Source organism: Phragmites australis, chromosome 4 (assembly GCF_958298935.1).
Source record: "Phragmites australis chromosome 4, lpPhrAust1.1, whole genome shotgun sequence".
Classification (NCBI taxonomy): domain Eukaryota; kingdom Viridiplantae; phylum Streptophyta; class Magnoliopsida; order Poales; family Poaceae; genus Phragmites; species Phragmites australis.
In genome coordinates this window covers 11,726,751-11,787,698 of record NC_084924.1, presented here as the reverse complement: position 1 = coordinate 11,787,698, position 60,948 = coordinate 11,726,751, and the positions used below count along the sequence as shown (strand labels likewise).

Sequence of the window (60,948 nt, the reverse complement as noted above, 5' to 3'; positions counted from 1 at the left end):
ATTTGTATCCAACATGACGGCGGCAGTGATTTCGCCGTTCCAAAATTCCCACGATACCAATTTTACAGTTCCAAATACGTTAGAAGGATCGAAGAGTCGTCCAAAAGATCACACACCAGCCAGTGCGTCAAACGGTAGCTAGCTATTTTGCCATATTTACATTATACTGAGACTACTAAAACCCGAAGTTCCAAGACCACAAAAGCGTTGATGCCAGTTCATGCAAGGATCCATCCAACCTTCAGCAGTAGAACATGAACTGCTGCACGTTGTTCTTCACTTTTGGCAGCGGCTTCACCGGGCCGGCACGATCCCGAGAGCTGCCCGCAGAAGATGATACCTGGTCAGATACAGCGTCATCCAAGTAGTGGCGCGCCCGGAAAGCCGCCAAATGCGCGTAGTATGCTGGGGGAACTGGTTGCATCACATGGAACAAATAATCACCCACAACATCAGTAGGCGGAGAGCTGAGACACAAGACTTCAAACTGTATAAAGTTATAAACCTATGCATACCTATAGAGACCGATCGCGTGCAGCGTGCGTACCTAAAAGCCAAACAGGACGGTTGAGATTAATCGTAAGAAAGCAGAGGAGTGCCAAGGATCATAAGATAAGTACTAAAAACTGCTTACGTGTAGCACAGATTGTAAGTCAATGTCTGCAATGCATCGGCACTGAAATGATTTTCATCGAAAAGAACATGGTAATGTGTTGGGCGGCTTGTTCCCTGTCAGAGGGCAAGATGATTAAACCACGAACACTGAGAGAATTCACTACATAAGTGTCACAAGATGAGCATTCCATTCACCTGAATGCCAGAGTGACTACAGAGATAGAAGTCAAATTCGCTGGGATGGCATATCTTCGTATCAACAACAGTTCCTGCAAAACAATGGGGCTTCTTCAGTATCAAGACTAATTGCTTCATATCAGATTTATTTTACCTGGTACAATATTTCCACTTCGATCTGTCAGATCCCGTGCACGAGGATCTTCAGGAAAAAGCCGTGTGTGATGCCTCTTTTGGACCACAATGAATGTAACTGGAGGAAGGTAGCCTTCTTCTAAGCTAGCACAAGCCTGTGTGTACAAATACAAAGATAAGTAAAATAACAAACAAAGACAGAAGATAGCATGGCCGCCACACATGCCAGGAATAAAATAAATCAAGAGGAAAACAGAATGACAACGAGGACCTTGCGAATTGCATCCATTTCATAAAGCAAGACCTGGCTAAACTGACCTTCACTGACACCATCTCTGCAAGTCAAGGAAATGAATTTTAAGTTGCCAAGGGAATAATTCTAGCAGACACAGTTTTCCTTACGAACCGATAAAAAATTATCCTTCCAGGTTTGTGCCTTCCATTTGCTTTATAGAATGACATGAGTAGTTCTCTGCAATAACAATTTTAATGTTTAAAAATAAAGCAGAGATTATTGCATCAGAAGAAGAATAAAAAAAACGACGGAGATATCCAACATACCTGATCATTCCACCATAAATAAGTCCCTTCTGCGGATCCTTCACTTCTGTGAAAAGATCAGTTATGATTTCTTCCCTATGACTTTGTGAAGACACCAAGCACCTGTACTTTGACACTTCCGGCCAATCCATTGATGCAACAACCTATCACAACTCTAACATGATTAAGTAGAGACCAGATGCACGACAGGGCAAAAAATCACTCAACAGGATATGTCAATACCAATAAGAGTGAGTAAATGGAAGGACCTCTCAAAAGGGAAAATTAACGCTGAAATAGTAAATTATTTCTTCAGTTCTGTGAGGAAAATAATAACTCTACAAGCAAGATATGATGAGCAAGATATGATAGTAAAATAACTTTACATTGACGAAAAGCATTTTCCCTGCTTTATTAAAAGCAAAGATTTCAGATACCAGTTTGACTGAATGTTCATACAACTCTCAGTAGAAATTGGAAGCAAAAGGAAACAATGGCAATGACTACATAATTAATATACACAAGAGAAGCTATGGAAACAATGCAAATCAGTAACAATATTTTCTATGGAAACAATACAAATCAGTAAGCTTTTCTTTTGACATTTCCTTCAATTTTTATTCCAGAGGCCCTCCAATGTAAGTTTATAGGAGGCAGCATTTATTACATTCGATCATCCGAATACTCCAGATTCTCATATCGATCCACAAGTATTACCACAATATTCGCAAATCAAAGTAGAAAAATATATGGCTCACAAAAATTATTTAAAACAACTTTTTCTTTAACAGATGCGTGTAATAACTCAATGAAAAAATATCATCACAAATCAAGTAGAGATCTAACAAAGAAAAAAAATAGATAAAATACAAACCGCTGCAATAGACGGAGATGCATCCTCCCCTGCAGCAGGGTGGGTAACATCAGCTCCAAAGATCATTGTAGGCAAATCTGTTAACAGATGTATTCTCCGATGCAATGCGTCTTCGAGAACTGTATTACGGCCACCAACCTACGTGCAAATTGTGAACAGCATAAGCGATCTCGAAATAGATCCATGTTGTCCTCTTTTCTTCCTTAAGCTTGGAAGGCCTGACCCATAAGCTTCGACTTCACTGAGACCTCAATTACTAGGCTCAACAGAGCCAGAAATGACAGTACACCATATTGAACAACTGTCTAGGTTCACCTTACCTTAACATTGATTTTAAGGGACAGGTTTTGCAGATACTGTTGGCCACCTTTCTGAACATTCTTAGGTAGACAACACTGAGTTATTACACCAAGCTCGGTTTCACAAAGCCGCTTTACTCTTCCTGCACATGTAAGAAATGCCAGAACTAGACTTTAGGATAACAAGACATACTTACCTAAAAAATAGACAATAGAAAATAAACAAATACTATCAACTTTAAAATCCATTTGACGTGCTTACCATAAAAAACACTTGCATTTGCATCAGGTAATACTATGATTAGTAACTCAAGCTGCTGCCCAATCACACTTTGTTGAGCAAGCACTTGTGCAGATTGTCTATGTATATTTCTGAGTGCAGCTTCTAAGTTATCTGGACGTGCTTGCCCGATGTCGACACATGGTCTCCCATTTATTTGCTATCACACAAAACGAAAAGAAATGAAAAACCAACATAAATTACAGTGAAAGGAGGACATAATGAAAGATTACATCTTTACCATGCCGATATTATTGCACACACCGACAAAGTTGTTGCAAAACATCCTGACATCATTTGGATGCAAGCGAGAAGCAAAAGTCACACATGACCAGTACTTAATGGATCCTCCATTGATCAATCTCTGAAAAATACACACGCAACAAAAATGATTTATCAACAAAGATAAGGAAAACTAACGATGACTGCATATACTAACCAACGAGTGAATATGCCTCAGCACGAACATTGTCAGTCACACAAAATTGCAAGTACATATTAAATTAAAATTCTTACCAAAACAAAAGAAAATTTTCATGTGATTAAAGAAATGTAAAGTAGAGTTCAGAAAGAAATATAACATGTAATACCTTGTTGTTCATGTTCCACTGACCCATGACAGGATAGCACACCTTTTCTCGTCCAGAGTCATGGTATTTAAGCTAAAAAGGATAAAAAACAATCATCAGCATATGGTAACTAAAACAACAGAGATGTATAAATTTTTACCCAAAAAAGAACATATTTACCGTTGGAGCTGGCAGCACACGAGCATCAACCAAAGCAAGTTGATTTATCACCTTAATGCCAAATTCTTTGGCACAATAATCATTACCATAGTTGTTCCTACCAACTACCTGATAAGATAAAAACATAAATAGTGAATACCAAACAAAACTGAAGGCCAGAAAGCAAAAAGGAAAAAAGGAATCAAACATAACGTGTTTATAAAATTCACCTCTAAAATGCTACTCTCCCTTTGTGTTGGTCGCTCACATGCCAACTTCAGGATGCTCCTCACTTGACACTCATTTAGCTTTCTAGAATAGCGTTGTCCTTCAAGTATGTTGCAAACCTGCATAAAATGTGAGCATTCTAATAACCCATGATATAACGTACATATTTTGATGAAAGCTGACAAAAAATAACACAAAACAGGTGTCTTGTATTGAAGGATTAATGTAATAAAAAAAGATAAGACATAAGCACAACCTCCATAGGTAAATATATCGGCCTGCTATCACTGCCAGCTTGAAGGCATGGCCAGTGAATGTATTTCAAACAGTAATTATATTGGCATTTAAAGTACTGGACAACTGAAACCAATGTCCCATCTTGATCAAACCTGTACAAACATAAATTGATATAGTGTGATTAAATAAATGATTGCAACATGAGGTGAGTTAAGGAAGATCAATAAAATGGAATATATACGTCAAATCATTCAATGGAACTGAGGTTATCCCCGTAATCTTATAACGTATGGATATATCCCGGCGATGTGTGGCCATAACCCGGACTCCTTTGAGGGCTTTCTTTAGCTACAAAGAGGAATGACAAAATATAATACAATAAAACCATTGAACGTAAAAATTAAATGAGGACAGAATAAAGGTCTCATGGTCCATACTTTTACGCGATCCTGGTCAGACAAACGCCTTGAAGTATCATGGATGTTCAAATAGTTCAATGCAAAGTCTATAATGGGTTGAGCCTTGTAGAATGCAGTTGCAGAAATATCTGAATGGGAAGGAGATAATTTTGATTACAAGTACTGGTTCAATAATAAAACTCATATCTATAATACAATGAAAGAAGATGATCTGTGATTAAAAGACCATTTTATGTAAGAGGTTTGCTACATATCCTCAAAATAAAAGATTAAATTTCACAAGTACACTAGATTGAGAAAAAATATCACAAAACTACACGTTTCTTGTGGTTTCATATCCTTGAGGAGGTTTCCAGTAGCCTAGCTAGGATGGAAAATAAAAATATGCCAGTATTATCAGGGAAAAAACGTCTATTCCTCAATTCAGTGGACATTTATTTTTATGAAGAGCCATAGCCATTAGATGTTAAAGAAACAAACTTACCAAACTTGCACAATAAAGAAAGTAAAGAAAACCCAAACTAAAAACTAACTTATTTGTTTTGCAGGTAACCCTAATCTAATTTGGCTCCATTGTAAGCCTATCTTTTCACTCTGAATTTATTCAAGGAAAAACATGCCAAATATTGAATATATTCAAGGAAAATAATACATAATTGCAACGCTGCTGTTACTATATTACTTCAATAGTTATGAATACAAGACAGGGCAGACTGCATAATACTTGAAGTTAGGCATTTAGATAGTTGCAAGACGTAGCTTCTACAAATCTCAACATGCTGATAATAAACCTGATAGGTAGATATACTTAACGCCCATGATTTATTTTCAGAGTTGTGTAGCTTTATTAAGGTATTGAACCACTGCATTTGCACAATTGTTTAATAAAAACAGAACGTATAGAATCTTAATTAAAGTAGTAAAGCTAAATGGTTAACTTAAAATAGCTAGACCTTTGGACTCTGATACAATACTGTGCTTGATGCAAAAAAGTCTCGATGCATAGTATAGAGCATACCGGCATTATACAAAATAGTAGCCTGTAATTGGGTAACCCAGCTAATTGAGGGTAAAGTTACAAAGGGCGCCATGAATGTGGAATACATTGTTCCCAATCGAGAAGCAGGCATTTTGATGTTTCTTTTCAGTTTGTTACTCTAAATAGATAGTACAAACTACTGCCATGTATAAATAATTAAATAGGAGAATAGCTAGATTGCGTAGAGCGTGATTTAAGGTGCCAAAATTTAGGTACAACTATACCAATATTAAGGGACAGTCCCATCTGCGTAGGCCGTAGGCTCTGATAGTAACCCCTCCAGCATTCCACACCATTCCCGATCTCCCCACCATGTCCAAATGCTTGTGAGAAAAATGATCTTGAGATCGATACGTACCTACCACAAATAATTAGGATGCAAAAACTTTTATCATAAGTTAATGCAAAATATGATGTTTAGAGTGATATAGCATGTCAGAGATAAGCTGTACCATAGAGAGGAAATGTTACCTAGCACTTGGGCATTCCCTGAGAGCAATATCAAGAGCTTGGATAGTGTCTTGTGGCAGCTCCCTCTGCCTACCAGCCAAGAACTCCTTAAGGCTGTACAGATCTATTTTTGCAGCATCTTTGATCGTCACCTTATACTCACTGCAGGAGAATGGTAAATTAGTACTACAACATAAGCACATAATGGACAGCTAGCAGGAAAAAAGCCATCATACCACTGTTTTACTCTCTCCGGGTTTGTTAGTTGGAGAACAAATTCTTTCTCCTTGAACGGGAGTGGACCAGCTGTGAAGAGACCCTTTCTTCCATCATAAACAGGCAGTCTTCCGTTCAAGTATTGCTTGTGCAATTTAACGAGCTCGTTAACTATCCATCTGTTTCTTTCCCGTGACCTCGATTCCGGAGTAATCGACACCTGCACAAGTAAAAAGATACCGATTGCACTTAGAAGCAGGATGAATACACATTCACATGTTTAATTTATTGAAAAACATGATGTTGATTTTGTTCCATAATTTATAGACAAGACTGAAGAATAACAACCCTACAATATTCCTCTAAAGAAAATAACTCTACACTATTGATAACGATGAGAACTATTAACTAGCATTCAGCGAAGTGACATAATGCATTGAATCGGAAAAACAAAAGATACATTGAAGTGATAGTGTAAAGTATCCTAAATAGGTAGCAACCAAAGTTGCGGGAAGCTGTGGTCCAAAGTGCGTGGCGATCGAATTCAAAGCCCAAAAACTTGAGAATCTTAAAGCAAACCCTAAGAACATGATCAACGTGATGAAATGCACAGATGTTAGAACCTACTAGCAAGTATAGCGCGCGCCCCACCACAGACACGAGATCTAGAGAGAGAGAGAGAGAGAGAGAGAGCTCAGGCATACATCGTAGTGATAGATGTCCTTGTCGGCGGCCTGGACGAGGAAATGGTTGGCGCGCACGCGGCACCTCCGTCCAACCGTCCCGTACCCCGGCCGCGCAGGGAACACCAACGCCTTGCTCGACGCCGGAGGAAGGCTCCCAGCAGGCGCCGGCAGCGCCAACTTTTCAGGTTCCTTCACCGTCCCTTTCCCCTCCACTCGAGCCGCGGCAACAATCGCCTGAGCCGGTGCCGGCGTTGGGAACGACGGCCCCTCACGCGGCGAATCCTGCACCTCTGCGACCGCCATACTCCTCTCCACCTCCGCCAGCGTCGGCGCCGCCACCTGCCAGTGCTCTCGTGACACGCCATGGTAGCCACCTCCACCTCGCACGCCGGCCGGCTGGGGCGCGTGGAAACGGCCCCCGCTCTCGGCTGCGGCACGGCCACCTCGCGCCGCGCCACCGCGATCGCCACGGCCGCCTCCGTGCTCCGCGGCGCCCCGGCCGCGCCCTCGACCTCCGGCACCTCCACCGTGGTCGCCTCGGCCGCCCCGCCGACCGCCTCCGCCGCCTCGTGTGGACATCGTGCAAACACTAGCACAACGGCACAAGCACTAGCAGAATATGAAGTGCTGTGGACCGGGGGAGACGAGGTGGGCGCTCGCAGCGCGCGTATATATAGCGGGGCTGGGGGCTTGGTGTGGCGACGCACGTCGACACGACGCCACGACGCCAAGGGAACCCCACACGTCGGCGACCGCGACCGCGACCGCAGGCTGCACGAATGGAGTCTACCATTTTGCACTCTGGCGTTCGCGACCCCAACGAAGTCCGCGGAACCGGGCCCAACATGTCGGGTTTCGAGAGGGCGTCTCCGGCGAATGTACAGTAACAATGTACCTGGCGGGCCCCGCGTGTGCTCGGTAATCGGCATCGATCTCGCGCCCGAGGCGTGCGCGGGGTACGGTGGGCGTCAGCCGTGCGGGCAGCCCGCCGCGCGGCGCTTCGGAGTCCGTGCCCGCGCACGGTCGCGGAGCGTAACCCGGGACAAAATCTTTGGGGCAGGGACATCCCCGGCCGGTCTGTGTCTCCGTCGCGTCTAATCGTCCTTCACGAGACCTTTCGCATCATGGTGGTCTCGCGAACAGTTTTAGCAGTTCTAGGTGGTGTTTGTTTGGGCGTCTAATCGTCCTTCATGAACCCTTTCGCGTACAAGAATGGTCTAGGATGAGACCGTGCCGGATGAGGACGACTCGTCCGTAGAGATGGCAATAGGCCTCAATTTGCTGGGTAATTATTCTATTAGGGAGTTAGATATGGACTATTTCTCATACCTATGGGTTTATTAATGGGGAAAATCGTCACCTATTGAATGGAGCGGGTATGAATCTGTTCTCCTACTACCCGTACTCGTATCCGTTCCCCTACTACTCGTACTCGTGTATCTAATCGAGTTAGTTGAGTCTAGGTGGGCTTCCGCCGTCCCTCCCAGTGGCATTCGCCGTCATTGCCTCCTCCTCCATCACCCCTCCCTGTCGCCACCGTCGCCTCACCCTCTGTCGCCCCTCCCGATCGTTGAAGGTGAGTTTCCGGGTGTGGGTAACCCGTTGGGTACCCGTTACCCGCATGGATGCGGGTATGGGTAAATATCGTACCCGTGTGCGGGTATGGGTGTTGTAGCGGACGTAATTTTTTCACACGGGTACGAGTACGGGGTGGTACAACCCAACGGGTCTAGACCCATTGCCATCCCTACTCGTCCGTGCGTTTGGATGCCTGGTTCTCAATCCAGGATGAAGCCTGTACAAATTCTGCTTCAGGCTAGAATCTAAAAATCTAAAAATAGATGATAAATATTACTATATTTATTAAAATAAAAATATATTGATGTATTTATAAATTTAGTATAGATATTTGGTATACCAAAAATCGATTTTGGGTACTTGAGATATCGAAAAACGATAGATCCAACCTATATATATAAACAAGAAAACAAATTCGTATAAAATGACAATATTAGCAAGGAAAATATTAGCAAAAAAATTTGATATTCTTTCATAAAAGATAATAGTTTGATATGTGAACATGAAAACAATTTCATATAAAATGAGACGAGCATAACAATATAACTTAATCACATAATTAAGATAAAGATTCAATACAACACATATGAGCAGGATAAAAATGGTTTCCCAAGCAAAAATGAACCAAGTCAAAAGTGTAGTACAAGCAAAGACAAATTAACCCGGTCAGAATGTAAAGCAGCTTTATGCGAGAATCAAAACATTCATCAGGAATATTGTTTATACTTCTTTTTAGTTTTTTAAACCTGACAAAGTGACAATGCCCAAACCCAGTTAGACTGAAATAATAACAAGGCTAAAGTCTAAACCTGATAATGCCCAAACCCAGGAAAGAAGTGGTATGCCTTCACCAAACATCTGTGAAAATACTTCCATTTCCTGGGCACCATAGTTCATGTTATCCGTTGTTATGAAGTGTATCTTTGGCGAAAGATTAAAGATAGAGTTTGTAAGTTTAAATTAGTTTGGCTAGATTTCTTAGTTGGAGATAAGATTGATTAGTTTGTCGAATTAGAGATATTTAAGGAGCCGCTGGGAGTCGGTATGATGATGCAATGAATAAACAAGTTTAATGCCCGTAAATTAGCTCCTCAGAGCCTCATTGAGACGACAAGTACGCTCCGCCAGATATCCCTACCGATCTAATCAACTAGTCCATATCATCTTTGGTATCCAAGCCCTATAGCTCATGTGTGCCTTTCGTTTCGCCTGCTGCTGTCTTCCACACGCATTAGCACTCCATTGGTCAGCCATACAAAGCAACAAGCATTAACTGATGTGTGGAGCCGAACGCCCCGTCGCCCCTTGCTAGATCTGCCTCCAGCATCACCCCAGCCCCGCTCGGCGCCATCTGCCTCAGATCAACGCGTCATTCGAAGCTCCTATCCGCTCAACTGCCCTGACCTCCCCCGCATTAGTGCACCCGCGCTGCCCAAGCCCTGTCTTGCGCTAGTGCGTCCAGTACCGCATCGGGCCGCTCTGCCCCTGTCGGATCTGCCACTGTCGGCCATCCACTCCACTCGAATCAGTTAGGATCCGCCGGCTGGCCGCCTGCCCCCATCCACCACTTGTTTGCCTGCCGCTCGGTCGATGCATCCACGCAACTGCTACGTCTTCCAGCGTGAGGCTCCACCGTATCGCCGGTCGGCCGCACGCCCTCACCGTCGGCCTCTTCCTCCGACCGCCCTAGGTTGTCACGTGCTTGGTCGCTGGCCTCCGCCCTCCGTCACACGCCGACTCTCAGACAGGCGTGGCAAACCCCACATGTCGCCACTACTCTAGAAGTCGCGTCGCCGCCGCTGAACGATCGGCTCTACAGCCTCCTACTCCCCTCTGGGCCGCTGGTGCTCACCTCCATCAGCCTTCTTCCTTGGTCACCGTTCTAACCTTTATCTTATGCTACTCACTGCCTGGAGCCACCCTGTCACACCCATATAGCTGTATTAGTCATGCATGATCCTATAACCATGGCCGACCTCGCATCCATGCTTGATCTGATCTTGCTCGTTGTCGACCGCACACCTCCAAATATAGTTTTGCTCCCTCAACATGGTTCTCAACCAGCTGTTATGCAAGCAGCTCACGCACAAGCCCAGCGGCTCTGGAATTAGCTATGTCGGGGGTTATGTGTCACCACTGTCGTAGATTAATGGGTTGCTACGGTAGTCTGTTGTGGCAGAGGCATATGTGGCCGTGGGAAGTGAGATGAAGACGGTTGACATCCATGACAAGGAGGAGCTCCAAGTCTAGCTCTTGTACACGGATATCAACATCTACGACAACAACAGGGAGATTCCATCCATCATTGACAATCAGGTTATGCTTTCCCACATTGGCGCTGACATCCACAATGATAGCTCACCACCGAGGACCTATGTACGTTTGTCGCGATGTCTTCGGTGTTTGCCTCGCTGCCGGCAGACAACATGCCTTCAATGGTCACTCAATTTCCTGATGATATCTGCCACCAACACCACCATCATCCTAGCTATGACATGCCAGCCTCTCGTCCATTTGGATTCAACATAGTCTTCAGCCTTGGCCTCTGCCTAGTAGCTCGAGGATGAGCTGCACGTCGGTAGGATGCAGTGTTATGGAGAGTATCTTCGGTGGAAGATTAAAGATAGAGTGTTAGTTTAAGTTAGTTTTTCTATATTCATTAGTTGGAGCTAAGATTTGTTAGTTGGTTAAATTAGAGATATGGTTGTTAGATTAATCTTTAAGCACTAGCTCTATTAAAGGAGCCGCTGGGAGTCAGTATGATGAAGCAATGAATAAACAAGTTGAGTCCCCATAAATTAGCTGCTCAGAACCTCCTTAAGAGGGCAAGTACACTCCGCCAGTTATCTCTACCGATCTAATCAACTAGTCCATATCATCCGTAGCAAGTTAATTTTCTTTGTATTATTGATTTATGAACCATAATTCATGTTAGTTTCTTAGCAACCTTTTTGTTGCCCTCAACATGCCTACTGCTACTCTCATCTTTTCTGTTCAAACTTGTTTTGCTAGGTTATAATGGCTGGAGGCAAACAACACGCATTGGCAATTGGATATACAAAAATGTCAACGAACAACATGTAAGCTCTTTTTTGAAGGATTGCTCAATACTGGTGCTACTCATTCTGTAAATTATAAATGTGAAGTGTGAACCTTGCATTCATGCTCGTTTCTTTAATCTGTTTTTGAGTGTTGGTTCATGTTCAATCCTAGTGGTTTCAAGTGGTGGATGTGTACCTGTGATAGATTCCTCATGCTGAGCTACTTTTATTTTCTATTGATGTTTGCCAATGCATTCTGAGCATGAAAGAATGTTATGTGCACAAACCCTCCTAATCAGTAGGCCATCAACTACAACATATCAAATTACGGGGAATAATAAATTAGAAGAAAGGAACTAAAATTAGTACTACGCAACAATCAAATAGTTTGTGTCGGCCGGTGAAGAAGGCATATCGTGGGGAGATGGGGCAGATCGAGTTGCGGACAATGGAGTTTTAATATGGAGATCTGACCGGCAGCAACCTCGTGGCGGTAGCGTTGGCGTCGAGATCTGTCGTGGAGAGATAGGGCAAGTCGAGCTGCAGACGATGGGGAGGATGTAGATCTGACCGGTGGTGACCTCGCGTTTGTGGTGTTGGCATCGAGATCTGCAGTGGGTGGGACGACGGAGTGGAAACCCTAATCACCGCAGCCGCTAGGGCGAGTCTGTGGGTGCTCGAGTGCCTGCAACATAAGGCAGATGGACAAACGGGGAAGGCGGTATAGTAGTGGCATTTGTGGGTAAATAACCTCTAAGAATGAGGACACTCTTAATTTTTTTGCTCCACTTGTGGGAGAAGCTAGTGGGGCCGCTTTTTGCTTATTATGAGAACTATGTGCATTTGGGAGAAGCGCTGGTCACAAAATCGACGGAGAAGTGGACCGTTTGGGAGCTTGGATAGATTTTTTTGGCGAGAAACATACCTTAGTTTGGTGACGAATTTGCGCAATCAAACTTACCAAAATTTAGCTTGACAATGTTAAAATTTAGGCTTAGTTTGGCACCAAATTTGATATTTATTCTCTAATTCACCCATCCCTATGCGCTTTCCAAAAAGGAAGAATGCATGAATCGCGTCTTACCAAAGTTTAGCATTGCTAACATTTGGTCACTAAACTGGCCACCCATGCTTTGGCCAAACATTGGCAAAAAAAAATGAATAATAATTTGTGAACTTTGAACTCAAATCAAAGAACTTTAATTTTCACTCAATTTGGAGAACTTTCTAATCAAGTGGTTGAAGTTTGCACTAAAAAATCGGAGAACTTTCGGTTCATTTGGAGAACTTTGGACTCAACTTGGAGAACTTTAGACTAGAGTCAAAGATTTTGGAAATCAAAACCCCCTTTGCAATTATGGTCTCTCACGATGCACATGAAACAAGGGGGGCAACCAAATTGAGCCCAAAATGCTAAGGTATCGTGCTGCCTAATCGGCATCACAATCATCACAAGCACCTAGTCAGGTGCTAGTTTGCGAGATCGGGATACGGGACAAGGGGATCAGGAACTTGGAGCATTGGAGAACGGAAGGATAGGAAAAGAGGGAGGGTTACTAGAGGAAAAAGTGAGTAACTCCCATAAAGCCTTGTGAAGCCAATGGTACATGAGCTCTAAAACTTACTCGGGCGTGAAATTATCTTTTTTGCTAAGTAGGGAGAATCGGAGAATCTGGCCATAGTTTGGCAGCAAACCAAAATGCATGCCAAATTTGGTCAACACTACCAAATTGTAAGCATTGGAAACGAAACCAAACAACCCCTTGTTCACCAATTTGGTATCCCATGAGCTTGCGAACTATGGCGAAGAAATCAACTAGAGTTCCAGTAGAGGATGGAATCTTACCAAAATTTGATAACAAACCAAATGCTTACCAAAATTGATCAATGTTACCAAATTTGAATAAGGCAAGCAATGGTATGGTATAAAACCAAACAACCCTTTCCATCATCACAAAACATGTAGAGGATGTAGAATCTCACCTACAATCATGTGGTCTAGCACAACATTGAAAGTGCACCTAGGCCCCTATATGGGTTTTAGATAATTGATGATAAACGATTAAGAGGCTAATGTGTTTATTGAAATTATGAACATGTTTTAGTCTCATTGTAAAAGTTAAACGACGTTGGCCCCTAAAAAGAAAAGAGAAGCTGCATGTAGTTATTCATTAGGTTTAAATTGTTTTTATTCTCGAACTTGAGTTTAGGAATGCCATACTATCAAGAGGGATGCGTTTAGGTTGACTTAAAGATGTCTCAGTGTCATATCCCAAATCCATAATCACGTAATTGAGCCTAATCATGCTTCTTAGGCATGATGTTTGATTTTGAGTAAATTCATTTCGGAATATTAGAGCATTTCATTTGGAGTCAAATAGATGAGAGAAGGAAATTTGGGAGAAAAAATAATCGAAATTCTTAGAAATACCTCCTTTCTATTCCACATAGGCCCCACGTGTGCCCCCACAACCCACCACTCCAAATGAGCAGCCCCCACCTTCTCTCTCTCCTCCTCTCACTCCCGTGCTCCCCCCACCAGAGCAAGCAAGGGAGCAGCTTCTCCCTCCCTCTCTCTCTCAAAGCTCTCTCCTTCTCCCCCAAAATCCAACCTCAAGAGAAGGAATCAAGGTGCGCATGTGGTGTCTACATGTTCTCTAGCTCGTAAGCTATCCATCCATCCAATTCATTTTTGTTTTCCCAAAGGATTCGAGCTAATTTTGACTCGTTTTGGCGTTTAGGGTTGAAACACAAGGAAAACCGGATTCTTCCTCTTCCGAGCATTTCACTCTGTTTTCTTCATCACTCGACAGTCACTAACCTCCACAAGCATCATGGATAAGTCCCTTAGGCTTTCCTCGACATGAATTCGTGATTTGGATGGTCGATTTCGTGATAGAGTGAAGTTCATGAGTTCTTGAGGTTTTGGACCAAATTGAGGATCATGGATGAATTTGTGTGAAGAATCGAGTTGCTAGGTTGATGAGTGAGTTCTAGACTCCATAAACTACCCTAAACATGTTTCCCTTTAGGTTTGAGAGACCCGCAAATCAAATCGGCAATTTTTCCCTGCGAAGAACTGCTCCGTGCAGAAGTCCGCGGAGACTCCGCAATTACTGTCCATCAGGCGGTTTGAGGTTTGTAAAATTCGTAATAAATTCTTCGTGGCTCCAAAAATTATGAAACCAATTTTGGACCTGTAAAGAATTACCAGTCATGAAATAGTTAATTAACTTTCTAAGATAAATTAATTAGGTTAAGGCTTCATTAGTTCACTGGTAATTCTTTACAGGTCCAAAATTGTTGAATTCAATTTTGCCAGTCTTCTTATGGCTTGTTCCAACTTGAAAAAATATTTTTATGCATTATCAAGTATATTTTATGGCATTTCATCATATGCTTATTGCGATGCATTCTTTTCTTTAGTGATCGATGTTTCGGAGAGTGACAGGTTTCGGCGGAAAGGTCTTGTAGTTGATCTTGATTTGAAGAAAAGCAGCAAGACAAGTATCTAAGCATATTGCACCCTTTCAGTTGAATTAAATGAAATAAAAAAATTGATAAATTATGCTTATGTATGTTTGTATGTTTAGCGAGTCATTGTCGGGTGTATGTGGGTAAAACCTATGTTGAATTGCATATCCTCTACCTTGAGTTGTTGAATATCCATATCCTTGTAGCCATGGTGATGTTGTCGATATCTCGTGTCAAAGGTTAAATTGAAATTCTTAGCAGTGCAATAGGTCCTCGTTAGAAGTCGAGCGATGGTGCCGCCGTTGTTCACGAGCTTAGGCATGATGTTTGATTTTGAGTAAATTCGTTTCGGAATATTAGATCACTTTGTTTGGAGTCAAATAGATGAGAGAAGAAAATTTGGGAGAGAAAAGAATTAAATTCGAAGTTAAAACGGACATCATTTCTCTTTCACGTGGGCCCCACATATGGACCCAGCACCCACCACTCCAAATGAGCAGCCCCCACCTGCTCTCTCTCTCCTCCTCCCACTCCTGTGCTCCCCCACCTGAGCAAGCAAGGGAGCAGCTCCTCCCTCCCTCCCTCTCTCTCTCAAAGTGCTCTCCTTCTCCCCCAAAATCCGACCTCAAGAGAAGTAACCGAGGTGCGCATGTGGTGCCTACGCGTTCTCTAGCTCGTAAGCTATCCATCCCTCCAATTCATTTTTATTTTCCCAAAGGATTCAAGCCGATCTTGACTCATTTTGGTGTTTAGGGTTGAAATACGAGGAACACCGGATTTCTTCCTCTCCCGAGCGTTTCACTCTGGTTACTTCATCACCCGATAGTCACTAACCTGCACAAGCACTATGCGTAAGTCCCTTAGGCTTCACTCGGAATGAATTCGTGATTTGGATGGTTGATTTCGTGATGAAGTGAAGTTCATAAGTTCTTGAGGTTTTGGAGCAAATTGAGGATCATGGATGAATTTGTGTGAAGAATCGAGTTGCTAAGTTGATGAGTGAGTTCTAGACTCCATAAACTGCCCCAAATATGTTTTCCTTTAGGTTGGAGAGACTCGCAAATCAAATCGGTAATTTTTCCCTGCGAAGAACTGCTCCTTGCAGAAGTCCGGAGACTCCACAAAATTTCGCGGAGACTCCGCAATGTGGAGTGTCCGCAGAATTTTGCGGAGACTCCGCAAAAATGCGAAGTGTCCGCAGAAATTCGCATAGACTCCGTAGTTACTATTCATCAGCGGGGAGGATTGTAAAATTCATAATAAATTCTCCGTAACTCTAAAAATTATGAAACCAATTTTTTTGGTTTCATAATAATCTCCTCTACCTATTAAAAATATCCCCCACCATAAAATAATAATTAACTTTCTGAGATAAATTAATTAGGTTAAGGTTTCATTAGTCTTGGAAAGGTCTTGTGGTTGCTCTTGGTTTGAAGAAAAGCAGCAAGTCAAGCATCTAAGTATATTGCATCCTTTCAGTTGAATTGAATAAAGTCAAAAATTGATAAATTATGCTTATGTATATTTGCATGTTTAGCGAGTCATTATCTGGTGTATATGGGTAGAACCTATGTTAAATTGCATATCCTCTATCTTGAGTTGTTGAATATCCATATCCTTGTAGCCTTGGTGATGTTGTCAATATCTAATATCAAAGGTTAAATTGAAATGCTTAGCAATGCAATAGGGCCTCGGTAGAAGTCAAGCGACGGTGCCGCCGTTGTTCGAGAGCTTAGGGCGTACTTACTGTTTACAATAATGTCAATGATGATGAGGTTGGTTGGTTGGTTGGTTGGTTGAATGATGAGATCAAGACGAGATGTGGGCAGTGCTAGGGGTAGGTCGGGAGAGGAGCCTGAATGTCATAGACCGTTTGCATCGTTTAAGCACCGTCTGTCAGTGTCGTTGGCTTTAACACTTTTTCGTACTCACCACATATCCCATATGGGAACGGTAAGCCAAGTATTGTAACTTGTCATGTTAATTTGACCCTGTGGTTAAGGTGTGAGCGGGGATGCTGTTAGGAGTGCCTGAGGTTGTGCCGGAAAGTCGCCGTACGCACGAGACTTTGGTGGCCTCCACATTAACTCAACCGGGGCGCAAAGGTTCGGGGTGGGTACGTGAACGGTTGACCCGTCACTCGCAACTTACGGGTCATGTGAGCGGTGGTCTCGTGTCGTGTGGGTCCAGGAGTACTTCCATACAGGGTGTAAAATCAATTCGAATTTTCGTGCTCTCGGTTATTGACCAAGCTTCTGCCCATCCGTATCGGTCGTAGAGTCACGAATATGGGTTGATGGTTGGTGTGGGTGGTATGTTGGGAAGTTTTGTTGGTGGCTAATGATGTTCTATTATGGTTTCGTTTACTTTTATGTGCAAGTTGTTGTTTCAGGTTAGAGGGATATTTTTGGTTAAGTATAAGTACTCACACATATGTGTCTAGGTTGCTTACCGCATATGAGTTTCACTTAACCTTGTGGCCTATTCTTGCTAATACCCAAATGTATAATCCTTAGAGTCGGGCTGTTTATATGTGCCCTATATGGATTAAGTCTTGCGAGTATCTTCGTACTCATGTCTGCGCTTTCAGATGCTACCGCGCGAGGAATTGGTTTTTGGCTACTTCATGCCTGCCGAGGGTGCTGGCAGGCATGAGTTGTGCATCCTACTCTGTTGGTGTGTCTTGAGGTGGAGCTTCAGGGCGTACGACTCCACCCTTCTTTTGTTGTATAGATTTTCTTCCGCTGTGTAGTTTATCTTTTGATGTAAACTGTTGTAAATGATATTACTTAACAACTTGTAATATAATATTAATTACTTACTCTTTCTTAAGCTATGTTGTGATGCTATATATTGGAAGGGCATGTGTTCCGATCTTGGACACAAAACTCGTGCCGAAACTATCAGGATGATATTCTGATTAATCATTGAGATTGTGATTATGAATAGTGATCCTCCTGATGATTAATTAGAATATTATTTGGACGGTTCCTCACAGTGTGGTATCAGAGCTTGATTTAATGAAGTATCTTAAATATGCTTAAGACGTTGTTTAGTAAATGTGTAACATCACTAAGCAACCCACTGAAGTTTCTTTTGTGCCTCCTCTTGACTAATATGTATGAACTTGCTATTATGCTCCTAAACGTAACGTGTGGTCATTTAGATATGCCTCGATAGTTGTGTTGTTGCATTTTTATGGATAATATTGCATCGATGATAAAGGTAAGGAACGTATTCCGATGACGGTAAATAGTGGGGGCTCAACCAGTGCGAGGCAGGAGCCTGGTGTGTCCTGTACGGTGATGGTATGAGAAGTGAATATATTGACAACAACGTATGAAATGTCTCTTGTGCAGCAAGATGCACAAGCACCGTTCGCGCGAAAAAGGATTAGTAGCGTAAATAGTGATGAATGTGATTGTTTGGAGAGAGATGCATTCGTAAAAGACATGTGTAGTTCAGGATCAAGCATACTTACATTTTTTATTGCTCATTTTGCACCATACCATAGGGCATGCTTTTTTCGTTGTCGAAATCTAGTCTGAATTTTTGTATAAGTTGCGGAACGTCTGGAAAAATATGCAAACACTCCGCATTTTTGCAGACATTCCAGACATTTTTGCGAACACTCTGTAAAATCTTGCAGACTCTCCGCACCTAACGAAATCTAAAAATAATGCATCACTTGTGTTTGGTATCCAGCTAACGCTAGTATGCGATGTCGGGATTTGACCTTTCATTTCTTCTGTCTTGTCGTCGCAACAGGATGAGAACCTGCCATAGGGCCTATAAAGACAATCCGGAGGGTTCGAATGCCTGTGATGGAGAGTCACCCCTGCCATCACCCATGGCAGATATGTTGGACCTTCTCAAGGTCATCGTTCAGAACACGGCCCATCCTGTTGGCGGTAGAGCTGACCCACATGGAGGTTTCTTCGAGTTTCTCCGTACTCAACCTCCAATCTTCACCCGCGCTGAAGATCCCAGTGACGTTGATGATTGGCTTCATACAATTAGGCAGAAACTTGCTCTCATGCAGTGTGATGACCAAGAGAAAGTCAGATATGTCACTCATCAACTTCAAGGTGTTGCCGGGGCACGGTGGCAAATCTACCTCGCCATACAAGCCCCTGGCCATCTCATCATTTGGGCGGAGTTCCAATCATCTTTCAGTGCTTTTCACATGCTAAGTATGTGAGAGATGTCAAGAAGCACGAGTTCCTCAACTTGAAGCAAGGGGACAAGTTAGTAATGGATTACGTGCAGAAGTTAAACTCTTTGGCACAGTATGCACCTGAGTTCATTTCCACTGACAAGCGAAAGCAAGAATACTTCATGGACGGGCTTTCTACGAAGATGCAAAAGAGACTCTCAATGCATAACTTTGAGGATTTCAACATGATGGTGAGCAAGTCAATCACGGCGGAGTACAAGATGAAGAAGCATGAAGATGAGAAGAAGCGTAAGTGGGAGGAGCAATTTTCTGATGGGGGCAATGAGCAACACTTATGCGCAGAACCATCACTTTCATCTCATGCAATGGCTATGGTGCCTCCATCACTTGTGTGCTTTCCCCTTTCATCTACTTCTCAAGGGCATCCGTGCTATAAGTGTGGTCAAGTTGGGCACCTTGCCATACATTGTCGTCAATCGAGGCAAGATGGTGTGGTTAATACCCCAGTTGTGCCACCCTCTCGACAAGCCTCTAAGGCTGCGCAATTTCATAAGCGCGGTCGAGTCAACTACACCACAGCTGAGGAAGCTCACGAGGGTGACAATGTATTAATGGGCATATTGCTTGTGAATTCTTGCCCTGCAATGGTGCTTTTTGATTCCGAAGCTTCTCACTATTTCATGGCTACGAGTTATGCTCGATGCCATGAGCTGAAAATTAGCACTACCCCTACACCTTATATTATAGATGCACTCGGAGCCAATGTTCTTATTAATCAATGGGTGTCCAATGTGTCGATTATTATCAATGAGATTCCTTTCTGTGTAAATTTGTTGATGATGGACTCCAAAGGGATAGACGTCATTCTGGGAATGAATTGGCTAACTAAGAATAAGGCTGTCATGGATTGTGCTTAGCGGACCATCACCCTGAACAATCTATCCGATACATAAATACATTTGAAGCTTAAGGATGCGGATCCTTGTCTTTATACCCTGAAGGTCGTCACCACTAGGGATCTTCTGAGTGTCTCAGTCGTGTGTGATTTCTCGGATGTCTTTCCAAATGAGTTACCCGGAATGCTGCCCGACCGGGAAGTGGAGTTTGACATTGAGTTTGTGCTTGAAACAGCTCCCATATTCAAATGGTCCTATCATATGCCGCCAAATGAGTTGGCAGAGTTGAAGAAGCAAATTCAAGAATTCCTAGTGAAGGGTTTTATTCGTCCGAGCTCCTCACCTTGAGGATGCCCGGCGCTCTTTGTAAAGAAGAAGGATCAGTCCTTATGGATGTGTGTTGATTACCGTCCGTTGAATACGGTCACCGTCAAGAACAAGTATCCGCTTTCTCAGATTGATATATTGTTTGATCAGTTGACCGGTGCTCGGGTGTTCTCCAAAAATGATTTGAGGTTGGGCTATCATCAGATAAGAATCCAGCCGGGGGACATTCCAAAGACATCTTTCTCTTCTCGCTATGGACTGTATGAGTTCACGGTCATGTCCTTCAGCCTGACCAATATGCTGGCGTACTTCATGTATCTGATGAACACGGTCTTCATGGAGGAGCTGGACCAGTTTGTTGTGGTTTTCATCAATGATATTCTTATTTACTCCAAGACCGAAGAAGATCGTTTCCAATTGAGGCACACAGTTCACCTCTTACTTCTAGAGAAGACTTCACAAGGGTATGAGAACCGAATTGTTCCATAGCACAGCATTCCACCCTCAAACTGACAGTCAAACCGAGAGGATGAATCGGATTCTGGAAGACATGCTTCGAGCGTGTGCTCTCACTTATGGAAAGAAGTGGGATATGTACTTGCCATTTGCGGAGTTCTTCTATAACAACAGTTATCAAGCCAGCCTCCAAATGGCTTCATTTGAAGCTCTTTATGGAAGGAGGTGTAGAACGCCGCTGAATTGGTCCGACTCCGACGAGAGGGTTTTCTTAGGCCCAGATTTGGTCCAAGAAGCAGAAGATCATATCAAGACTATTCACCAGTGTCTACTCATAGCTCAGTCCCGACAGATGAGCTATACAATTCTTACCACTAAATTATGTTAGGCTTGTAGCTTGTTCCCACCAAAGCTCTCTAGAAGGAGACATTTATGGGATTTGAGTTGAGCACCTCTGATAATATGGCTTGTTTCCGATCAACAATATTATGTAGAATGGGGTATTGCTAGATTAGTGTATTTGACCTTAGCCATTTTTCTCTCAGAATCTATTTTTTAAAAATCTTAGTATAATAAGAGGTGCACTCCGTTAACACTCACATCACCACTATGCACTTTATGTACCACTCTTTACTGTAAAATTTCAATATTATAAACACAGTCAATCTTATTCATCATGAACACAAATAATTCTATTTAATGTAATGCAACATGATAATGAGCCTGGGAAAAAAAAATTAGGAACACATTTTGTGGATTTGCACTCCGTTAACAGGATAATTCTTGCACAAAGGTTGCTCTTTGAGCAGTTGCAGAAGCAGAGCTAGCTCAGTTGGCTTGAACATGGAATTCATCCAACATGTGCATATTGATTATTTTTTAATTATGAAAAGTACGACTCTCCCTGCCGTTCCTTTTTCCTAGAACAAATCGAAAAACTAAAATAAATGATGTCAGAATCTCCAAGTTGGTCATTCTGCAGACAGGTGACGACCATTGATCGGTCCAAGTTATGAAAACCGGGCGTTATCTGCGAAGGCACAGCACTCTTACATGAACTTTCAATATTCAAGGGAATAAATATTGAACAAACGCAAATGTTAGACCAGTGGTCAATATATTCCTAGCATTTTCTATATCCTACTACAGTAATACCACACTTTTACTTACCTACCAACTGGGCCATTCCATCTGCAATGTCCTCACAATTAACAAATGCACTATATTTACTTTTGCTTACTCCCATCATTTGACTTAAACACTTGAATCTTGATTAGTTGAGTTGCTCCAGTTCTTCCTTCCAGTTTGAAATGCTTGAAATGCTTCAACTCTGGGCCGATGGAGCTAGTAGCTTAATTGGACCAGAGCACAGCATCATCTGCAGAATCGACCATGTATTCCGTCTAGTTTAGGTAGATCTAGTAGGGATAGTAGTTGTAGTGAATGCTTTTGGTGCTGGCCCATGCCGTTCCGTCGCTCGGCTGCCTTGTCTGTGGGACGAGTGGCGATTTTGCAGCGGAGATGATGGTCTTCGAGGGTGATGGCTGTGTGGCCTGTGAGCTGCTGCTGGTCTTCGTTACTGTCGGTGGTTCAGTAGTTGGGTGGATTTTACATCTTGTGTTTGGCTGTGATGTTTTAGTCTGTATGGGTTGTATGTGCTCTCATAAGTATGCTGGAAAGTTGGTGTTTTTTTTAGTGGATTTTGCGGAGGCTTAGTGTTAGCTTCGTCGGTGTTGATGGCATCACCGGTGGTGCTCGGGAGATATCGAGTTTATTCCACTGGTGGTGATCGGGTGGGAGCACTTATGATTTGGTTCGGGGTCACCTGTGATGTTTGTGGTGTCTGTCATTTTATCTCTCGACGATACTCTGGTGTTTGAGCGTTCGGCGTTTTAACGGTATATCTTTTGTTGTACTACTGATGATAATAAAAAACTTCAAAGCTTTTTCGTCAAGAAAGGTGTCAGCTTTAAGTTATATGCTCAGCATGACCTTCTCCTAATACATAGATGATTAAATCATCTCTAATCATATTCCTTTCATTTCGTTCCCTTTCTGATTCTCTTCTTCGTTTTTATTCCCTTTATTTTCTCATCTTCAATAGCTTTCCTTTGAGAGGAATCATAAAGTCAAAGTAGAGATAATTTCGTCCTGAATGTAATGACCCTGAGAATCTTTTTATTATAAGAATTGTGAAGGAAAACTATTGAAACGCTGAAGGGAACGAAAATTCCTTCACGACAGAATTTTCGTTCGCGACAAAAACCGCTTAGTATAGTCTTATTTGAGTGGTGGCTCCGATTATCGGTGACGAAGTGGACTGTACATCCCTGCAAGGATATAGAAGTTTTGTTTATCTTTTTTAGGTGTTGTTGTATCATTTTTATCGCAATCCTTATCACATATATATATGAAAACTTCCGGCTTCTAACAAAGTGAGAACAGTATGTACTGAATCTTCGTTTGCGCTAGCAAGGCTACAATTTAGGGAAAAAATTGAAAATATCCCAAGAGGTCAAGATGGGTGACAGAAGCATGGACGGATGATCATGGTATTTGCAGAGGTTTGAGTTTGACTTGATGCGACGTAACCCGGACCAAATCTTTGGGCTGCTGCTGCGACTGAACACCCCGGTCTCCGTCTCCGTCTCCGTCTCCGTCGCGTCTAATCGTCGTTACGCGTGGCTGAAGCAGTTGTGGCAAGGTGGAGTTTACGAGGCCCATTCGAAATGATGATGTCCTGCGGAGCGCTGAGGCGAATAGGCGATACAAAACGCAGGCTACGGCGGTGACCTGTCAAATCGTGCAATGAAAATTGTGTGTCGTCCGGCGTTTGATTGGTAAAATACGGCACCCTGTTCTACAGTCGCCGGGTTTAAAAAAGGGAGATTGCCACTACCTGTACTGCTTCTTCGTACAATCGCACATACATTATGCAACGATGAGTTTGCATATTATGCCTGCACAATTGCATTTTTTAAGGAACGGAGTGACTTTATTTAATCAGAGCGTAGTATAACTAGAAGTCTAAAAATTAGATAGCCAAACGTATATATGTCCTAATCAGTAACACTGAAATTTTTTCGAATACTGCTGCCAAGATAGATTAGAGGAATCGATACTGATATATTCACCATCGACAAGATAGAATCACTTAAGATCAATAAACTTTTTTTGCCACAAACAATAAGCAAAGTACTGTTAGAACGCTAAACAAATCAGTGATCCTGTCAGACAACGTAGAATACATCTTTCTTTTTTTTTAAGAAAATAGAGACAACGTCACCATAAAAAATTAACACGACAAACCAATAGATTGGAGTACAAAAGAACATCCTAAATTCCTTCTCGGTGGAGAAATCAATGAGAAACAAAAACACCAGTAATTCTATCCTAAATAAAAAAACTATAAACTAATCTAACAATTAGACTGAAAAATAAGCAAACTACTAACTACAACTACAGAAGTACTAACCACCGGGAAGATCAAACCACCCTCGTCTACCAAAGCCGGCAAGCCGTCGGGACGAGGAGGCCGGCTGAACATCGATCGCCTCGGTGTCACCTCCGAATCCTTCCGCTCTGTCCAGGTAGATACAGGAAAACTGCACAATTGCATCTTCTAGGAATCACCAAGCCCAGTGGGCTACAAATTCTGCTTGGGCCGTAGGCATCGAAGGTAGTGAAAGAAAGAAAAGATTGCAAATACCTACTCTAACTTTGAGAGTTTGTCAAAAACCTCCTTAATGATCAATTAGTTTTCAACCTGCAAACTGAAATTACATGAAGCCTTTTGACCTCAATGAGCCTTCAACACCAGCTCAAAGTAGAGACAAAATTCAAATTAAAACAAAATGAAAAGGGGCCAACCAGCCCAAAAATCAAAGGTCCAAGACGCACAAAAACCAGTTCGGCCAAGTGAAATGGCCCATGACAGCCCATGAAACAAGAGGCACAAGGTTCACAAAGCTAGCCCATGAAGTGAAGTGGCCCATTATGCTCCTAACAATTGTTTAGCAATCCCTAACTGTTAATCGTAATTTATGCCTTAGCACCATAAAGCCAGCCCGTAATGATCCGACCCTTTTAGGCCCATTATACACGTCTTGCCATCACAAAATTTTTTGTGCCTAAGCACCTAGAAGGCCAGAATCAGCCCGAATGATTCTGGGCTTTTCGGGCTTTATCTGAAAGAAATATAGGCAATCTTAGGCTATCTCCAGCAGCTATTTCAAAATTTTATCCTCTAAAATACTATTACAATATCCTCTATCACTATTACAGCATCCATCATTTAATCTATCTCCAGCAGCTACTTTATTTCTTATCCACTATCTTCTCTCCCATATATTAAATTGTTTTTTGTCCAACCGCCATAACCGTTATAGCAACATCATTTTTTCACATGTTCCCGTTGCAACGGCTATTGAATGACACGATTAAAATAAGTGGGAAGAATTTTATTTATTCGGAAATCTGTCTCATGGACGTTTATTTTGTTGCGAATCTGTTCTTTCATTTCGAGTCTCATGTCGGTGGTTTTGTGCATTGCCTCTTAAGTGCAATTTGATTGTCCTTTTGACCTACATAAAGTTCTATGATATGCAACACCTTCATCAACTACCAGTGAAAATTGCGGACTTCACCAAGGTGTGACATTTTGTTTTTAGCAAGGTAGTTCAGTCGCAAGACCATACTATCTCAATTTCGCGCTGTACAACCACTCCATTTTTCAACTATCAAGAAATGAAATCAATATACAGCTGTACTCCTCGCCAGAATTTGCGAGATTTAGTGAGAAGGAATCAACTCGTCAGCCGCAAGAAGGTTACACATTCTCTTTGCAAAAAATTAAAGCTGGAGAAATTACAGAGCAGCTCTAGTCTGGGACACGGCAAAATCACAGCTGCTGCTTCGCTTGTCTGACGGCCCCTGATGTGTTGAGTGATAGAATCATCCCTCCGTCTCTGCAAGATGTAAACGGGAAATCACATGATTAGATCAAATGTTTTATGGCTATAGAACGAAGATAATCGTTTACACAAATAAGCCGGCTGCATCGGTGAAACAAGTCTGAATGTACTCACTGAGGCCTTGCTTTGACTTCCGCTTCTTTCGTCTCTTTGAGCGGAATTTCTCTCCTTCCCCTTCTACTTGCTCTGCATCCTTGCTGAGAGCAGACCCTGTGATCTGCGTAAAGGATTCTTTGGCGCCAGTAGTTACTTCGCCAAAAAAGTCCTTCACCTTGTCAACCACAGTTTTGAGCTCGTCCTTCTTTGGAAGCTGAGATAAATAGTCTTACTGTTAATGATTTACCAGAATGCTCAAAACATGTCTACCGAAAATTTGAACATTTGCTATCAAAGATGCATTTTTTAGATGATCAAAGATGCTATTTTCATTCTCATGTTGAGGTTACTTCTGCATAGGAGAACTTTCCAAGACACTATATCTTGAGCTACTATTGATCATTTGAAATTTATCGTAGCAGACCACAGATTGTTAAGTCAAATATCTCAGGAGTGAGCTTAGGATAAAGCAAGATCATGGTTGAAAAGAACTAATAATGGGGTCTCAATTAGAATATAATCTATGATAAACCATGATAGAACCCAGAAAATCCAAGAAACGTACTTTGATCACATTACGGCGGCAAGGTTCCTGGCGAGTGTGTCCTTGTAGATGTACTTGCCGAGGAAGTTGTCCTTGGCCACGAGCATGATCTTCGTCGTCGTGCCGCCGGTCATGACGTTGAGCGGGTACCAGAAGTAGACCTATAGAAAAAGCACAAATCTTGATCGATCTGTTTGCAGCGCGCGATGGAAACTGCAGAACAAAATTGAGAAGCAGCAGGAACTGAATGACGGGTGGAGATGTCAGCTAGAGCTAGGCACTGACATTTGCGGTGCGGATGAACATGACGAAGCGCGGGTTGCCATCGTCCTCGATCTTGGGCAGCTACGGCGCGCGCCGCTGCTGCTGCATCTGCCGTTCCGACCAGCTCTTGCCCTGGGCCTCCACCACCAACGCGCGCCTCCGCGGCCCCTCCCTAACAAGGAAACATTCACCTACATCAATGGACGACAGCTGTCCAATGCGCGCCTGCGCCTGCGCCGACGACGGCCTCAACGACACGCCGCCCACCACCTCCATGGATGCCTCTGCTTGGCGCTGCGTATCCCTTGAGGGACCGAGAGAACCTTGCACCGTGGCTGCTGGATCTGCGTCTGCCTAGACGTCACACAACGGGGAGTCCACGTCGTCTTGGTGGTCGCCGGACGTTTCTCGTTTCCGCCGGCCACCGAAGCCTCCTGCCTCGCCTCCGCAAGCGCTCGCTATCTCCCCTTCCACCACTCCGTGGGACCTACGACCCCTTCGCCAGTCGTGTCACCCACAGTGAAGTGGACACCGCATCACACCGCAATTTTGCCACCACCGGACCCCTCTTTGCAACCCTATTCACTGGGATATGGAGTTCGCTGGAGAGGCGTTGCGGGCACACGTGGAGCCGTATCTGACGTGGATACGAGATGATGGTCCGATATGAGGTCTGCTAGAGCTGGCTTTATTCGTCAATCCAATCGATATACAACTTTGAAAAATGAACCTGGGATAAGAAATTAGGCACTTAGTTCTATGGATTTGCACTTCGTTAACATGACATGGATGCCTCTGCTTGGCGCTGCGTGTCCCTTGAGGGACCGGGAGAACCTTGCACCGCGGCCACCAGATCTGTGTCTGCCCAGTCGTCACACAACGGGGACGACACGTCGTCTTGGCGGTTGCTGGACGCTGCTCGTTTCCACCCGCCACCGAAGCCTCCTGCCTCGCCTCTGCAAGCGCTCTCCAGCTCCCCTTCCACCGCTCCGCGGGACCAACAACCCCTTCGCCAGTCACGTCGCCCACAGTGAAGCGGACACCGCATCGCATCACAATTTTGCTGCCGCTGGACCCCTCCCCGCAACCCTGTTCACCTGGATATGGAGTCCGCTGGAGAGGCATTGACGGTGCACGTGGAGCCATATCCACGTCAAGGTGTGAATGAACTTGTATATGGTTTTTATAAATTCGTCTGTTTTTATTATACAGACACAAAAGGCTTTTAAAAAAATCTGTTTGTGATATTATCACAAACGGTTTTTTAATATCTGTCTGTGTCTATTCGGTAAACACATATAGATTTTATAAACATCGGTCTGTACTTACATACCCGCGAATATTTTTAAATTTGACTGACTATCTCTCCTAACTCTTTTGACTTCCAATACACACAAATCGCTCATCACCCAAGACTCTTTTGGCTTCACACACACAATTCCTCAACTCTCCTCAATATAAAGCGTCGAGAAGTGTTCTTCTTCCCCACTCGTTATATCCAAGTGTTCTACTATATTGAGAAGCGAGGAGTGTTCCGTGTCCTCACTCACCATCAGCGTCAGAGAACTAGATTTCGGCGGGGGCCGAATCCCTTTTCACTGCACCAAGGTGAGTATCATATTATTCTCTTTGCTGTTTAGTTAGAGTTTGTTAATTAGGTTTTCATTGCTTTAATCTGTGTAACTGATGACACAACCTTGTTTTCATCGTAGATTTGCAATGACGTAATTCACGGCAATCAGGAGGTGGCAGGATGGGGTTGTCCCTATAGCGGCTTTGATGGCGTGGATGCTTGGCATTGACTTCGGCCTAGTAGACTTCGTCTTCTTCGTTGTTGTGAAGGCTCCCTCTGTCGACCATGTGTACGTCGTCAACCACGTTCTCTACTCGGTTCTATCGGATGAAAATTTCTCTATTATTGTTCATCAGAATAGAGACATTTTCATCAACTGCAAGACATGCTTAAATGCTCATTTCTTGTTGAATCATAGCCGGTGGTTCGGCTGATGCGTGAGATCATTAAGGTGCAGCCAGATTCGGATGACTGCAAGCTGCTAATTGAAGATGATACTTAGGCTGACATTATGTTGAAATGCAAGAGATTGAGATGATATCTACCATCTCATCTTTTTGAAAGACGGCGTCGATCGATCCAAGTTTTTCGATCACTTTTTGTCTTTTTGGAAGATGGTGTCACCATGATGTCAATCATTTTATCCTTTTAGAATGTGACGTCGATCGACCAAAAATGATGTATAGCTAACTAGGTTTATGTGTGATATTATTAACCTTTATGATATATATATATATATATATATATATATATATATATATATATATATAAATACATGTGTTTTGTATTCTGAATAATGTGTGATCAATGTTATGAATAATGTGTGATCGATGTTCTGAACAGTGTGTCAACGTGTTTAATTTGAGAATCATAAAGGGTGTATCTATGTGATCCTTTCCCCTTATGAGCCACGATGTAGGGTTTAAGAGAGACACGAATGTTTTTTTTTAAATCCGTCTGTGACAATAAACATAGATGAGTTCAAACAAAAATCGTTTGTGACTCTTAGTAATCACAGACGGATTTAAATAAACACCGTCTGTGACTTTTACTACGCACAGACGGTTATCTGAAAATTTCATCTATGTGTAAGTGTACTGCAGATGGTTCTGAAACCATTTGTAACAAGTTTGATATCACAGATATTTTTATAGAGACGGAACATATAACTATTTACGATAGAGTTTAAAATTCGTCTGTAAATATCCGCTATGGGGTAGTGACATATATTATGTTATTATTAAAAAAGAATCTATCTGATTTTTCCTACATCTATTATGACCATTAGGATTTTTTTTACTGCATATTATGGTCATCCCAAATTTTACATGCATGGCTAATTTTTTTTCACCACCTCCTGTTAAATATTGTGAACGAAGCTGTCCACCTCGACTTCCACCTTTGTACAGTTCTTTGTGCCTACAATCTGCTTTGTAAAATGATTGAGTGGCATCCCTGCCTCACTCCGTTGTAGGTAATTTAGAGGTGTTAATTCCGGTTGAAGCTATGGGATTCGAGATGGTAAGACCTGTCAAACCCGTGCCCTCTTCTCTCAAAGAGCGATCCTCTGGGCCTAGTCTAACCTACTACAATTCAGAAATAGAATTTATATATATATATATATTTCAAATATTTTAAGATTACATAACCGTTTGGAAAATAATGAGATCTATCCTATCGTCGTCTATTCAGCTGATGAGAATAAGGTTTCGTTTGTTGAACGAGCAAGACTTTGTGGGCCCTGACTGCCAGCGAATTTAATAACCGAAGAGAAGAATGTCTCATTTGTTCAACGGGCGAGAACTTGATCTAAACGGACGATACCTTCATCTCGCCCATATAATGAGCAACATATTTGTATCGCCCACCTCTACAGCGATATATTCGATTTAATTCAATTACAAAATTATATGTATAATTTTTTTTGTCATATAGATTTTGTATTCGGTAAATTGAAAAATATTGCACATTTATTCGGCGAAAAATAGTAGTTGTGTATACAGTTGTCCAAACGATTCATTCTATCTTTAATTTTAGTTGGATATCATTTTGTTGATATTTCTTTATTTAGTTGGTGTAAAAGTGTGTGAATTTTTTTTATAAAGTGACTTTGTGAGAATACAAAATCTAATTTATCAAACAATAGTAGTAATGAAGTACAAATATCATATAACCTGACATGGATTTTACATATGCTGATAAACATTATATAGGACATGGAGTTTTTCATCTATACGAATGGACCGTAACCATAAAGAGATGACAACAAACGTTGGTATGTATGGTACATCTAAAGACTAATCTAATAATACATCACTGCTAAACCTAGCATACCTTAGAGAATGAAAATAGGTCGGGGTACAATAGATGCACTCTATTGAGTGCACCTAGGATATTTGTCATTTCTTACAGCATCGAGGCCCTCCGCCTTAGCGTGACGGGCACTCTCCCGCTTTCTTTCCCACTCTACTTTACCTCATCGTAAGGTTTTAAACCGATAGAGTGAACACTGCCTTCCACTTCAAACATTATTTGGTGGTGCATGCCTCCTGAAATTTAGGAGCCATGATCAGACGACAGAATTAGCGGTGACGAGGTTAGGGTTTTGAGGTTGACGACTGTGTCTTCTTGGCGAGCGATAGGCTTAGAGAAAAGTCACCGGCGGCAAGCCGATCCAACAGAGGAGACGGGCACGGGGGCGGAGAGGTGAGGCGGCAGAGGATGATCGATGGACGGTGCAAGGGCGAGGCGAGCAGGGACAACCTGACGAAGCCAGATTTGTGCAGTGACAGGCGACGACGGCGGTAATGCCGCCGGAGACGAACGAGAGGGGGGAGCGGAACCGACATCAGGAGGCAAGGGTAGCATCGGAAGCCGGGGGGTCGGGAGGTTGAACAATCGTGTGATGCCCACCAAATGATTTAGCCGTCGTCTAAAAATAAAAAAAATAACGTTTGAAATATAGCACCAACGTATTGAATGTGTAACTCCCAGCTAGCTCTTCCCACCTCCATCCAACTGTAGTTAATAACTATGAGTACCTCACTTCACCCCGTTAAAACCACGCGGTGGTGCGTGCCCCTTTCTACCGTCACACTCACGCCACCCTCTCGCTCGCTCGCCTCACCGGTCGCCGCACGTCCACAGCACCACAGTCCGTTTCAACTCCAGTAACCGATCCAAGAGAAAAATATATTGGGGTACGCGTTGAGACGATGAAGCTGACCCCCGTGCCTGCGGCGATGGTGGCGGTGCTGCTGCTGCTCTCGGCGGCGGCGCCGCGGTCCGCGGGGCAGGCGCTGGTGCCGGGCGTGATGATCTTCGGTGACTCCGTGGTGGACGCCGGCAACAACAACCGGCTGGCCACGCTAGTGCGCGCCGACTTCCCTCCCTACGGCCGCGACTTCCCCGCCACCCACTCCCCTACCGGCCGCTTCTGCAACGGCAAGCTCGCCACCGACTACACCGGTAGCCAACCTTAATCTCTTTACACTCACACCTGCTCTGCTGCCTCGTAAATCCATCTGAATAATCAGCTCCTCTTGCTGGCCGTAGTGGAGAACCTCGGGTTCAGCTCGTACCCACCGGCGTACCTGAGCGAGGAGGCGCAGAGCGACAACAAGAGCCTCCTCCACGGCGCCAACTTCGCCTCCGGCGGCGCCGGGTATCTCGACGCCACCGCCGCCCCCTACGTAGGCGCAATACATTCGTTCACTACTGCCTCGATCAGCCACACGCCGCATGCACATGCATGTACACTACTGTTTACTTGACGTCTCTGCATTATATTGATGCATGTTGCAGGGTGCCATCTCGCTGAGCCGGCAGCTGGAGTACTTCCGGGAGTACCAGTCGAGGGTGGCCGCGTCGGCCGGCGCGCAGCGGGCGGCGGCGCTGACGTCGGGTTCCATCTACGTGGTGAGCGCCGGCACCAGCGACTACGTGCAGAACTACTACGTGAACCAGATGCTCAGCGCCACCTACTCGCCCGACCAGTTCGCCGACGTGCTCATGCAGCCGTTCACCTCCGTCGTCGAGGTACGCACATGATCATTCATCAAGAACTCGACCGCAATATTTCCCTATAATCCACTAGGCCTACATGTACGTGAAATGCATAATGACACAACCTGAAACTCAACTTAGGAAGTGACACGTCCTAAAATAAATCTGTGATCGATCTACTAACGACCTTCTCCAACTTAATTTGTTGAGTTCATTAACAGCATGCTGCAAGTACATACGGTAGTAGTAAAACTAGTAACCCCTTGTATGGATCGGAGCAAGATGACGAATTAACTTCAACCTTGAACCTGCGTGCAATTCATTGAGTTTGCAGGACAGCAGTGGTGGATATGAAGTCACAGGTTGCAGTTGGTAGGGCCGTGTAGGAATCAATAGCCTCAGTATTAACTCTCCTCTGCTGCGTGAACATGTCCTGCCATTCACTGTGCGTTGTGCGTGTACGTACGTAGCAGTAATTGTTGTTGGAACATCAATACCAATACCAACGCCAATGGCAATGCCGATGCTTTTGGACACCTGGGTCCAGTCTAGTCCAGTCCAGTCCACTGCCTGTGTTATTGTCGTCACATGCCGTCTCTTTTACTTGCTTGCTTCGTTAGGGAGAAGTGGAGAACCGTACCGGCTGAGCATGCATGCGTGCATGTTAATTTGGAGATTTCTGCTCGATTTCTCGCTAATCCATGCATGCGATCGGTTAGACATAAGAAGTGGAAGCAGGGCGGGTGTGGCTTTGCCGTCGTGGAAAGTTGCATCCTTTTGCAACGGTCTAACTGCACCTGTTGTGCTGTTTTCTCTCCCAACAACCACTCACAGGGTCAGACCCATCCGCATGAACGCACCTTGGAAGAGCATTTCCATGTTAAACCTACAACGTCGATCCATTCACCGCTTGCTGCCACACGCAGATCCGAGAAGCCCTGCACCTCTTTACTGCATTGGTGTGATGGTCACTCTTGTCGCCGTACTCGATGGTCACTACTATTGCATAGGGCATAACGTAGCATCGGCTCATAACATGCATGAACACTGTGCGCTGCATGAAAATATATATAGTCTGTTTGGTGTCTGGATGGCTCGCTCGGTCTGGCTCTGTATGTGTAAAATTATTGTTGCAGTCTGGATTTTGGGAAACGGATTCCCAGGTCAGACTACAACAGTAATGTATTAATGTATAATTAGTGAATATTAACTTATATTAATATATTTTAAATTAGATAAAGGTTTAATAAGATAAATTAAGTACTATATGGTGTATTTATGTAAAATAAACATTATGTTAACGTTTGCTTTTTTATTTTATCTCATACAATATATACTTATACGAGCAATCAAACACAATCTCTTTTCAACTAGACTAAATATATATAATCAATCAAACAAATAGTACTGCATACACCCAGCTTAGATTAAGACTGACTCACTAGATACGAGACAGACTGATCGTACCAACAACCAAACGGACCAGTACCGACTGGGGTTGTAGCCTTGGCAGTGAAATCTTAAATGGCGTACCAAATCCAGTAGATGCGATCCAGAGAGCTCATGCCAGAATTTCTTCTAGATGTGATAAGCTTCGAGTGGTCCATCGCATAGAGTCAGGGTAAACTGCGTGCAGTAACTATTACTCTGCTTCTAATGTTGTAATCAGCTCCTCCGTTAATAGCGCGCGCGCGCACACACAGGGATTTAAATTTAAATCCATTCTTTCCTTTTTTTTTTTCTGAGGAAAGTCAGTCTAGTTCAAATAAGACTAGTTCACTAGATACGAGACAGGGGACCATGCGAACAACAAATGGACCTGTACCGACTAGGGTTGTGGCCTTGGCAGTGAAATCTTAAATGGCGTACCAAATCCAGTAGATGCGATCCAGAGAGCTGTCAAGCACATGCCAGAATTTCTTCTAGATGTGATAAGCTTTGAGTGGTCCATCGCATAGAGTCAGGGTAAACTGCGTGCAGTAACTATTACTCTGCTTCTAATGTTGTAATCAGCTCCTCCGTTAATAGCGCGCGCGCGCACACACGGGGATTTAAATTTGAATCCATTCTTTCCTTTTTTTTTTCTCTCTTCTAGGGGAAGTTCATGCTACGCCATCCATTTCGTAATATTTGTCAATAGTCTCGGGAATATCGGTCTTAAATTATTTGTCTATTGCGATAGCCAATGATACTTTATGGTTTATTTTTCTACCATACCTTTAAATTTATGCATACATTTACTTCAACGTTGGTGAATTACTTGATCTCATCATCGTATTGATTAGGAGTAGCATGACCATCTCATTTTATTTTTTCACTCGATTTTAATATTTCTTATTTGTACGTAATAGTGGACGTGGATAAATATTATCCACGTGTGTATTCCTTTATCAGTGCATTGGCTAATTAGCCCACATGCGTGCCAAATGCAGAGCCTGTACGGGCTGGGGGCCCGGCGGATCGGCGTGACGTCGCTGCCGCCAATGGGGTGCCTCCCGGCTTCCGTCACCCTGTTCGGCGGCGGCGGCGGTGGCTGCGTGGAGCGCCTCAACAACGACTCGCTGGTCTTCAACCAGAAGCTCGGCGTGGCCGCGGGCGCCGTCCAGAGGCGGCTCCCAGACCTGAAGCTCGTCGTGTTCGACATCTACCAGCCGCTCCTCGACCTCGTCAGCAACCCGACGAACGCTGGTACGAATGCTTGCTACGATGTGTGTACGTGGTGCTTGCTACGATTGTAAGCCAATGGCGTTTACATCTCAGGGTTCTTCGAGTCCCGGAGGGCGTGCTGCGGGACGGGGACGATCGAGACGTCGGTGCTGTGCCACCAGGGGGCGCCGGGGACGTGCACCAACGCCACGGGCTACGTCTTCTGGGACGGCTTCCACCCCACCGACGCCTCCAACAAGGTGCTCGCCGACGCGCTCCTCCTCCAGGGCCTCCAGCTCATCTGATGAGACGGCCTGAGATCCGTGTGCCTTGCTTCTGCCAATTCCGTGCTACTAGCGTGTTGGTCTTGTTTGTAGTCCGTGACGTCAGCTTGATGTCGTGGTGTTGTGGTGCTTGGAATGGTGTGTGTGTGTGTGTGTGCCGCCACGTACAATTATGTATTACAATGTATGCGTTGCTATGTATTACAATGTATGCGTTGCTATGTAGTGAAGAAGAAAAGTGAGCTAGCCGTTGGGACTGTAATCACATGGAGTAGCTTCCTGAGCCACCGAGCTTTTTACCAGCCCAGCCCAGCCCGGCCTGTCCCACCTGAAGAGCTTTCAAAACCCGCACTACTTTCCGAATTCCGGCTTCTATTTGCCGCAAAGTTTTTTTTTCTCTACATACAAATAGAAATATGCGTTTCCTTCAAATAAGCTGTTATTCCGAATAAACAAGATACATTTTCGACACTTCACACGTCTGAACAAATGTTGCTATACCTCTATTCACAGCAAACCATGACTTACATGGTTAAAAAAAAGGCACATACCTCTACGAGCAGTGGTGGAGCCAGGTGGGGTTCCTGGTATGCCCATGCACACCCAAACTTTGCAAGTGGGCATTAGCTCTGCATATGGGCTAAATTCTGTATGGTCTAGTACTCCTATACACATCCAGTGGAGAATTTCTAGATCCGCTACTGTCTACGAGAGTTCAAACCCAGTATTTGAGCTGATAGCGTAGAGCAGCTTGCTCCTTAGCGTACTTGACCGCTTGTATGTCGGAAGCTGAAGGTAACAAAAAGGGTCAAAAATAAAATAGAAGAAAGCGCTGCATACCAGGAATCCGAGATGAGTGCTCAATGGCCAGTTATCGCAAGAAATTCGGCTTGTAGATTCAGATATCTAGAGGCCGATTTTATCAAAGGTGAAGATGAAGAATAAAAAAGTTTCTTTCATCTACACTCAAGATGCTTTTAGAGTATGAGTCGCTTTTACATTATTTCTGTTGTGCTGTGAGGCTTTATTTAATTATGCCTACGGATCTTTATTATAATGAACTATGTGTTATCCCTTAATATCGTACTTAATCGTTGTATGACTGTGATATCTATTTCTGTTAGAAATATGTGCGTATCAGCTACTGATCCAGGTATTGGTATAAGTTGCACAAGGTGATCCTAAGAAGGAGTCCGACAAAATAGTATCAGAGCCATACTTGACTGCAGGGCGAAACCTTAGGATTGGCCGAGTAAAGGAGTAATAGTTTTATAACAAACTATTTAATAAAATTTTCTACCATCCTCATTGCCTATTTACCTTGATACTCCATTTTAATAAAAAGGTTTTTATTTTTTTCACTTGATCCCGACTCACTTTTTTCAAAAAAAAATGGCAGATGGAAGGAGACAGATGACCATCACCTATTGCTTGGATGTGCAAGGCTTTCCTCTTATCCTTTGGCAGACACTGATGCGGTTTGGGTATACTCAGCATTTGGAGTATCGTGGACGAGAGTACCGAGAAAATTGTATCAACAAATGTGAAGTCCACGTCCTTGTGTTCGAGACACCTGAGTATACAGACTGGCAATCGTGGAGTACTGTTGCCTACGGAGCTGAGTATAGCGACACCTATCAGGCAGCAGCCCGCAAGGCCCTCCTTTACTTCTGTCGAAGGCATGAGAAGGATACTGGACATATCCCGTGAAGTTTTTCCCAGTTAGTGACTGTACACGCCCAGTGTGGTGTAGCAGGATGAGAAGGTTGGAAGGTCTAAGTCAAAGGAAGGACGACCCTACATTGGTCGCCACAGTGAAGTACCTCCTTGCCCTGGACCAGCTATATGAGACTCATCGCTTTGAGTGGAATGCATGTCTCCAGAGGGCTAAAAATTCTGAGACTCGAGAGAGAGCTCTGAGGATGCAGCTACAACCGGTTCGAGAGTAGGCAGCAGCTGCAGAAAAGCATGCTGAAGAGACTACCAAGGTATTGATAGACCTCTGACTATTATGTCAAGGAGCTTAACGAAGCCTACTTGTCTTGCCACAGGACTCACGGAGGACCCCACCGCAAGCTCACTGCAAGAAAGAGGACCTTTCACCTACCACCAATTGACAATGTTAGACGTTTGGAGTTACCCGGAGTTCCCCTCCTCCCTCTAGGAGTAGCCAATGCAATTGCATCCAGCAGAGTTGTACCAGCACCAGTTGCAGTGCCACCGCCACCTCTACCAGTTCCTAGAGCAGAGCAGAATGACCAAATGTATGAAAATAATTTTGACGAAGAAGAAGACCCCATCGGGCGCAAGTTTGTGCACGACGATGATTTTGAAGGCAGTAAGGAGTCCGTTGGAGATAACATCATCGACCTAGATGATGATGAGGAGAACATGGCTAGAGCTTTTTATCAGATGCATGACCTGTAACTAGCCAACCATGATGACATCAATCTCGCCACAGAATGGAGTGCAAACTACCCCTGAGGGCAGTCTCGCCACCATCAGCAGTACAGCATGACTCAAGAGCATCGTCAAGTCCAGTGCATCATCAGTCTACCGTGTGCTAGTTATTCCAATAGTATGTATTGTGTTGTAGTATTATGTATCGTGTCATAGTAACGCAACCCTTGTCTGTAGCAGTTCAGTGTTTCTTGGAGTCTTTAGCTCCAATGCCTATGTGTGTATTGAACCTTGTGTGATGTAATGTTATGTGCTTGATGTTTTTACTGATGTTGTGTGCCATAATCAACCTAAGTGTTCTTAGAAGAAATCAAGTAACATAATAGTTATCCCCTCTAAAGCCTTACCTTCTCCTACCCTCGAAAGCAGATGTCATCCAAGAGGTCAACCAGGATCCAACAACGCCAGGGGCATCAAGCTCAAGCAGGCCATGAAGCTGCCAGTGAGGCTCAAGTAGGACAACAACCTAGAGGAAGGCCATGAACCAAAGGTGGATATCAGAACCGAGGTAGATGGGTTAGGCAGGCCCCCCTGTTTCCCTGAGCCTATCGAGCAGCTATGGAAGAGCAAGACCATGAGGATGAAGTGAATCAAGGACAAGAGGGCTATGGCCAGAATAACCAGCTGAGAGGACAGCTGCCACCCCCACCATCTGTTGAAGAACTTGTGGCATTAATAACTAACCGTTTGACGGAAGCCATAGCATAAGGAATACAAGGCAACCATGGACATGGATAAGGGCCACAGTCCAAGATGACTGAGTTCATGAGACTCAGACCAGCAACCTTCGATCACACAGAAGATGATCCACTAGCAGTAGATGATTGGCTAAGGGGCATCAATAGGAAGTTGTATGTCATAAATCCTAGTGACCGTGAAAAATGTTCTTTTGGCACCTCAACAGTTAATGGGAGCAGCCTTGGAATGGTGGGAAAACTATCGAGAAGCCGTAGGAATTTCAAGAGGAGTTTGGGAGGTATCACATCCCAGAAGGAATCATAGAGATGAAGGCAGCCGAGTTTTATGACTTGAAGCAAGGGGCCATGACCGTAAATTAGTACATCCACAAATTCACCAAGCTCTCTCGTTATGCTCCAGAAGATGTGAATACAGACAAGAAGAAGCAGGACCGCTTCAGAAGAGGAAATCATAGTATTCTGAAGATGCACTTGTCTGCCAGCACTTACCTGAACTTCAAAACGATGATGAGTCAAGTCATCATCGTAGAGGAAGCCAAAACTGAAGGAGACAATGACCGAAAATGCAAGTTCATGGTACATAAGCATAGGCAGTAGGAAAGATTCGCAAAGCCTAGACCTAACAACTACCAGAAGCCAAAATACCAACCAATTATGCAGTATCGGTCTCAAGGATACAACCAGCCAACAACTTCAGCTTACCGCAGCCAGAATTCAGCAAGTCAGCAGAACAGTAATGGCAGTGTTGCCCAGGTGACCGAAAGGAACAAAGATAGAGTCTGCTACAACTGTAGGGAGTCCGGGCATATGATAGCCAACTGCCCACACAAGAACCCCACTGCAGCACGAGCCCCAATAAACTCCTCAGCAAGTGCCAGGACAGCAGCATCAGGAGTTGGACGTGGTGGATCACAAGCCTCGGGATAGCAGAAGAAGACTACACAATCCTTTGGGAGAGGCCGCGTCAACCACATTGATGCTCATGATGCCCAGGAAGCATCGGACATCGTATTCAGTGAGTTCATTATCAATTCAACTCTAGCAACAGTACTATTTGATTCTAGAGCTTCGCATTCATTCATATCATCAAAGTTTGTTGCTAAGCATAGAATTCTAACTGTTTTGCTTAAAAACCCCCTTATGATACGCTCTCCCGGAGCAGAAATCAAGTGCCTATTAGGATGTTTCTGGGTTAAAATCATAATAAGTGGGGCAGAGTTCCTAGCAAACTTAGTAGTTCTCTAATCTGATGGAATAGATATCATCCTTGGAATGGATTGGTTAGCCAAGCGTCAGAGCAACAAAGCTTGTGGCACCCGAAAGGTCACCCTAGTTAACCACAATGGCATTAAAATGAAATGCCAGCCTAAAGGACCTAAACCCAAGCCCTTGTTGTGTAACTTGGAAGCCACAACTCTGGATGAAGTGCCCACAGTAAAAGAATATCCAGATGTGTTCCTTGACTGGGAAATAGAATGCCACTTGACTAGGAAATAGAATTCATCATAGATCTTATTCCTGAAACATCCCCAATAGCCAAAAGACCCTATCGAATGATAGCAAATGAACTAGTAGAGTTAAAGAAACAACTAGGAGAGTTACAAGAGAAATGATATATCATACCTAATTCATCTCCATGGGGATCACCGGTCTTGTTTGTAAAGAACAAAGATGACAGTCTTAGAATGTGTGTAGACTATCGAGCCTTGAATGGAGTAGCAATAAAAATAAATACCCACTGCCTAGGATCGATGACCTTTTCGATCAGTTGTAAGGAGCCAAATTCTTCTCCAAGATTGACCAGACATCAGGGTATTACCACCTGAAGGTTCGAGAAAGTGACATACCCAAAACAACATTTGTAACTCGGTATGGACAATACGAGTTCACAGTAATGTCCATTGGATTAACCAATGCTCCTGCTTACTTTATGAGTTTGATGAACAAGGTGCTTATGGAAGAGTTAGATAATTTTATTGTAGTATTTATTGACAATATACTCATCTACTCTCAGAGTGCTAAAGAGCACGAACAACATCTAAGAATAGTCTTGGAAAGGTTAAGACCCTATGAGCTTTATGCTAGATTTAACAAGTGTGAATTTTGGCTAAAGGGAGTTGCTTTCCTTGGACACGTCATAACAGAAGAAGGAGTAGTAGTGGATCCTGCTAAAGTCAAAGCAGTCGTGTATTGGAAACCGCCGACTAGCGTGATAGAAATCAGAAGTTTCCTTGGATTGGCGGGATGCGGAGATTCATAGAAGGATTCTCAAAAATAGCAAAACCTATGACTGAACTGACCCAAAAGGAAAAACCCTTTCAATGGACAAGGGCTTGTGAGAAGAGCTTCCAAGAACTAAAAAATAGACTAATCACAGCCCCAGTGCTAACTTTGCCAGATATTCACAAGGATTTCACGGTATTCTGTGATGCCTCTAGGCAAGGATTAGGATGTGTCCTAATGCAAGACGGTAAAGTAGTTGTCTACGCATCTAGATAGTTGAAAGAGCATGAGAAGAACTACCCAACCCATGATTTGGAACTAGCAGTCGTGGTGCATGCCCTTAAGCTTTGGAGACACTATTTAATTAGAAACAAGTGTGAGATATTCACAGATCACAAAAGTTTAAAGTATATATTCACCCAACCGGATTTAAATCTGAGACAAAGAAGATGCTTGGAATTAATAAAGGACTATAGCCTGGATATCCAGTATCATCCGGGCAAGAAATGTCGTAGGAGATGCCCTTAGCAGGAAGGCTCATTGCTACAACCTCAAAATCCAAAAACGAAGGCCAGAGCTACTTGAGAAAATTCAACGACTAAACCTCCAAATAGTTAATGAAGGTTGTGTCAATACCTTGATTGTCCAACCCACCTTAGAAGACCAACTCCGAGAAGCTCAGGGAGAAGATGAAGAGCTATAGAAAATCAAGATCCAAACCGGAGAAAGTAAGGCACCTGGATTTCAAGTAGATGATCAAGGAACTTTATGGTACAAGGATAGAATTTGTGTTCCTAAGAAAGAAGAGTTTAGGAAACTCATTATGGATGAAGCCCATAACTCTGCCTATTCAATTCACCCTGGATTGACAAAGATGTTCCTAGACTTAAAAGAGAAATACTGGTGGTCAGGAATGAAGAAGGACATTGCTAAATTTGTCGCATGCTGTGACATATGCCGGAGAGTTAAGGAGGAACATCAGAGGCTAGAAGGATTGCTGCAACCACTCCCTATCCCAGTTTGAAAGTGGGATGAAATCGAGATGGACTTTGTTGTTGGATTACCCTATACTCAGAGAGGACATGATTCCATATGGGTCATAGTAGACCGTCTGACCAAGGTAGCTTATTTTATACTAGTAAGAATAACTTATGGAGGAGACAAGCTAGCACAGTTGTATGTTGACAATATCCTCAAACTTCATGGTGTCCCAAGTAGAATTGTGTCAGACCACGGTCCTCAATTCACCGCAAGATTCTGGAAAAGCCTACTCCTAGGAACCAAGCTGGACTATAGCTCAGCCTATCACCCGCAGATCGATGGTCAGACAGAATGAGTGAACCAAATCCTAGAAGATATCCTAAGAGCTTGTGTGCTCACGTATGGGAAAGATTGGGAGAAAAATTTATCTTATGCGGAGTTCTCCTATAACAACAGATATCAGACGAGTCTGAAGATGTCACCCTTCAAGGCGTTATACGGGAGAAAATGCAGAACCCCTCTTATATGGTCTGAAGTCGAAGAACACTATCTCTATGGACCAGCTCTGATAAAGGAAGCTGAAGAGGATGTAGCTAGATGTGAGGAACCGTCCAAATAGTATTCTAATTAATCATCAGGAGGATTATTATTCATAATCACAACCTCGACGATTAACCAGAATACCATTCCGGTAGTCCCGGCACGTGTTTTGCGTCCAGGATCGGAACACATGCCTTCCAACTCAAATATCACAACACAGTTTAATAGAGAGCAAATAATTAAACTGGATTACCATTATTAAACAAGCAACTGCTTCCACAATTTACAACAAAAGAGGAACAACAACAACTACGCAGCGGAAGATAAACCTATACAACAAAAGAATATGGAGCCGTATGCCCTTAGGCTCCATACCACAAGCGCCGGAGTTCGGAGTAGAAGGTGCTACTCCTGCCCGCCACCCTGATCGGCAGGCACAAAGTAGCCGAACACCGCCTCTTCCTCGCCAACCTGCGGACCTGAAAACAACTTAAGGGCAGCACCCTTAGTACGAAGGTACTAGCAAGACTTACACAGTATGAGTATATATATTCTCGACTCCAAGGATCATGCATTTAAAGCTGTAGCAAGGATTAAGACATGTTCAAGTTCATTAAGCGGTAAGCAACCTAGACTCTAGGTGTAAGCAACTGACTTAACCAACCACCGACCCAAACCCTGCCAACCAACTGATCAAAACAGATATATAACAACAAGTGTATAAAAGCAAACCATTCCCACCAAACCACCAACCACATACCGACCAAACCACCCCAATCCAACCATGCCACAACCCACATCGAAACTCTACGACCAAAACATGGTCGCTCGGTGGAGATAAGCGATAGCGATGCTCATGACCGAGAGCGCGGCAGCTCGAACTGATTATACACCCTGCAGGGGGATACTCCTGGACCCACACGACACAGGGACCATACGGCTTGTGCCACCCGCTAAGATGCGCACAAGGGGGTACCCGTGACAACCTTTCCCAACCAGGCCCAACCATGTGGATCAACCATAGCTCGGCACGGCGGTATTAGAACTACTCCCCGAGCAAACTAATACCGCTAAAAGCCCGGACTCAAACCGGACTCACACCGTCTATGACGAGGCCCACATGACCACGTCTGCGAAAGTAATCGGCTCGCCTACCATTATATCAGCATGTGGTGAGTAAGGTATGTGCTAAAGCCGACTACACCGATGATCGGTGCTTAACCGGCGCAAGCGGTCTACGGTGTCCGGGTTCCCTCCCCGAACTGCCTGAGGACTCCTCGTGAGCAGATGACACCCCTAACACCGCCCACACCTCGTCTCAACTCACCACTCACCAAACCGACTCATCATCAACACAACCATAAGTGTGAACAAGTAATAAGTCCTAGGCTCGCGACAACGGTGGACGCCGTCGTCGACTTCTACCGGAAAGCCTAAGTACCACTAAGCATAGCGAACTAAAATTAGACCTCGATGACACCACTAGGCTCCTAGGAACAACACATGACACGTGACCGAAATGGGATAATGCGCCGGCATAGGTTCTACCCAACTCAGTACCCGACACATGCAATGTATACATAAGCGTAGATAACATATTAAATTTTCAAGTGGACACGGTGCAATATGAACGATGCTTGCCTTGCTGCCCTGAAAGGTGGGACGCCTCACGATCGCCCACGGCCTCCGGGATCGACGGATCGGCGTTCACTACAGAGAGCAACGCGTGCAATGTAATGAGCATGTATGAAATGCGATCACGTAAGAAAAATATGCTCCACAATACATGACAATATTATTCCAAGATCGTACTGACCAAACCAGAATTTTCCAAGTGGTCTCAAAAAGTTTGGAGTTCCTACGAATTAACTACGAATTTTACAAGCTATCAGCTATCAGGAAAGCCTGATAAACCGTGCTCGGGGTGCCCGGGATGAACAGTACTCACGGGGTACCCGGGGTGAACAGTACCGGGGGTGCTCGGGTGAACAGTACCCGGGGGTCCTCGGGATCGACCGTGCTCGGGTGCTCGGGGTGAACAGTACAGGGGTGCTCGGGGTGCTCGGGTGAACAGTACCAGGGGGTCGTCGGGAGTGCTCGGGGTGACCGCGCTCGTGCTCGGGTGAACAGTACCAGGGGTGCTCGGGTGAACAGTACCGGGGTCGTCGGGTGAACAGTACCCGGGGTGCTCGGGAGTGCTCGCGGTGACTGAGCTCGTGCTCGGGTGAACAGTACCCGGGGGTCGTCGGGTGAACAGTACCCGGGGTGCTCGGGAGTGCTCGCGGTGACTGCGCCCGTGCTCGGGTGAACAGTACCCGGGGGCCGTCGGTGAACAGTATCAGGAGGGCTCGGTGAACAGTACCCGGGGTGCTCGGGTGAACAGTAATCGGCGCTACAGTAAAATCAGCCTCGCGCTGCTCCAGAACAGCAGCCATTACGAAGGGAAAAACTGAGCTAAACTAACCTGGGAGTCTCTCTAAATCAAAAGTAAAAATGCCTAGAAGGGTGTACAGGGTCTAGACTTTGTTCAACCGCCTAGCAACATGATTCCTAACTCAAATCCACATAAATCCTCATTTGTTCCCAGACTGTAGAACTTTAAGAACTTTGCAACCCTAGTTCCAGATCCAAGATCTATCCAACCAAAAATGAGCATACTTGCCATGGGAGCCTAGCAGACTCACCTAAGGTCCTTTGCTGAGGTTGGTGACCGCCAGTTGAAGGAGGAAACGACGGAAAATGGCTTGGAGAAGAGTGGAAAAACTGCTGCTTCCTTGCTTCACCCAAAGAACACCAAACAAGTTCAGAACCAGCTCGAATTCCTTCGGGGAAACTGAAAATGAATTGGATGGACGGGTAGTCCTTGAGCTGGTGGTCATGTGAGTACCACATACGTACCTTGATCTTGCTCCCAGAGGTAGAGATCCAAAAGGGGAAAAAAAAGGAGCCTAAGAGAGAGAGTGAGAGACAGCCAACTCCAACTTGCTTCCTCAAAAAGCCTTATCTGGTGGAGTGGGTGAGTAGTACGTATGGGCAAGTTTGAGGGGAGAGAGAGCTGTTGCCCACTTATAGAGAGATATTTTCCACCCAAGTGGGCCCCATTTACCTAGAGGAAAGTCCAGACTTGCTTCCAGCTCCCTTATTTCTCTTAGTTTTTCCTTCTCCCACCTCATTGACTCAAAGTGAAGTGCTCCAGTGACCCAAACTGGAACATGAAGCTGAAATTGCATGTTTTAGGATTAAAACACACAATTACGGATTTTAGGACGTGACAAACCTCCCCCCCCTAAAAAGAATCTCGTCCCGAGATTCAGTACGAGTCGGGGAGAGAACGATGAGCACACTCATGTGAGAGATTCCAAATATACCATATTGCGACATCTCACAAGTCCTCAAAGAACTCAGGATACTCGGAGCGGAGCTTATCTTCCCGCTCCCATGTCGCTTCGGCTTCTGTATGGTTGCTCCATTGGACTTTCAGGAATTTGATAGAATGGCGCCGTGTCTTGCGCTCGGCTTCATCCAAGATACAAATTGGTCGTTCACAATATGTCAAATCCGGTTGCAACTCTTGGGGTGCAATTTCAACGACTTCCGTCGGGACTCGGAGACACTTCTTCAATTGTGACACATGGAACACATTGTGTACGGCGGAGAGAGATGGAGGCAAGTCCAACTGGTACGCGACCTCCCCACGCCGAACAAGAATCTGAAATGGGCCAACATACCGAGGCGCCAATTTGCCTCGGACTTGGAATCGACGAACGCCTTTGAGAGGTGAGACCTTCAGGTACACGTGATCCCCCACCTCAAAGGTGAGCTCTCGGCGACGTCGATCCGCATAGCTCTTCTGCCTAGACTGGGCCGTGAGAATACTCCTGTGGATATTCTGGACATGGTCTTCTGCCTCCTTGACCAAATCCGGACCCAGAAAAGCCCGCTCACCGGATTCAGACCAATTCAGCGGCGTACGGCACCTCCGACCATAAAGGGCCTCGAATGGCGCCATCCCAATACTAGCCTGGAAACTGTTGTTATACGAAAATTCCGCGAACGGCAGGCATATGTCCCACTTCTTCCCATAAGTGAGCACACAAGCACGGAGCATATCTTCGAGAATCTGATTTACCCTCTCCGTCTGACCATCCGTCTGCGGGTGATACGCCGTGCTGTGGAACAACTCGGTTTCCATAGCCTCCTGGAAACTTCTCCAGAAATGAGAAGTAAACTGTGTACCCCGATCAGAAACGATCTTCTTCGGCACTCCATGGAGACAAACGATTCTAGTGAGGTACAACTCCGCATACTGCTTAGCAGAATAAGTGGTCCTGACAGGAAGGAAATGCGCGGACTTTGTCAACCGGTCCACGATGACCCAAATAGAGTCATACCCACTCGAAGTCTTCGGTAAGCCGGTAATGAAATCCATCCCAACTTCTTCCCACTTCCAAGATGGAATGGGCAAAGGCTGGAGTGTGCCGGCAGGCTTGATGTGTTCAGCCTTCACCCTTCGGCAGACGTCGCACTCAGACACATACCTAGCAATCTCCCGCTTCATGCGAGTCCACCAGAAACGGGGTTTCAAGTCCTGATACATCTTCGTACTACCAGGGTGAATGGATAGCAACGAATCATGAGCCTCATCAAGGATCTTCTTCCTCAGCGCCTCGACCCTCGGAACCACTAGACGGTCCCCAAACCAGATAACGCCTTGATCATCCTCAGTAAAGCACAAGGCCTGCCCGATCTTCCTCTTCTCTCGAATTCGGGCCATACCCTTATCATCCCTCTGTGCAACCTTAATCTCATCAATGAGCGTGGACTTGATTTCGAGATTGGCAATAAAACCATCTGGCACCATATCAAGCCCAAGACGCCGGAAATCATCACATAACGTGGAATCCATCGGCGAGGCTATAAGACAGTGACAATGAGCCCTTCGACTCAAAGCATCGGCGACCACATTCGCCTTGCCAGGATGGTAGTGAACCTCCAGCTCATAGTCTTTGATCAACTCAAGCCACCTGCGCTGCCTCATGTTCAAATCTGACTGCGTGAAGATGTACTTCAGGCTCTTGTGATCCGTGTAGATACGGCACAAGTTGCCCATCAAGTAGTGGCGCCACATCTTCAGAGCGTGCACGACAGCTGCAAGTTCAAGATCATGTGTCGGATAGTTCTCCTCGTGACGCTTCAGCTGTCGGGATGCATATGCAACGACTCGGTCCTCCTGCATCAAAACACAGCCAAGACCGATGCCAGACGCGTCGCAATACACATCAAATCCTCTGGTCACATCAGGTTGAGCAAGCACTGGAGCGGTCGTGAGCAGCTTCTTCAATGTCTGGAAGGCAGACTCACAGGCATCTGACCACTCAAACACGCTGCCTTGCTTCAACAACTGAGTCATCGGCTTCGCAACCTTGGAGAAGTTCTCGATGAACCGACGGTAATAGCCTGCAAGTCCAAGAAAACTCCGGATCTCACTGACATTCTGGGGCTGAACCCAGTCGAGCACATCCTGCACCTTGCTCGGGTCAACTGCCACTCCGTTCTCTGATAGAACATGTCCCAGAAAAGCCACCTCCCTGAGCCAGAACTCACACTTGCTGAACTTGGCATACAACTGATGCTCTCGGAGCCTGCCCAGAACAATACAGAGGTGCCCAATGTGCTCTTGTACAGTTTTGGAGTATATCAGAATGTCGTCGATGAAAACAATGACAAACTTGTCCAACTCCTCCATGAATACCGAGTTCATGAGGTACATAAAGAAAGCCGGCGCATTAGTCAAGCCAAACGACATAACGGTGAACTCATACAAGCCGTATCTAGTAGAGAATGCTGTCTTTGGAATATCCTCTGGTCGGACCTTGATCTGGTGATAGCCCAGCCTCAAGTCAATCTTTGAGAAGACTCGGGCTCCAGTCAACTGATCAAACAAGATGTCAATCCTAGGAAGCGGATACACATTCTTCACAGTGACTGCATTCAGCGGACGGTAATCAACACACATCCGGAGAGTGTCGTCCTTCTTCTTCACGAATAGAGCCGAGCATCCCCAAGGTGAGGAACTAGGACGAATGAAACCCTTCGCCAGCAGCTCCTGGATCTGCTTCTTCAGCTCAACTAGCTCAACTTGCGACATCTTATACATCTTCTTCGAAACCGGGGCTGCACCGGGCACGAGATCAATAGAGAACTCCACTGCCCTACCAGGCGGCATTCCAGGCAACTCATCCGGAAAGACATCCGGAAATTCCCACACCACAGGAATGGTCTCCATAATCCTGGTGGGGACAGCCTTTACGGCGAACAGGCAGGATTTGACATCCTCTAGCTTTAACTGGACCCGAGTACCTGACAGACCATTGAGGGTGACGGTCCGCTGAGCACAGTCCAACACAGCCTTGTTCTTGGAGAGCCAATTCATTCCCAAAATAACATCAATTCCCTTCGAGTTCATCACTAACAGATTGACAAAGAAGGGAACTCCGTTGACAATTACCGCCGCTTTATTCACACACTGGTTGATTAAAACTTTGGCCCCTGGGGCGTCTATAAGGTACGGCGTGTGGGTAGCACTGACTCTCAACCCACTTTCCCAAACATAACCCGAAGATATAAAGGAGTGAGAGGCTCCTGAATCAAACAAAACCACGGCAGAAAAGACGTCAGAGTTGAAACTCATATCCAACGTACCCATTAGGACGGTGTCACCCTCCTGAACCTCGTCGGCGGTTGTGTGGCGAGCTCGACCACGCTTGGGAACGTGAGTCGCCTGCGAAGACTGCGGTGCTGACTGAGCCGGCGGTGGTCGCGGGGCACTCACCGCGGCTCCCGGCCTCGGATACGGGCACTCCCTCGAGAAATGGCCGACGCGACCGCAGTTGAAGCACGGACCGCCTGAGCCACCAGTCACGCTCACTTGGGAGCCGGCGGGTCGTGCAGCCTGCCCTTGTGGGGCGGAGAACGCAGGACGTGGTACAAACCACATCGGTCGTGGGTAGCCAGCCGACGGCACCTGAAACTGTGGAGGCTGACTCTCAGTGCGGGTGCGCTGCGAGCTCCCACCCACAGAAGACGAGGAACCCCTCTTCCGCCTCTTCTCCTCTTGGTGGCTCTTATACTTGAGCTCCACCGTGATCGACGTGCTTACCAACTCGTTGAAGTCGGCGAACCTATGCGCGGACAACCGGTCCTGCATCTTTGAGTTCAGGCCATTCACAAAGCGGCGCTGCTTGCGCGGATCCGTGCTGACCTCCTCGGTAGCATATTGTGCAAGGTGGTTGAACACCTGCACGTACTCCATCACCGCCCGACCTCCTTGCTTGAGGTCCTCAAACTCCCGCCTCTTAGCCTCCATGAGGCCACTCGGTATGTGAAACGAGCGGAAGGCCTCGCGAAACTCCGCCCATGACACGCGGTGATCGGCGGGGTGCATGGCCAGAAAGCCGGACCACCACGCACCCGCCGGGCCCTGAAGCTGATGGGCGGCAAAGAGCGCCTTCTCGTGATCCTCACAACGAAGAAGGGCGAGCTTCTGCTCGATCGTCCGGAGCCAGTGATCAGCATCCAGAGGATCCTCAGCTCGCGAGAAGACCGGCGGCTGAGTCCGCAAAAAGTCCGAGAAGTCGTCTCGGCGCACGGCCCCACCTCCTCCATGAGGAGCCGCGTTGCGCACGAGAGCCTCCAAGAGCGCTTGGTTCGTCTGGAGGAGAGCGTGATTCGCTTGGCGGTTCTGCTCGATTTGCATGAGCACCTCCGCCATGGTCGGCGGTGGAGGAGGGTTGTTCTGACCGGAACCCTCCGGAACCTCCCCACTACGCCGAGTGACAACCATTCTAAAATGTAAAACTAAAAGGGGAAACGTCAAATTCCGACTCAGCACAATGCATTCGCCGGATATATTGTTAGAATCCCGTAATACATGTACAAACATGAATGCATGCATGAATGCCATGAAATGATGCATGCTCGAACCTAGCTACCGCTTCTTTCTCAAAATAAGAATCGCACCTGCAAGCATCAAAATCACAGGCAGTTTATAATATCCAGAACGTACCCTTCGCGCTAGAAAGAGTAAGAGCGCGAACGGCCCTTGTACCACATGCCGTACAAGCGACAATCCATACGTCGATAACGACGTATTCACTTCCCGTAGACCCTACGGGACATCTCGTGTAAACGCCACACGAGTAGACGACCATGTCTCCCATCGCATGGTGGATGTTCATACGCTATTGCTAGCGTATTCACTTCCCGTACGGATCACCGTACGGAACATGCCGGGCCCCTGCCTCGCATCCGGCTGAGCCCTCGGTGATTAACCGCCACCGAGCGTCGTACCTTACCTTCCGACGATGCAAAGCCGAAGATGCAATGCTCAACATGAATCAATGCAGGGTCGAAAGCAAAACAATGTGGTATAAGACATATAAACGTCACTCATAATACGCATTTTAACTTAGGGGCATAAACGATAGCAGTTTAATACATATTAGACATGAAGAGGCATAAACATAAATCATGGGTTATTTAGGTGAAGTTGTCGACTTACTAAACAACGCACTAATTATGTTTAGGCTACTAAATTAAACCAGGCTCTGATACCAAGCTGTGAGGAACCGTCCAAATAGTATTCTAATTAATCATCAGGAGGATTATTATTCATAATCACAACCTCGACGATTAACCAGAATACCATTCCGGTAGTCCCGGCACGTGTTTTGCGTCCAGGATCGGAACACATGCCTTCCAACTCAAATATCACAACACAGTTTAATAGAGAGCAAATAATTAAACTGGATTACCATTATTAAACAAGCAACTGCTTCCACAATTTACAACAAAAGAGGAACAACAACAACTACGCAGCGGAAGATAAACCTATACAACAAAAGAATATGGAGCCGTATGCCCTTAGGCTCCATACCACAAGCGCCGGAGTTCGGAGTAGAAGGTGCTACTCCTGCCCGCCACCCTGATCGGCAGGCACAAAGTAGCCGAACACCGCCTCTTCCTCGCCAACCTGCGGACCTGAAAACAACTTAAGGGCAGCACCCTTAGTACGAAGGTACTAGCAAGACTTACACAGTATGAGTATATATATTCTCGACTCCAAGGATCATGCATTTAAAGCTGTAGCAAGGATTAAGACATGTTCAAGTTCATTAAGCGGTAAGCAACCTAGACTCTAGGTGTAAGCAACTGACTTAACCAACCACCGACCCAAACCCTGCCAACCAACTGATCAAAACAGATATATAACAACAAGTGTATAAAAGCAAACCATTCCCACCAAACCACCAACCACATACCGACCAAACCACCCCAATCCAACCATGCCACAACCCACATCGAAACTCTACGACCAAAACATGGTCGCTCGGTGGAGATAAGCGATAGCGATGCTCATGACCGAGAGCGCGGCAGCTCGAACTGATTATACACCCTGCAGGGGGATACTCCTGGACCCACACGACACAGGGACCATACGGCTTGTGCCACCCGCTAAGATGCGCACAAGGGGGTACCCGTGACAACCTTTCCCAACCAGGCCCAACCATGTGGATCAACCATAGCTCGGCACGGCGGTATTAGAACTACTCCCCGAGCAAACTAATACCGCTAAAAGCCCGGACTCAAACCGGACTCACACCGTCTATGACGAGGCCCACATGACCACGTCTGCGAAAGTAATCGGCTCGCCTACCATTATATCAGCATGTGGTGAGTAAGGTATGTGCTAAAGCCGACTACACCGATGATCGGTGCTTAACCGGCGCAAGCGGTCTACGGTGTCCGGGTTCCCTCCCCGAACTGCCTGAGGACTCCTCGTGAGCAGATGACACCCCTAACACCGCCCACACCTCGTCTCAACTCACCACTCACCAAACCGACTCATCATCAACACAACCATAAGTGTGAACAAGTAATAAGTCCTAGGCTCGCGACAACGGTGGACGCCGTCGTCGACTTCTACCGGAAAGCCTAAGTACCACTAAGCATAGCGAACTAAAATTAGACCTCGATGACACCACTAGGCTCCTAGGAACAACACATGACACGTGACCGAAATGGGATAATGCGCCGGCATAGGTTCTACCCAACTCAGTACCCGACACATGCAATGTATACATAAGCGTAGATAACATATTAAATTTTCAAGTGGACACGGTGCAATATGAACGATGCTTGCCTTGCTGCCCTGAAAGGTGGGACGCCTCACGATCGCCCACGGCCTCCGGGATCGACGGATCGGCGTTCACTACAGAGAGCAACGCGTGCAATGTAATGAGCATGTATGAAATGCGATCACGTAAGAAAAATATGCTCCACAATACATGACAATATTATTCCAAGATCGTACTGACCAAACCAGAATTTTCCAAGTGGTCTCAAAAAGTTTGGAGTTCCTACGAATTAACTACGAATTTTACAAGCTATCAGCTATCAGGAAAGCCTGATAAACCGTGCTCGGGGTGCCCGGGATGAACAGTACTCACGGGGTACCCGGGGTGAACAGTACCGGGGGTGCTCGGGTGAACAGTACCCGGGGGTCCTCGGGATCGATCGTGCTCGGGTGCTCGGGGTGAACAGTACAGGGGTGCTCGGGGTGCTCGGGTGAACAGTACCAGGGGGTCGTCGGGAGTGCTCGGGGTGACCGCGCTCGTGCTCGGGTGAACAGTACCAGGGGTGCTCGGGTGAACAGTACCGGGGTCGTCGGGTGAACAGTACCCGGGGTGCTCGGGAGTGCTCGCGGTGACTGAGCTCGTGCTCGGGTGAACAGTACCCGGGGGTCGTCGGGTGAACAGTACCCGGGGTGCTCGGGAGTGCTCGCGGTGACTGCGCCCGTGCTCGGGTGAACAGTACCCGGGGGTCGTCGGTGAACAGTATCAGGAGGGCTCGGTGAACAGTACCCGGGGTGCTCGGGTGAACAGTAATCGGCGCTACAGTAAAATCAGCCTCGCGCTGCTCCAGAACAGCAGCCATTACGAAGGGAAAAACTGAGCTAAACTAACCTGGGAGTCTCTCTAAATCAAAAGTAAAAATGCCTAGAAGGGTGTACAGGGTCTAGACTTTGTTCAACCGCCTAGCAACATGATTCCTAACTCAAATCCACATAAATCCTCATTTGTTCCCAGACTGTAGAACTTTAAGAACTTTGCAACCCTAGTTCCAGATCCAAGATCTATCCAACCAAAAATGAGCATACTTGCCATGGGAGCCTAGCAGACTCACCTAAGGTCCTTTGCTGAGGTTGGTGACCGCCAGTTGAAGGAGGAAACGACGGAAAATGGCTTGGAGAAGAGTGGAAAAACTGCTGCTTCCTTGCTTCACCCAAAGAACACCAAACAAGTTCAGAACCAGCTCGAATTCCTTCGGGGAAACTGAAAATGAATTGGATGGACGGGTAGTCCTTGAGCTGGTGGTCATGTGAGTACCACATACGTACCTTGATCTTGCTCCCAGAGGTAGAGATCCAAAAGGGGAAAAAAAAGGAGCCTAAGAGAGAGAGTGAGAGACAGCCAACTCCAACTTGCTTCCTCAAAAAGCCTTATCTGGTGGAGTGGGTGAGTAGTACGTATGGGCAAGTTTGAGGGGAGAGAGAGCTGTTGCCCACTTATAGAGAGATATTTTCCACCCAAGTGGGCCCCATTTACCTAGAGGAAAGTCCAGACTTGCTTCCAGCTCCCTTATTTCTCTTAGTTTTTCCTTCTCCCACCTCATTGACTCAAAGTGAAGTGCTCCAGTGACCCAAACTGGAACATGAAGCTGAAATTGCATGTTTTAGGATTAAAACACACAATTACGGATTTTAGGACGTGACACTAGAGTAAGGAAAAATCTAAAGGCAGCTCAAAGCAGACAAAAGAGCTATGCTAACACTAGGAGAAGGAATCTTGAGTTCGAGGTGGGAAATCATGTATATCTGAAGGTATCACCGATAAGAGGCACACGAAGATTTCGGATTTGAGGTAAACTAGCACCCCGGTACATTGGACCTTACAAGATACTAAACAGGATAGGTGTAGTGGCATATCGTCTCAAACTCCCAGAAGAAATGGCAAACATTCACAATGTCTTTCATATATCGCAGTTGAAAAAGTGCCTAAGGATTCTTGAAGAACAACTACCGTTAGAAGTGATGGACCTTCAACCGAACCTACGGTACCAAGAGAGGCCAGTAAAAATATTAGGTACAACAGAACGACAAACCAGAAGGTCAGTAGTCAGATTCTGTCACATGCAGTGGAGCAACCACACTGAGGTTGAAGCTACCTGGGAGCATGAAGATGATATTAGAAAGGAGTTCCCCTATCTCTTTGAAGAAGAACCTCGAATCTCGAGGACGAGATTTTCCTAAGTGGGGTAGGTTTATCACACCCGTGTTCTCTCATAAAGAAAAAAAATTCAAATCTCTCTCTCTCTCTCTCTTCGTGACCCGGCGTCGCTCCTTCCTCTGCGCCGCGCCGCACCGCCCATCCCGTTGCGGCGCCTCGCAGGCAATCCTCGTGCCCGCGCCACTTCCTCGCGCCCCACGCCTCGCCTCACCTCGCGCCCCGCTCAACCGCCGTGCCCATGCTGTCGCCCCCTATAAAGATGAACAGTGCCACTTCCTCTCCCCCCATCCGCACAGTACCACCTCTCTCCCTCACCTCCATTGCCTCCCTCCCTTCCTCTCCGAGCACCGTCACTGCCATCACACCAAAGCCGCCGCCGGTGAGCTCCACCACCTTCCCCTCTCTCTCCCTTCCCACCAGAGAACCGTACCTTAGCCCGCCTTGTTTGCCAATGCCGGTCGCTGCTTCTTCACCGTCAAGCCGAGCCGATCCCTAGCCGCTGGCATCCGAGCCAATTCCAAAACCGGAATATTCCAGCAATATTCTATCATTTTCCTTTTTCCCGATTTTCTCTCCCAGCAAAACTTTCAAAGCTCGTTTCTCCTCCGTCCTAACTCCATTTTCGACGATTCTTCCACTGATATTCATCTAAATTTGAGATCTATCCAATCATGTTAATTCCATAATTTTTGTAATTTAATTAGTTTTTAATATAATCATTTGATTGATTGTTTGTGTGTGCGCTTTTGTCGTATGTTACGTTTGTTAGAGGAATGCGCGTTCGAGGAAGACCCAGAGGATCTGGTGTTTGAAGAAGGAGTGGACAAGGACTTCAACGAAGGCAAATCCTACACCGTTGATCATGTTGATCCTATGTTTTCAAATACAACCCGTAGAGTCATTGTATCAAATTATAGGGATATGCATGCTTAAGTTAATGACTGTAATTTTAAAGAATATGCTAATATAGTTATAACCTAGCTTGTTTATGCCATGTCTTGATATTGTCAAATTTATTCCGTTGAAACCCTAGAAGGCCCTCAACATCAACTATAATGATTGTTTGGATGAATGCTTGTTTACTAACATGCTTAGGATTGCTTTGCTCAAAAGAAAGAACCAGGATAATCACATATGTTAATCATGCATTTTCAAAAAATGTGAAGTGTTGTGTGATTGGTGTGTGCACGTGTGAGATTTGTGTTTCTGGAAAACTCTAGTGTATTGTTGACGGGGGTGAGTAAGGTAACCACAAAGGTGGGAACTACCTTGGATTGAGGTTCCTAATTGTGGTGTTCTTGCTGGGAGATATTTTCCTCGGTCGTATAAGGACCGGTTCGCTGTGACATCCTACCTAGTATCCAATCGTACAACCACATGACCTGAATGGGCAGGACTTGACCCAACCCCTTCAACTTAGTTCGGTATCCACTCGGAGGCCGATAGTGGCAATGGGGACCAGGAGAAGATTTGGGTGGTACGTAACTAAAAGTACATCTAGCCCTTATGTATGGTTTTGATAATTAATGACAATACCTATGGACTAACAATGGTGTTGAGTTTGTTAGTAGGTTGTTCCGTAGGCAATGCATTGAGAGATATGCATGAACTATAAGTGAATGGGGAGATTGAAAATGCATCAAGATAAATGAGCTCTAGGTTATTTCATAGGAGATGCATAAGTGATGAATCATGGATTTACTAAGAAATGCCATGAGAACAAAAGAAATGCATCGTTGCCATTGAGCTCTTAGTGATGCTCATAAGGAGAAGAAAAGCTCAAAAAGATTGGCAATAAACTTGAAGACTAAGTTACTTGTGGAGATCAAGTAACTAAAGGTATCCCATTGTTAATAGAGTTTTATGGAGTAACCCATGTGTTTTGTGCTTTAGAGTGAGTTGGGTTAGGATCCATAAGAAGGCATAAGTTGAATTGAAATCATATATGCCAAGAGTGAAGAACAAGAGTAGACTCCATGTTTGATAAAATGAATTCCTTGAAGATGTCGAATACAAAGTGGTTTTTTATGGCAAGATGGTGAAGGGCAAGCAAATGGTTTGGCACTGAAGAACCAAGGAGGTGGTGAAGAGCGAGTGAAGGCTTTGCGCCAATGGACCGTATGAGGCCATGTGAAGCTATGAGTAATTCGCATCAATCATATGAAGAATCACGAAAAGATGGAGTGAAGAATATATAAAAGTTAGCAACCCTCAAGGTTTGAATGAAAGAAGCGGTACTCAAAATTTATTCAAATGCTCAAAGTGGTTTAAACGAGTTTTATCTTTGAACTTGAGTATAGGTATGTCGCACTATTAAGAGGGATGCAATGTAGAGCTAATTGTCATGTCTTCGTGCTCAAGAGTTTCTAACCAAACCCATGTGAGAGTTCTTTTTAGAGATCCCGGTGTGGAAAGTGTGAAAGTGTCCGAATTGGGTTTCGGAGTGTTCCTAATTTGATACAATGTGTTTTAGGTTATGAATTCAGTTGGTATGTGTATCCCTCTGAATAAGCTTTTCATAGAGTCCAAAATCGTCAAAATCGAACTTCGGGATCAAAAGTTATCGCCGTTTTCCGAAGGTCAGCTGTGCTGAATCCGGATACTCCGAGTTGACTCGGATTATCCGAGTTGTCCGGAGTCTCCGGGTGAGGTTCCGAGGAGAGGTCTCGGTTTGGGCCTTTTTAGTTGACCCAGATACTCCGGGTTCTGGATACTCCGGGTGAGGTTCCAAGTCTGGGTGCTCGGTTTTACCTTCTTTAGCCTACCCGGATACTCCAGGTTGATTCGGAGACTCCGAGTCAGTACAGAAAAGTCTGTAACGACTAGTTTTTTGAGGTGCGCTATAAATAGCCCCTCACCCCCATCCTTTGGGGTTGCTGCAAGGGCACGAAAGAAACACATTTTAGAGCCAAAAGAACTCATTCCCACAATATGAAATTTTAGAAGAAAAGTGAGTTGGGTTGTGAGATTAGAAGATTGAGTGCAAGTGAGCTAAATCCAATCTTGAGCACTTGAGTTCATCGGTAAGAAGTTCGTGAAGTATTTGTTACTCTTGGAGGTGAAGCCTCCTAGCCGGTTAGGTATTGCCCAGCGAGCTCCCGTACGTGTGGTGAGCCGCGGGAAAGTTTGTGAAGGTCGATCTCGCCTCCGAAAAGAAAGAGATAAAGCTAGTGGATCAAGGAAAGCGGTTGAAAAAGACTCGACTCGTTGGAGCTTCCTCAACGGAGACGTAGGATTCATGGTGGTGAATCCGAACTTCAGAAAACAAATCCTTGTGTCTCCACTTCAGTTTGTTTACGTTTGAGTTCTTGCTCAATATTTGTGCATTTTGCTCGATATACTCGTTTGTGTGTTTTTTATTGTAGGTTCTTCGTGGATCTACTTGTAATCATCACTTGGAACACACAACATCACTTGGTTTGAGCTAGAACTCTTTAGGCGTACTTTAAATTCAGTTTCGAGCTCAGTTCTGTACAGAACCCAGAGAATCCGGATTTACCCGGAGGTTCTGGAACTGTACAACTCGGAGACTCCGGGTTGACTCGTAGTATCCAGTGAACAGTGTTTCCAGCCTCGTGAATAGTGTTTTCAGCCTTTTTCAATTAGTGTTTTCTTGCATATCTTTTGCTAGAATTAGGTAATTATTGTCATCTTAGGATTGTAACTTTCACACTTATTTAGTGTGATTGTGCACTAGTTGAGCCTAGCATATTTAGATTTTTCACTTGTGAAAAATCCGTTAATTTATATTCCGCTACAAGTTTAGGCCAACGGTAAAAGGGGATAAATTTTTGTAAAAATACCTATTCACCCCTCTCTAGGCGACATCATTTTCCTTTCAATTGGTATCAGAGCCAAGTCTCTCTTTTCGGACTTTACCGCCTAGAGAGTAAAGATGTCGACTAGTGGATTAGTGCACGTAGAGCCACTCCTATTAGATTATTCAAATTACTTTGAGTCGAGTACTCGCATGCTTAATATTTTTAGAGCCATGGGTCCTCATATAGAGCGAGTAGTAGATGTGAGCATTTCTCTTCCTAGTGATAATCTCTTATCATTTGTAGAGGAAGAGAAATGTATATATCTTAACGCTCAAGCCACTAATATTTTATTTAATGCTTTGAGTATAGATGTGGTTGAATCTATGTTGCCGCTTGAAGACGTTCATCTTATCTGTGCAACTCTTAAAGAAAAATATAATAAGCTCAAATGTGATGAAGAAGAACTTCTTCCGGAGATGCCATTTCAGAATTGCTCTACTTCATCATCACACCATGAAGAGCATCAAATGAATATCTCATTTGTCCAAAAGGATGTCACTCCGTCATCTACTTCACCAACATTTAACAATGAGCAAGGTAATGAAATGGTGAGTGAGATAGGTAAGTGTCTAATCCCTCTTTTGGATTGTAACAACACTTGCGATGAAATTTTTATATCTACTAGTGTTGATAACTCTTGCATATCATCTAGTGTAAAAATTCCTATTTATCATGATGATATGGTTCTTTGTCTTCATAGTGATGCGTCTATTTCTACTAGTACTTGTGAGACTAACATTTTAAAGGAAATAGAAGTCTATGAGAGACAAAGTCTAGGTGGGGAAGCTACAACAAAAATCAACAAGAAAGCTTCATCTAGGAGAAGATCAATGACAAGTCAAGCTTGCTACCTTTGTCACCAACACGGACATTGTAACATGGATTATCCTCAATTTGGAAGTGAAGTATCCACTTCTCCAAGATGCTCATCCCCTCACATCGATTCTCCATTATGCCTTATGACAAAAGGTAAATGAAATCGGTAAGTGAGATTAATAATGCTAATGCTAGTTCTAGTGCTAATTATAGTGATAAGCTTGGGTTTGATCTTTTGAGCAAAAATGATATACCTAAAATTATTAAACTCATGCACATAATACAAGACCATGAGGAAAGACTCGAGAGGCAAGAAGAATTCCTCATTGAGAAAATAGAATAGCTTAAGGCCTTAAATGTGAAATATGAAAAACTTTAAGAATCTCATAATTCTTTATCTAATCTTTAAGTTAAGCATATTTCTTTGCTTGATAAATTAGATGCTATACCTCTAGTGGATTTAGAAAAATCTTGTCCTAATTGCACTATTTTTTTGCGTCTTTTTTAGCTCATAGTTACTGTTCATAACAGGAAAGTTATTGTGCGCGACGGGAAACGGGATTTGAACAGTGTTTGGTGGCAAATATACGAAAAACTCCGGTAGAGTGGCATTTGGGCCTACGCCATCTGGTAGGATGGCAAAAAATCAATTGCCTCAGTGAATGATAGCGGGCCTGAGCAGCGGTTTCCATAATTGTAGATCGGATCCTCTGTGAAATTTATTGACGTTTTTAATTTTAACTTCCTTTCCATATCTTGCAGTTTCCTTCCGGTCATCAATTAACAGTTAATGACATTAATTCACGTGGAATTGAGAGGAAATTGATTGAATCATAGGAGGGAGAAAAGGAATGAAAGGGAGGAAGGGGATGGCGTTGATAATTGGGACCATGGGGCAGCGATAAAGAAACAGAGAGATCAGGGGGAAAGATGGGCTGTTACAAAAGATAGAATGACCCTCTAGGCATCATATAATAGGATAAATGAATTACAACTATATATATATATATGCTGATGCTTTCCACTCCGTTGATTCACATATATGCACCATTTGGTCACTTGTTCTTCTCTCCTGACCTGGGGAGGAGGCGATCCCTTGGCAAGGATTGGAAAGCTGGCGTGGATTTTACCAGAGCATTCATCCTACTTAAATAGGCTTGTCATTGAATATTGGTCTAGTAATGATGATTAAAGAGCAGAATCCTGAAAAATGAAAGGAACCAGGAGCAGATGGGCGGCTCACCTTGATGAGGGTAGCGCCGGGCGTCGGCGTCTCGGAACCCCTAGAGGACGGCGGTGGGGTGGCCCTCGCGGGCGCTGGTGGTGCCACCACCACTCAGGTGGGACGAGGGAGTCAAGAGCCAACCACTAGGAGGACGCACCCAGAGGCGAGCAAGAGGATAAGGTGAAAGAAAAATTAAAATTTGTGAAAGCCGGCTACATGTTTGGGGGGCTAGAATTAGATTTAGAATGGGTTTGAACTACTCTATGAATTGGGACCGAATCCATTTAAACTGGACTGAAAATTTTTGAGTGAAATAGTCCGATTTCAGTTTGGGCCAAAATTAGTGAAATTCACGATTTTGCCGATTTTTTTTCCTTGTGTAGAAGACTGGATGCATAAAGCAGATACAGAAAGAGACACCAGTTTCTATGACAGTTGACATGACAGACCAATCAACCGGAAAGGGGGGATCCTTCATTATGATTTATGTGAATGCACTGCTTAGAAAAACAGCAAATGTAAAACAACAGATGCCATCTGGGTTTATTGTTTACACAACATACATCAACAGACACCTTAT

The 60,948-nt window shown here is 44.8% G+C and overlaps 4 protein-coding genes and 1 pseudogene across 4 annotated transcripts in view; 2 read left to right on the top strand and 3 right to left on the bottom strand.

The window, feature by feature from the left end:
• Positions 1-241: 241 nt before the first annotated feature.
• On the bottom strand, positions 242-7,226 carry LOC133914602 (protein argonaute 12-like). Its single transcript, XM_062357679.1, has 23 exons — positions 6,942-7,226; positions 6,258-6,457; positions 6,043-6,183; positions 5,796-5,929; positions 4,551-4,660; positions 4,355-4,461; positions 4,133-4,265; positions 3,879-3,995; positions 3,670-3,777; positions 3,511-3,582; positions 3,162-3,284; positions 2,988-3,080; positions 2,903-2,954; positions 2,662-2,783; positions 2,342-2,479; positions 1,489-1,631; positions 1,334-1,399; positions 1,199-1,262; positions 947-1,082; positions 811-884; positions 635-729; positions 516-547; positions 242-414 (listed from the first exon to the last, which is right to left on the bottom strand). Exons 1-23 carry the CDS (start codon positions 7,224-7,226, stop codon positions 242-244), a joined length of 2,718 nt encoding a protein of 905 aa, XP_062213663.1.
• Positions 7,227-18,866: 11,640 nt separating this feature from the next.
• Positions 18,867-20,905, top strand: LOC133914601 (uncharacterized). The gene is made up of 3 exons (XM_062357678.1): positions 18,867-19,076; positions 19,193-19,567; positions 20,567-20,905. The coding sequence occupies exons 1-3, from the start codon at positions 18,867-18,869 to the stop codon at positions 20,903-20,905; spliced, it is 924 nt and encodes a 307-aa protein (XP_062213662.1).
• A 4,648-nt stretch (positions 20,906-25,553) lies between these two features.
• Positions 25,554-27,025, bottom strand: LOC133914193 (protein HHL1, chloroplastic-like; annotated as a pseudogene).
• Positions 27,026-31,336: 4,311 nt separating this feature from the next.
• On the top strand, positions 31,337-35,425 carry LOC133915712 (GDSL esterase/lipase At3g53100). The gene is made up of 5 exons (XM_062358979.1): positions 31,337-31,790; positions 31,878-32,014; positions 32,127-32,360; positions 34,760-35,015; positions 35,088-35,425. The coding sequence occupies exons 1-5, from the start codon at positions 31,538-31,540 to the stop codon at positions 35,276-35,278; spliced, it is 1,071 nt and encodes a 356-aa protein (XP_062214963.1). The 5' UTR covers positions 31,337-31,537; the 3' UTR covers positions 35,279-35,425.
• Positions 35,426-60,820: 25,395 nt separating this feature from the next.
• The window catches only part of LOC133915711 (GATA transcription factor 18-like), a 4,815-nt gene continuing 4,687 nt past the window's right edge, over positions 60,821-60,948 (bottom strand). The window contains exon 8 of the mRNA XM_062358978.1: positions 60,821-60,948. This exon is cut by the window's right edge and continues 214 nt beyond it. The gene's annotated coding sequence lies outside the window, so the exon portion shown is untranslated.

Coding starts and splice junctions, on each gene's coding strand:
- LOC133914602 (XM_062357679.1), bottom strand. CDS start 7,226: ATGGCGGTCGCAGAGGTGCAGGATTCGCCGCGTGAGGGGCCGTCGTTC. Junction 4,661..5,795: donor GGGACTGTCCCTTAATATTG/GTATAGTTGTAC, acceptor CTTCCCATTCAG/ATATTTCTGCAACTGCATTC. Junction 1,263..1,333: donor GGAAGGATAATTTTTTATCG/GTTCGTAAGGAA, acceptor CTTGACTTGCAG/AGATGGTGTCAGTGAAGGTC.
- LOC133914601 (XM_062357678.1), top strand. CDS start 18,867: ATGGCAGATATGTTGGACCTTCTCAAGGTCATCGTTCAGAACACGGCC. Junction 19,077..19,192: donor AGTGTGATGACCAAGAGAAA/GTCAGATATGTC, acceptor ATCATCTTTCAG/TGCTTTTCACATGCTAAGTA. Junction 19,568..20,566: donor CATCTCATGCAATGGCTATG/GTGCCTCCATCA, acceptor TTGTTTGATCAG/TTGACCGGTGCTCGGGTGTT.
- LOC133915712 (XM_062358979.1), top strand. CDS start 31,538: ATGAAGCTGACCCCCGTGCCTGCGGCGATGGTGGCGGTGCTGCTGCTG. Junction 31,791..31,877: donor GCTCGCCACCGACTACACCG/GTAGCCAACCTT, acceptor TGCTGGCCGTAG/TGGAGAACCTCGGGTTCAGC. Junction 32,015..32,126: donor ACGCCACCGCCGCCCCCTAC/GTAGGCGCAATA, acceptor TGCATGTTGCAG/GGTGCCATCTCGCTGAGCCG.